Below are 72,089 nucleotides of genomic sequence, written 5' to 3'. Positions count from 1 at the left end.
GATGCATACAAACGTATTCTCAGCCTAGAGCATTTCTAAAAAACCTCACCCAATGAACGAGAGAGAGCCCAGAGACCAGAGGAGTCAGAGCTCTGTAATTCAACTCACGCAACATGCAAATTTCCCCTTTCCTCACATTAAATGTGCTTTGAACCTACAAGTCTAGACTCCCCTCTTTATTGGGTTAGTCTGCACCGTGGCAAAATGCTTTCATTTTCTGTGATCGTTTCATATTTTAGTGACGCTTTGCTTTGTGATATCGCTGACAAATTGGCCTTTATTCAGAGGTAATATGCAACGGAAAGGACGGGCTGTCAAGAGTCCGGATCCCTCTGAGCTGAGCGACTGTTCCGCTGTAGGTTGAGAGCGCCAGTAAGAGGACTTGACCCCACAGAGGACCTGCAGAGAGAAGAATGGCTTAAGAGTGGTGAACACTGATTGGCTCCTCAGAGATGCATCATCTTGGCCAATGTTTCTGTGGATTACAACTGCTGATCAAAATGCAAAAACAATAGCCAGACCATTCAATGTGATTCTTTGCAGTATTCACAGCAACAGTGTGTCCACGACTGCAGGGTGGACTCAGAGGACATAACTCACAACCAGGGGCGGCTTGTCCATAAGGGCGATTGGGGCGACGCACTGCCTACGGGAAAAGGGAATAAAAAAATAAATAAATAAATAATCCTGATGTATAAATGCAATTTCCTTGTAAGTCGCTTTGGATAAAAGCGTCTGCTAAATGACTACATGTAAATGTAAATGTTATATATTTTTTCTGTCAGATTCTACCACTAGACCGTCTGATCTGCCTTTGAATGTCATTGTCCAATCCGATAACAGCCAGGCAGTCAAGGCAAAAGTCGAGCTTCAAATGGCCCCGCCCCTTCTGGGCGATTTGGGGCAAAATGAAAATCGCCCCAGACCTCTCCCATTGACTCCCATGTTAAATCTATTTTTTTAACAAAACAGGGCTCTCAATGGCTTCCGGGAGGGCTCGCCCCTCCATGTGGTGTCATAGGTAATGGACGTAAAAGCCTATACGAACATCATACAGCTTCGACAGAGGCATATTCTGTCAAGGTGGCTCCTGTTCAGTGCAACAACTCATTCGCTCTTTCACAGAAACTCCTTTTTAGTTGGCGTACTAATGAAGATAAATTGACAACAAAACAACTAGGACTTCCTAGACCAAATGTATCCATTCAACAGGTTTCTACAAAGGGAGGGCCTTGATCGCGTTTCTCTGTTCCTCTTTCAAAATGAATGCACTGTCAATGTCTAAATGGACTCGAATCTATACATTTCAGCTCTCCAGCGGCAGCCATGTTTGTTGAAAACAAATTCAACCCGTGTGTTGGTGACGTGGTTGATTACGTTACGGTTGATCATCTGTCCATCATCGTATAAAGCCCGCCCTAGCAATTTGATTGGTAAAACCAGCTTCAGGTCGGGCATAATTTCTCCCCATGCCAGACCGAACTTCCCGACTTCAAATGTTGTGGCTAAGTTCGGTCTGGTATCCAGGCTAGGAAATCCTACATCCAAGAATTGGAACGAAAGAAAATCGCGATCGTGAAGTGGCTAACACGGTCTGTATTTCTATATACCACTGTCACTTTTCATAGGTTTCACAGTGTGTTTCACAGTGAATTATTGAATTATTTTTATGTGATGACTTATTTTGCTTTTGTAAGCCAATACTTTCAAGATCAGTAAATAAATATTGTTGTTTTTGACTTATATGTTACCCCTTCTTTATGTTGTTACTAGACATATCATGTGTCCTGTTAAGCTATGTTACATTATACAACATTTGAGACACGTGGATAATGAAAAAGTGGGATAATTTAATGTGGAGCCACATCATGTTTGCTTATGAAGGCTCCTGGATGCAACTTTATTCCATGGCTTTCCACCTGTAACTTGCTACTCTAGCTATGTAGCAAGAGGGGACATATTACTGTTGTGTTCTGCCAATAGTGGACAAAAAGGTATTGCTGTATGAGTTAGCTAACTTAATGTACCTACTGAATGGATCGCCTTAATCATTATCAAAAAAATTGCCTTCACTGAGAATTTTTTCAGGAGCCGCCACTGCTCACAACACAGCTGGTGTGAGAACGGGGCCTTTCCATTTCACCCAGCATGTCCAGTTCCAGTACTGAATAATTTGTGGATGCATTAAGATCTGTAAATGTGAACGCTGAGTGGGCTGTGGTGCCTCATTTTGTGGGAAAAGTCCAAGTCAGGAGCAGAAATGCTTTTCTCCCTCTTTAAGAAATGCGGCTAACTACTAATGTAGGCCTGATGGTAGGGATTCTTGTCCTGTCACCTTGGTGCTCGTGTGCATACTGATACAAGCTATTCTTGGCCCAGGGAACATAACTGTGCTCTGAGCAGTTATGTATGAATGTGTGAGGGCCACTGAGATCCAAAGGATGTATCTGCCGAGTACAATTTCCTGTGCTGAATTATAGAGGGGAGACATTAAAATATAATATGTGCATTTGTCGTTGGCTCTGCCAGGCTCCAGAGAATTATTCTCACTGGTGAGAGGCTGAGGGATTCTGTGCTGTGTGCTGAGGGTTTGTGCTGAGCCCTTCACAATCCACAAGGACACAAACAGAAATTATGTCATGACGGCTGATTTGTGAGTGCAATTGCGAGGCCGAGGAAGTTATGGATGGCGTCTGTGCAAAACTGGCGAGGACGGCCAGTCATTGCGCGGCCCTAAACAAATGCTGGCTGATGCCTTTTCGTCTATCTCCGTCAGACTGCCGAGAGGGCAGGTTCACCTACGGCATTTTTCATATTTCTCTGACAGGTTTATTCTGCCAAAACAGCAATGCTTCTTTTGGAACGCCAAAGCTAACAATATTCTGACTTTATGTCTTTAGAGGTTAGATAAGAGCAGACAATGGAATGTGTTTGCCTCATGTGTGGAAATATACTGTTATTTATTTTCCCCCTGTCCTTTCAGAAACACCATAGTTAATCTACCCAATTTCACATTTCTACATTTAGATATGTGTATTTTCAGTTTATCAAGGAACTTTATGGAACTATAAACAGTTGCTTTACTGGAAATGCATTCTATTAACAATCTTGAAACTCCCAATAACATTTATACCTGCTATAAACATCAAACAAAGTCCTAACCACAGTAGCACTTGTAACATTTACTCGAACACAGCTATTTGTATCAAGGACATCTGTTCTTTCACTGTCAACATAGTGTCAACAGGCAATTCAAATAAAGTGGGACCAAATTAAATACATTATTATTCAAATGAATGAGCAATTACAAACCCGCAACAAGAGTGACAGATATACCCAAGTTCTCTCTGGGCATTCCCACCATAGAAATGAGAACCAGAAAAGCTTGAATTTGGTCTATGCATCACGAGAGATGTTCATATTCTCAGAGGGGAAAAAGGAGCAATCTATTACAATTGACTCAACTCGAAGGCTGCGATTTTCTACAGTACATAATTGTAAAAGTAAAATAGTGTATATCCCCGAGCTCAGGTTGAATGATTACTATTGACTGTGACTTTGGGCTAAAAATGTAATTTTCTGTTTGGTGATGCACAAAGCTCTTAATCTTGCATTGGTGTCACGACTAAGCAACAGTGGATTACTTTTCTTCTTTGGGTTGTTTTCACTGTTTATCCCTTTGTTACTTTGTGCCTTGATGAAGTCCATTTGTTCCACGGACAGATAGATGAGACAAATAATGAACATCAAAGGAGTTTGTGTCTGCGTTCAATATCAGAAACAGATAGGAGAACAGGCAAAGTTATTTCAGCTTTTCAAAATCCACTAATGGGCAGAATTGTGACAAATGACGTATGGACCAAGCCTATGGAAAAGCACCAGTCCTAAAAAGAAGCCTTACATCCCAATCAAATTCAGCGGCATGCAAACACCAACCATTTCATAACACGAATAATGAACGAACATTATGCCGTCCGTAATGCACTCGATTTGTCTTTTTGAGTGTCGCTAATGGAACGAAACCCGCCACGTGAACTCAACAAAGAACTTGAGTTGCTTCAGCGGCCCTCCCATTAAAAATTGAAATACAATCACAGATGCGATCTAACCGAGATCCTATGGTAGACTCAATGGTGCTGAAACAACAGCCAATGCAATTTAATATCAATCAATCAAGAAGCCGCTGCTCGCTAGGTTAAGCTGTGGAGGGAAGAGTTGGACTAGAAGAGAAGGAGGGTGATGGAGAGGGGAGGAGATGGGGGGGGGGGAGAGAGAGAGAGGGGAGAAAGAGAGAGAGTGAGTGAATGAGAGTGGGTGAGAAACACTTGTAGTCTGAGACAGATAAACACAAGCTGGAGGTCTGTGTAGAATTAGGGCTCACCAACTATGACTCATCAATCCTCGTTTCAAAAGTCTGGCACATATTAATCACATTATGGCGTGCCTAATGGTGTAGAAAAACACCAAAAACTAAAGCAAAAGTGACCCTCCCAGAACCACTAATGGAATTAACGGTCTGTGTGGTTGTCTCCTGCACATGTTGACAGCTCTCCACCTTAGCCCTGTTTCTATTAGCTAGGGAAAACAGTTGGGGGGGCTTGGGATGGGGGTGGGGGGGTCACAGAAAGAGGGCAGGGGGGTCGCAGGGCGGCCCGTCCGTCTGTGCATATCCCTAGAGCAGAGCTGCAGCGCTCACCTCTGCACCGTCAGCTAAATGAAATCGATGAATCATTGCTTACGGTCCCCAGTGTTTCACCAACACACAGCTCAGCACAACACAGACACTAATGCTGTGAATTGCCAGCAAGTGAGAGGTGGGGAGAGAGGTAGAGGCACGAAAAGAGAAAGAGAGCGAGAGAATGGGGTGAGTGAAAGAGTGAGAGAGCAAAATTGTTCTGCCTCTTTCAGTGGCATGGCCATGTTTCCTATATCCAACCATCGTAAAACAGGATTTATGTGATTTAATTAAGCATTTGTTGAATTAGCTTTATTTATGGCTGCGGAGGGCCGAGCTTTGCAAAACGGTCGGACGGAGTTGTTCAGGGCCCTATAATTTTCCTCTGACGCTCTCATTGTTCCCAAGACACCAGAACACAAGCCCTTTTTGTGTCTACATGCCATGGATGGTTGGCCATTGCATCTTGATTTGAAAGCCATCGCTTTGCCTTGGATTTAAGTCATTCTAAAGATCCGGTAATTGAAAAAATGGCTTCCGAAATATCCGACACTGGCGTGTCAAGTCAGGACAAGATGAGGCGAGACAAAATTGCGCTTGCATGCGGGACTGGAGCTCAATCTCAACTACAAAATAGAAACCCTCTGAAGCGTTCAGTCAGGCTGAGCCAAACGTGTCAAAAGGCTGATTCGAGGGCGCATGAGAGGTATTCTGCCGCCGCCTGTGTGCATGCTGACTTTTCCGCAATTAAGGCAAGACAAAGTCAGACGAAGAGGTGCACTCCTGTTGTTCCCATTATCCCGAGTTCCTGTTTCCGATCTCACGCAGAGGCAAAAAAACCAGACTTCAGAGTACAACAGACCTCTGAAACTTTCGTTTCGTGAAAAAACAAAAACATCGCTATTGTGTTATGAAGGACACCAGCTAAACAGCACGGAGGCCGTTTCGCTTTGTTTTTCTCTTTTTTCACTCCTCTCATTTTTTTTGGTCAAGACACGGCACAGATGACTGCATCACAGTCAAAATAAGTCCAACAAATCGGCAACTTTAACCACAGTCTGTTGAGCTGTGCCGAGCGAGTAATGAGCAGAGCTCCTCTGTCACGGAGAGTTCCCAAACGAGTGGGCCGATTTCAGTGTTCACGCTCGTAGATTTGATTGTCCCTGGGGAAGCACAAGCTGTCTCTTATTCTCCCTTTGTGTGACTAATAACGACTGTCGGAGATTTACCTTCTTTTCCTGTTGTTTATTGTGGGCTGAAAAGCCCCTTTGCTGAGTGGCGGCAACGGCAGAACGTGCTGTGCTGGATTTCCTTCTTTGTGGCCAGGTCCATGGCGCCCCCTGTTGTTGAGTCTCATTTTTGCTGTAATGCCATTAAACAGGAGTGCAAACAGCTTTAACAGAAAGCTTTGGGATAGCAGTGGTCTTAAGTATTTATGGATGTACTGGTACTGGAAGTACATAATCGCTTTCCGTCTAGCTTATTTTATTTATATTTGTTGACAGAGGGCATTGTCAAACGCTTTATTTTCACTTTTCTGTTTTTGTGTGAGATAAATAGATTGGTAAATACAATTACTCCAATAAAACACGTACAACATGAAAAAAACACCAACCGACAAACCTTACCTTTAATAAATAGAATGTACTCAAGCCTCTCCCTTGTGCTTGTGGGGTAGGAAGGTTATTGTGTGAACATGATGGACAAGTGGTTTTCAAAGTGTGTGTAAGGGAGAGAGAGAGAGAGAGAGATTGACTACGTTCAGTGCTACGACATCATTGGGGTAGCACAGCTATGAATTGAAATTGAATTGAATTGAAAAGGGACAAAAGACAGCTTCTCATTGACAGGCTCTTCTCTCTCCCCATCCTGCATGCCACATTACGCATTGTACAGAGTGAGGGTTTGTCTGCTGGCTGTGCCTGACGGCCACGTGATGTGTGCGGTCACAATGGCGGACGTGTCCCTCGTCAGCGTGGCCATTGTCATCACGGCTCGCGGCAGCGAACAACTGTGCTCTGTCCCTTGGCACGAGAACTCCTGGCTGCGTCTGTGTGCTCAAGAAAAGAACAAACAGGTGGGACAGCAAATGGTGGAGAAATCCTGGCCTGGATGCTGAGACCAGACTCTCAAATGACTCAAAAGACTTCAGCTGTCTTGCCTTTATACAGCAGTGTTTAAAATAGTGGCCAAAGTGAATCAGATCTGTCATTCTCTTAAGGGCTGCACTTGGACACTACTCGTACTTAGACACTGACAAATATAAAATAACACTTGCTGTCCCTGCAGTGGTCCCTGCAAGACTTTTAACAATAATAACGTTTGTAATATAAATATGGTTGAAGAGATAATTGTTTGGAATACTGAAGGCTGTTTTGTGCATTTCACAGTCTGACTGTATTAAAAGACCTAGAAATTACGATAGAAATCAACAGAAACCTGATAATTAGTGTGCATGTGCCCAGCACATTGAAATAAGGTTTTCAGAGAAGTTGATTGACTAGTAATTATTTAATGGAAATAATTATCTTAATAAAACAGATGATTCTGTTTGTTTAACATGTTGGGTTACATTCTGTTCACTGAATTATTTTAATTTAGCATTTATTCTGTATGAAGTCTGTACTGGTTATTTTGTTTATGGATATACAATGTGTAGGATTTAGTAACTCTTCTGAGCAAAACTGACGGAGCAAATCTTCATGTACATTTACCACTGATGCTCAGAGGAGGGCAGCACTTACACATTTTCATTTTCCAGACACCAAGCACCGATCTGTTCCGATTTTATCAAAAGACCCAGTAAACCATTGACACACACACAGGCACACACACACACACACACACACACACACACACACACACACACACACACACACACACACACACACACACACAGGCACACAGGCACACACACACACACACACAGGCACACACACACACACACGCACACATACACAAACACTAACACACACACACACACACACACACACACACACACAGGCACACACACACACACACACACACACACACACACACACACACAGGCACACACACACACACACGCACACATACACAAACACTAACACACACACACACACACACACACACACACAGGCACACACCCCCATAACAAACATTTTGTTTCGTGATTCACAATTTGTCCATGTCTTTACACAGATTCTGACCTTCTCAGAACATTACGTCTCACTACGTACATACCGCAACGCGTTTTCTTACCATTACCCACCGTTTTTTTTTATCATTTTCACATCAGCTTTCAGACAACTGTGAACTCCTGGGTTTTAAATCCCATCCAGCGGCTCTATTCATTAAGATTGTCTGAGATATGTCTGAGATTACATAGTAGTTTGGATACAAACAAGCTCTGGCATGTTGGAGAAGAAATATCTGTTTTGATCTGATTTCCCTACACCTAATTCTCCCCCCAGTCTCACAACTCCTCCTGTATGCACAACATATCGATAAGCCCCCCCCCCCATCACAGCTACACATAAAATCCAGCAATGGCATGAACTGGACGTATAAAACATCTTTTCTGTCTCTATAGACCCATAGTATGGAGTGATCACACCAGAGCTCACCAACAATTACCCCAACTGGCTTCTTGTTATTCAAGTCTCCTTAGCTTGTCCCTATGTATAACCAGCTAGTCTCTTGTCTGTTCTCCTCCCCCTACAGACAGTGTGTGTGTAGTGAGCACAGTGACACAAAAAGAGCTGTTGTTGCGTCATCTAGGTGGATGCTACACATCGGTAGTGCTGTGCTTAACTAAAATGGATATGAAGTATATGTACTTTGTGTATCTACAGAAACGTGTCTTTGTTGATTCAGTATGTGTCCGTGTGTGTGTGTGTGTCCATGTGTGTGTGTGCGTGTGTGTGTGTGTGTGTGTGTGTGTATGTGTGCATGTACTGTACTGTTTGCATGACTATGTATTCAATTATTTGCACATGGGCACTTACTGAAGATGGAAATGCAAAGAGAGAGAGTGAGAGAGAGAGAAACATAGAGAGCGTGAGAGAGAGACCTAAGTTGTTCATCATGTTCTTTTCGCTCACTGCATAGGATGGGTTTGCAAGTGCGGACACACAGCGCGCCCTGGGGCAGGGGGACTGAATGTAGGCCTGTTTTAAGGTCATCATGCGTTTCATAAAGGAGCTGTTGGATTCTGCTGGCCCTGGGACGTCCAGAGAGGAGGCCGATGAAAGATCGTCCCTGTGACGCAAAAGGACACTGATTCAAACCAGAGAGAGCAGATTACCGGCTCCAGACAGACAACAGGCCCAAGTCTGGGTTCCTGTGGCCTGCATGCACTTACATGTCTATAAATCCTGGTTGGACACTGACCACAAAGTACAATATTTCTGATTGGTTAAAGGGTTCGGCCATCAGTAGCTATAATATCCTCATTTGTTTTTTTGTAATTGCAGGATTGCAGGACTGTGTATTCATGATGCCTACCATTTTTATTTTTATTTTAACACAGTGCTAAGGAAAGTGATTAACCGTTTAGGTTCAACCAAGCCCATACGAATGTGCATGTTGAGGTCACTATCACACACGCTATTCTCCACTGAATAGTCTTTTCCATCTCCTTTGACTGTGCCATGCCCAGAGCTGCATGTGATCCCAGAGAGTAATCAGATATGGTAGCTTTGCTTCCCCTCCACTGAGGCGAGGCCTGTGTGTGTGTGTGTGTGTGTGTGTGTGTGTGTGTGTGTGTGTGTGTGTGTGGTTGTGTGTGTGAGAGAGAGAGTGTGTGTGTGTTTTTGTGGAGAGCATGTGCATGGAGCAGACGGTCAGGGCAGACTGGCCAGCAGTACTCTCAAGGCTCTCTCAGCAGGCCACAGTCACAGATGGGCAGCTGTCATCCACACTCATTCTCAATCACTTCATCAGTAACAAGCCCGACTTACACACACACAAACGCACACACACACACACACACACAAACGCACACACACACACGCACACGCACACGCACACGCACACGCACACGCACACACACACACACACACACACAAATGCACACACAAACGAGTGCACACATACATCACATAGGGCTGAAATTCTACAGCTAATATTTCAATCACTTCATCAGTAACAAGCCCGACTTACACACACACACACACACAAACGCACACACACACACACAAACGCACACACACACACACACAAACGCACACACACACACGCGCGCACACACACACAGACACACACACACGCACACGCACACACACAAATGCGCGCACACACACACATGCGCGCACACACACGTCAGCCGTATGGCTGCCTCCTTAAATTTACGAATGCCCAGGACACAGAAGTACCAACAGTATTTAATTATAAAAAATAGTTTTATTTGTATAAAAGGTTGAAGATATTTAAATCTTTAAAAGCAGTCTTTCAATAAGTTAAATGTCCACAAGGGAAACCCAGTAGCGAGCTGGCAGACAGCTGGGGTCCAATTGCAGTCAAATAAAGGTTGACATCTGTCCAGTGTGGATCGCTTGTTGTGCCGTCATGGGCGATGCCCCCCTCAAGACGATGGGCTTCTCCGGGGATTCCCAATGACGTCAGTCACGGCCTCTCGAAGCAAGCAGTCCATGCACCACAGTAAAATAAACAGTTAAAACTCAGCCAATGCAATAAACAGCGCAATGGGGTTTAGATGGAACAAATACTTCCCTTCACGCTGGGTATCGTGAGCGTTGGAATATTCGTCACGTTGGCTTCTCTTGGTTCCGACTTCGGTCATTGGAATCCTTTCGGTCCCAACCCGGAAATGGCCACCAGCAGACCTCGGATAGTCAGGCAAAGGATCAACGTACCGCAGGCCACGTACACAGTAATAATGACATATAAAAGTAGGGGGCAAAGCTTACGTTCCTTTGCTCAGGAATTGTGAGCCTTGCTTATTCCAATACAGCTCTCCGTGATGATAGCGTGTTCTGGGCTGCTTCCATCCGTTGCAGCCCAATTCCTTCCTTCCTTCCGTTCGTCCATCCGTCCGTTAGTTCGTTCGTTCGTTCGTTCGTTCGTTCGTTCGTTCGTCCGTTCGTTCGTTCGTCCGTCCGTTCGTTAGTCTCGGTTTCGCTGTCCCCGCCGGGCCTCCAGTAATCCAACAGCTCCCTGTTTATATACCCCACCTCCTTGCCCTCGCTCCCGTCGATAGGTAGGTTACTAATGGTCCAGGTATGTGTCCAGGTTCAAGCAATGAAGCAATCAGTGAGCCCCAAGGGGAAGTCTGTGTGGTGAACAGTGTTCTATGCAATTTCACACGGTGCACATTAATGTAAGATCACGCAGTACACACAGTGAATATAAAAGGGTGATACATTTCATAAGCACAGCACTCAAAAAGGCACAACACACAATAATCACAGCAAGCTAGATACACACTAAACCATTCACCTAGTCCCAATAGGCTGACACACACACACACACACACACACAAACGCACACACACACTCAAACACACACAAACAAGTGCACACATACATCACATAGGGCTGAAATTCTACAGCTAATAGTTCAGAAAAGGGACAAATCTGTCCTATTTTATCATTTTGACCTTTGGTTGTTGCATTGCTGTCATCCTCATTCTGCTTGCTGATAGTGAGTCACCACTGAGATTCGGGGTCAGTCGTGTTAGTCCCGGAGTTACACATTACCAAAACAGGAAGTCACCAGCGCACAGTCATGACCCACACACTGCCATGAGGTATTTCACCATGAATCACAGATGTGTTTTGATGTTTACAATTAAATGATTCAGCCTACGACACAGCTAAATGACATGGACCTTCAAAGAATGAGGAATGTATTTCTCTGTAAAATTATGTTATCAGCCGCTTTATGGGAGCTGCTTACTGGTACATGCACTGGTTGGCTGTAACTGCATAACAATAAAAAAAAACTGTTAACTGCCTTCCGGTGCAGAATTATTGCAATGTGGTTTTTCATTTATGAAATCTTATCAGGTTTTGAAATCATTTTACAGGACCTTTGGGTTCTGTACCTTTTTCAGCAACCCCAGGGCGAGTCTTTGTTTCTTATACACAGTTGATATAAATAGCCACGGTTCAAATGACATGCCCATTGATCTGAGCGCTGCCCTGTGTTTCACTGAGATATGAAAGACAAGACTGCCCACTGAAGATTTGAAGGTTGAGTCATTTCTGCCATGAATTAAGCCTCAGATTGTGTCTTAGTCCCCCCTAAACTTAGCATTTCAAACCCAATTTGCCACGACCGAAATCCCATACTGAAAGATCACAGGGGTATTAGAGCATAGCACACATTATCACTCATCTTTTTCTGCTCAATTTTACCTTTCTTCTGTGCCCTTGTTTCTACCCCTGTGTGTATACATGTGTGTGTGTGTGTGTCTGTGTGTGTGTAAAGGAGAGACAGAGAGAGAGAGAGATGGGGAGATAGCAAGCAAGAGTGTGTCCTAATTTATCCTAATGTAAATTCAACCTGGAGCAAGAGGAGAGACCCTCACTTGACTCCGGTTATGGCAAGCACTTGTGAGAGAGGGGGAGAGCCACTGGGGGGAATGATAGCATCTCGCTTTGCACACAAGTGCTTTTTCTGGCCTCTTCCACTTAAATTGGCATTTGTCCAAACACCATCATGTGGGGTCACTGTCATTACATTAAGTGCCAGGGAGATCAAAAGTTCAAATGGCTCGCTTGGACCCTAAGACTGAACCATGATAGATATTGTTTTAGTGAAAAGAGGACCTTCTCATCTCCATAAGTGTGAATACAGTGGTCATTTTTTTTATGAATAGAAATGTTAGAAGTCCATCCAATACAGTCTTTGTACAATGTTCATTTGGTGAGGTTATAAAATAGGTGGGATTTGTCTTACAGTATGAAGCTTTGATGCAAGTGTTTGCAACACAGGGTAAAACACACAATGCTATAAAAAATAGCACACAATAAATCATAACAAAACAAATCACACAATAGCTCATACGGGAAAAAACAAACCCACTTACTCGGTAAGACAACACTGTGGAGAGAGCTGATTTAAGCTTAGATTCATTTGCACAATGCACCACATTTGTCCTTTCCCCCACCCGCCTGCCCGTTCTTCATGCTTTGTCCTACATTTGCCACCTGCAGTTTGCCCGTTTTCCCACTGCTGTGTTAATTACATTACATCTATCCTGCCAATTTACAGCGAAAACCTCTTCTATGAGAGAGAGAAAAAAAGCGAGGGCCAGCTCTAGGGAGTAATAACGCTGTGAGGAATGACTTCACATGTCATTAAGGAAGCCTGAAGACAGGCCGGGCGTGTAACCTTGCACGGGACTGAAGCACAGGAAGGAATGCTTTGAAAATGCTTCACAGTAAAGCCCACAACCCCCCCCTCACACACGCACACCCACCCACATACACACACACAATCACACACACACACACACACACCTCCCCACTGTCCTGCGCATAGCCTTAGGGGATGCCGCAGGTGTGGCCCTCGCCTTTTGAAATCTACTCAGCATGCAGAAACATAATTTGGTCACTCCTGGTCCTCGTGACAGCTGTCAGTAGATACTGCCTGCTTCGGCTCTGTGTATGAGTTGGGATTATCTGTGTTGGACTGCTTTGATATGCTTTTGTTCATATGATTTGTTGGGTCATTGCTTTCTTCAAGATGTCAGCACGCACTGCGCACGTGACTCTAGCTACCAGAGAATGAGGCATACTGAATCACCCTGCGTACATGAGTATATATTTAGATGCGGACAAAAACATTGACTAATGCCTTAACGGAAATGACGCTCATCTGCACACATAAACTGCATCAAATAGTGCACTTTGCTCTTTTTTCCTTTTTCATATTCGCACACGCACTCTTGTTTTATGGAGCTAGCCTGTGTGACTTTTTTTTTTTAATGCCCCCACGCTGCAGAGCTGGCGTGGGGAGATATTTATTCACTGCCTCCTGACAAGTCGCAGAGAACAGAGCCGAGAAAAAAACAAATGAGTTCGCAATCTGGGCGTAAATCAAGGCAGAGGAGAAGGAGGAGGTGGCGGAGGAGGAGGAGGAGGAGAGTTTGAAGGAAGCACGGTGTCAAGGAGGAACGTAGGAGACTGCGTTCGGTGTGTGCCTCCCCCTCGGGGGTTGGGATCAAACATCGTATCTCAGGGCTGTCAGGCACTCTCCCACATCGTTGCCATTAGCGACGCCAGCCTGGGCCGGGTTTAATTGTCACCGGAATGGATGCATGGCAAACTGCATCAAACAAAGCAAAGCGCCCGAGCCTCATTAGGAATCAGCAGGGGCTTCAAATGGGTAATTGTTGTGATTGTAGTATAACAAAACGGCTCAGTGACAAAAGGCTGCAAATCGGTGGAGCCACAATGGAGTAGATAGAGAGTGTTAAATGATGTATTTAGCAAGTAGTTCATTGATACTGAAGTATACAGCAAAGACTTTTTATTTCCATTAGGTATACGTAGAGGTGGGAATTATAAGTATAAAAAAGTATAAGGCAAGAAAGAATCACCTATGAAATGCTCATCCAACACTTACTCACAACCACACACACACACACACACACACACACACACACGCACACACACGCACACAAACACCTTTCAAACACATACATCTAGGTTTAACAGCTGAATGGGAGCTGTTGGACAGATTAGCCCAGGATCTCCTACAGAGCAACATGGCTGCAGGAAATCCTCCTGATCCATCCATCCCTCCTTACCCATCACTGCTGACACAGTCATCAAACCACATGGTACAAGGACAGCCTCACAGTGTGGGGCCTGAATATCCTGAACATCCATCTGAGGATTAAATGACACAATGACACTAGGGGCCATAAGCATGTCCTCATTGGTCATGCCGAACAAGTGCATGTTTTAGTGCTTACATACTACCAGTTCTAGTTATGTTTCCGGAAAACTCTGATGGTCCTAGAGGTGCGCTCACACCCTCATATTCATACACACGCTCACACACACACAAACACGCACGCGCATACCACCTGAAACCTCAAACACTCTTACGTGCTGCATACGACCCTGGAGGGCGTTGGTTAAATCCACACCCTGACACTCTTTAACCCCCGTGACTCAACTGCGCCGTGTCACTCTCTCCCCGGTCGCTCAATGAGGTGACAGCCACGTCAGCCACAGAGACGCCTCACCTCAGAGGCCCGGCCGGTCCACCGCCCCCCCCCCCCCCCCCCTCTCTCGCTCCAGAGGGAATGTCACACTAGCTGCCCACTCAAGTCTCTGAGTAGTTCAGCCCAAGCCCATTGATCCATAAATCTCATTAGGGCTGCTTATTGAATGATGCAGGGACACGTTCAGATGGATGGCCTCCCCAGGTCACCACTGCCAATGACGGCTGGCCGTGAATACTAAAAGGTGTTTGTGTGTGTGTGTGTGTGTGTGTGTGTGTGTGTGTGTGTGTGTGTGTGTGTGTGTGTGTGTGTGTGTGTGTGTGTGTGTGTGTGTGTGTGTGGGTGGGTGGGTGGGTGTGTGTGTGTGATTATTATGCATTCAGGGTTGAGAAGCAGCGCTGTGATGCTAGTGTAAATATGTGCTTGTGTATGTTTACAACAGCAGGAGAGAGAGAAAGAGAGAGAGAGAGAGTGTCTGTGTGAGTGAGTGAGTGAGTGAGTGAGAGAGAGAGAGAGAGAGAGTGAGAGAGCACTCTGGGCCAGTGACGAGAGGGCGTGTTGGCTGAGTGATTCAGCAGATTCACCCTTCACTACGGATGCTTGGAAAAACAGCCCTTCGTTCGGCTCACTGTTTGTTTGAGACCCCAGTGTGATGCTGGGCGAAAAATAATTGAATGTTTGGTTTTGGAATACATTACTTTCTCAAAAGTGCTGCTTTGCTTGTTTGCTTTTGTGTGTGTGTGTGTGTGTGTGAGAGAGAGAGGCAAGAGAGAGAGAAAAAGAGAGAGAGAGTATATGTATGTGTGTGCGTGTGTGTGTGTGTGTGTGTGTTACAGCACTGACGGGTGCAGCGCTTCTCTCCACAGGAGAGATTAGTGCGAGGGGAGATCAGGCCAGCTCTGTACATGTCTCTGGGGATTTTTTATTATTTACACTCTGCCTTCCTGCGGACTCGATGTGAGCTGACAGGAACCATAGGAAGCTCATGAATAAAACAGTGGGTGCTTAAAAGCAGGGGGGAGTGACGCAGATTGCACTGCACATGTCACACTGGCCGGAGGGGATGGGGGGAGGGGGGGGGGGGGGTAGTGGGGCGCGGTAGTGCGAGTGAGGAAACAAGACAGAGGGATGAGGAAAAGAGAGACAGACAGACAGACTGACAGATAGACAGACAGGCAGGGGAAAGACAGAAGAGAGAGGAAAGACGAGATAAAGAGCAGGTGTGTGTGGGTGTGTGTGAGAGAGAGAGAGAGAAAGGGAGGGAAGTTCAGAGGCATTGCAAGTGTGTATGAAATGTGTGTGTTAGTGTGTGTGTGTGTGTGTGTTAGAGAGAGAGAGAGAGAGAGAAAGAATGATAGAGTGAATGTCTGTGTGACTTGTGCCTGTGTACACAAGGGCTCCTCGAGGACAAGAGAAAGAGAGAGAGAGAGAGAGAGGAGCGGATGAACTCAGCTAATATTTTTGGGCAGTGGGGTGACATCACCTCTTTGCTGAGACGGTGATGTCTCACTCCATGCATGCACACTGAGCTTGCTGTCCCTGATTGGTCGGGGGGGGCTCACTCCTGATAGTCAGCATGCCCATGATAACTGCAGTGAGCACCAACCAGGCTGAAGCATACGTCATGTGTTTCTGTGTGTGTGAGAGAGACAGAGAGAGAGAGAGTGAGAGAGGCATTCTGCCCTCACACGGCGTGTACAGAGACCCTGCAGCACCAAACATGTGTCTTAACAGGTGGCTGATATTAATGGCTGTTTTCGTCATCCATTTCGTTTTCTTGGGAGGCGTGCCCGCCCGAGTCTAGATCTTATCGAAAGCTTCGCGTGGGACACGAAAGCACACGCCTGGGGCGCTTAAAACCGAGTCACAACCTGAATGCCATGCTACTCCAGAGCTCACGTGCAACAAGTTCTTCCCCAGGACAAAATGGTGGTGGGCCAGCCCTGAGCATTTGGCTCAGTTAAAGGGCCTCATTTAGTACTTACGCACAGATTTGATCTTAGAGTGTTCGTGCGATCAAATCCACGTCTAAGTACAGCTTTATAAAAACCGTCTTAGACGTAGAAAAGGACATATATCTACGTCTGGTTCTAGTTCGCGTAAGTACATTTCCTTGTGGCAATACTGGAGTACTGCAGGAATTCGGAACTCTCCGATCATCATCATCATCGTCACCACCACCGTCACCATTAGGGCTAATGGTAAAAGGCCAAATGAATGTTTCAGAAATCAATAAAATTAATTAAACAATTTGAATGATTCATACATGAATGAAATTCACGTCTACCGTAATTTCCGGACTATTGAGCGCACCTGAATATAAGCCTCACCCACTGAATTTTCTAAAAATAATTATTTTTAACATAAATAAGCCGCACATGTCTATAAGCCGCAGGTGCCTACCGGTACATTGAAACAAATTAACTTTACACAGGCTAAAATGAAGATCAAAAGTAATACAATAGTGATGCATATTATTAGTTTTGCCAGTTACGATAAGTGCACTGTTGCTTTAAGAGAGCACGTTGCAAGAGTGCATCAAAAGCTAGAACGTTAGATTGAAGACAGCGAGATAGAAGAAAGACGCTAGTTTGAAACCAGTGAGCTAAAGAACTTGAAAAGACTGGATTTGTATTGTTGTAAACTTTTTTTTTTTTTCTAAAGTGTTTTGAGTTGTGTTCTGTCTACGCCGGTAGACTGTGGTTATTTTGACATTAGTTAAGTTATTGAGAGATACTGAGAAATCGCGTGGAGCTAAGCATCCATGCGGCTGCAACCATGCTAGCATCCTAGCTCCACAAAGCCACCGTAAAAACACAAAGACACCGTATACAGTCACAGGTATCATAATCCATAAATTAGCCGCGTCATTGTTTAAGCCGCGAGGTTCAAAGCGTGGGAAAAAAGTAGCGGCTTATAGTCCGGAAATTACGGTAATAGGTATTCATTTTAATTCCACACGTGTAAAACATTTCACTCAATTTATATCCTATAAAAAGCCTGATAGTGACTTAGTTTTCAGTAGGAGATATGGCTGCATTGGCATTGTTAGAGGATATTGCCAACCGCGCATTAAGGAGAGAAAGGGTTTTTCGTGATTGCGCAGGATGATGTATGGCTACAGAGACGCACCTGATGCAACCAGACCATACCCGTTCAGGTTCAGGTTTTGTCTGTTCTTCGGTTCCTGGCTACGGGAACGTTCCAACGAGAAATTGGAGACCAGTCGGGTATATCCCAGTCATCTTTAAGCAGAATTTTGCCTGATGTTCGTCGCGGTATTATCCCTCTATGTCCGAAATGTTTTACATTTCCATACAGTGCCCAGGAAAAGCTAAATGTGACAGAGGATTTTCTGCGTAAAACAGGGTTCCCAATGGCTTCTCACCCCGATTGCGCACACTCAGACAGCCTAGGAAGCCCACTTCAATACAGCACATGCCCGTGCGCGGTCGGTAATGGAGCGCAGCATAGGCATGCTGAAGGGAAGGTGGCGATGTTTGGATGCATCGGGCGGGAGACTGCTATATGACCCCGAAAAGGTTTGCCAGATCATCCTAGCCTGTTGTGTGCTACACAACATCTGTCTAAGCCATGGCATAGAGCTAGGAGAAGACGAAATGCGCATGGACCAAGATGACCACCCTCCCATCCCAGCTGGGTGGAACACGCACATCACTGCGCTGAGAAGACGGGAGCTGATTCACCAACTATACCAACAGTATAAGAATAAATGAACACATGTTCACATTTTCTTCAGAATGTTTTATTTAGGCACGTTTGTTCAAAGAACCCTCAATAGCGGACAGAGTTCAGCAACAACCTCACTAACAGACTCATTCAAGTCCCTTTGTGAATGAGAAGAGGAAGCTGGTGATGGCCGACGAGGCCCCGATGCGGGTGCAGCAGGTGCTGCTGCTGCAGATGCGGCTTCTGGTGCTGTTCGTGCCGCAGGTGCGGCCGCTGGTGCTTCGGAGACGTGTCTTCTACCATGTCACATACTTTGCTTTTGCCATTACGCCACCAGACAGGTTTTCGAACAATGTTTTGGCCCGCATCTGCTCTTCCATCAGCAGAACGTCGATTTCAGCCTCACTATAATTCTTCTTTTTACATGTTTCTTTCTTGCTTGCCATTGTCACAGAGAGTTTGTGCATTGAGGATGCGCTCCGTTTGTGCATTGAGAATATGCTAATTCGATTAAGCAGGGGCGTTTTGAGGACGAAGATTCAGTTGCGCACAATTCCACGATCATTTGTGATTTATAAACGCAGGAATGGCGTACACGTGTTTTTTTGTGAATCACACTTACGATCATTTCAGAAAACGTCTGAGATCAAATGTAGGATGGTTTCTACGCAACATTTTATAAAAAGGCCCAAAGTCTGACAGAGGACTAGAGGACAAAAGCCTTCACGTGAACAGCACATTTCAGGCAGGCTGATATCGACATCTTTCAGCAGTAAACTGGGGGAGAAAATCTTTGCAGCGTCGACTCTGCTTATTGCCTTACAACCCCCCCCCCCACCTTTCCACCCCCCCCCCATCAGTCTCACCACAGCAGTCAGGAAGAGATGGTCCAGGGCCGAGATGGAGACGCCATTAAAATACAGCAGCAGGCTCTGTGCCATGAGATGCATTTTCACAAAGTGACAAAACTCTTGTTTATTTATTTATTTGTTGTTGTGTGTGCGTGTGTGTGTGTGTGTGTGTGTGTGTGTGTGTGTGTGTGTGTGTGTGTGTGTGTGTGTGTGTGTGTGTGTGTGTGTGTGTGTTTGCATTGTGAGTAGTAATATTGATCTCAAGTGAGAAATTAAATTAGAAAGCAACAAGATACAAATAGGACTTGGAGCACATCTTGCTTTTGAAGTCATTCTAAGTTGTTGGGATCTGTCCTGTTTTCTGAGAGCACGGGACCACCGGGAGCAAAAGATTGCATACAGAAATACAGAGAAAGAGAGAAAGAGACAGAGAGAGAGAGAGAGAAAGAGAAAAAGAGAGAGAGACAGAAATACAGAGACTGAGAGAAAGAGAGAGAGAGAGAGAGACAGACAGAAAGAGAGAGAAAGAGAGAGAGAGAGATGTGGGGATGAAATAGGATATGAGGAGTCTTGCTCCCCAAAACAGCAACGGATGCAATGAGTATCTAAACCCTTCAAAAGTGCTGTCACTCTCTGAGCATTATCCCTCCTCATTTAGACCCATTAGGCACGCTCACACATGTAATTTGGTGTGACAATGCTCTGTTCAGTGTAATGATTCTCATAACACCATGCAAATTAGCCAGCATGAGGCACACGAGGCTGCCACTCGCGATGAATTAGATTACCACACTTATCTCTTTTTTTTTCTCTTTCCTCCCGTTTGTTCCACTGTCTTCCTCTCACGCCCTCCCCCACACCTTTCAAAAGGATTCAAGTGGTCTAATTGCTCATGTGACACTAAAACGTGGCGTTGGAAAATTGCTTTGAGAGCAGAAATGGCACATGCGCCATGAGTGTCCCGAGTGCAGCAAACACTGTTTTGTTTTTGGTGCTTCCCTGTGTGCCTGTAATGCGTAAAATGTCGCAAGATGCTCTGTTCTGACATGGGCTGATGTCCAATGGAGGAATTCTGTATTCAGATTCACCAGTGATTACGGTGTTTGGCGATGACTCAGGTACCTTTCTCCGGTGACTTAATGCAAGGGCCCTCAGAGTGGTTTGGTGCTGGTGTTGTAAAAATGAAACATAAGCATCCCTCTGTTACTGAACTGGCCAGTGACATGGCCACTGTTGCCCATAGTGACATAGCAACAAAGCCTTATGTTGCGTTCCTCCATCCACTTCCTCCATCTCCCCAAGTTTCACACACACACACACACACACACACACACACACACACACACACACACACACACACACACACACACACACACACACACACACACACACACCATGGAATGGGTGATACAGGGATGTGACCTCTACATCAGTGTCACACCCACGCATGAGTGGATTTGGCATAAATTCAATTACTCATTTTATTCTTCTCTTTGAATTTTGTTATTTTTGTGGAAATTAGGCGCTCAGAGCAGAACATCCAGTGCTCTATGAAGTCATGTCTGTTTCTAGCCCTTTTCAAACTATTGCAATGCTTGCGTAACAAAGAGGAAATGAGGAAGTGTTATATCATAAAATGCAGAGAGCCTTGATAATCCACTTAATGACTAACGAGTGATATGGTAGTTGTTGACAGGATTTAGTCCCATTTAGCTGAATTGATTTTATGATGGATTTTCATGCATGGACCTGCTTAACACCCAGAGGATGTAGCTTGGGGGGGGGGGGGGGCACCTATTCCGTGCCAACAGTAGCATGGGCATGGCTGGCATTGTGTCCCTTTGACAGTGTCCCATAATGTCCGCTTCAAGCTGTTTCTGTATCTTAGACGAACATAGAGAAATAGCTGTTCTGTCTCAAAGAAATTTCATCTTGCTCACTTTGTTGCTTCTCTTGTTTCTTCAACACCCACACACACATCTCTAAATGCACAGTGGAGAAAAAATTCATTCATCACAGTTTTTTTTCTTCTTTTTTTGCCTGTAGGACTCGTTTAAACTTTCATGGCTTCCCTTCATTTTAAAATCCTTAAAATGTACACACTGCATCCATTTTTAAGTAGCGTGCAGCCGCTAGACAAGGCGATTATTTTAGGTTCCCAAAGGGACAGCAATTCTGAAGTAGAAGAAACAAAAAATGTTTCCCCTTCCTCTCAAAAATATGCTCGGCCCTCACCCTCAGCCTCATGTATCGCTCATACCCGAGTGGTATTAAAGTTTCATACTAATGCAGGGTACTATTCATTGATGAGGGCATTAGAAATCATCTGGGGATTCACTGGATGGCTTAGGAAGGGGGGGAAGGTCCAGTGACTCGCCTTTATTAAGACAATGTATGGTTCAGAGCTTCAAATAACACCCACTCCAATGGCCTCGTATGACTCCCACACACACGCTTCAGAGGGGGAGGTCTATTCCCCACATCCTTCAACACGATTACTCTTGACATATGTAGGCTGCCGGAGACAACTGCAATATACAAGTAAGCTGTTGCATTTACGATGAGGGATATGGATGATGTGTGCACCCCCTTGGTTATGCTTTCATCCGCACAATAATCTGCCTCAGATATTTAAGTTATTTCTTTAATCAATAGCGCTGGGTTTTCAGTTATGGTAGTTTGAGCAAGGCTTCATGAGCTGCATACAGAAAACAACACAGCTGAGAGAAGATCTGATCTCTGTCTTTCCCAAAATCAACAGTATGTAATGCTCTAATACTGTGTGCCAGTCAGCCACAACTATGCTGTTACCTTCCATTACCCTGCCTCTCTGTCCTTCTTCCTTCTACTTATCCTCCACTTCTATCTCTCTGGCCCTCCCTTCCTGTCATGTTCCCCCTTTACACTTCTAACTTCAAGTACACCTCTATATCCCAGGGCAGGTATGGATGGCGGCACGATCAGGTGCTGAGGAAACTGGCAGAGGTAGTGGAGAGGAAAAGGCAAGAGGCAAGCGCTGGGAGGCAGCCGGGGAGCCAGCAGAGGACCCATTTCCTTAGGGAAGGGGAAAAGGGGGACACTGTCAGAAGGAGACCAGCATCCACCCTTTTGTTGCCAGGAGTGGAATGGAGAATGGAGGTGGACTTGGGCAGGCAGCTCCACTTCCCAGGGGAGATCTGCAGCACCACACTGAGGCCAGATGTGGTGCTGTGGGCCAGGACGGAGAGATCTGCGCTGCTTGTGGAGCTGACGGTGCCATGGGAGGAGGGGATGGAGGGAGCCCACGAAAGGAAGAGGGCAAAGTACTCTGACCTGGTTGCGGAGTGCAGGGAGAGCGGTTGGAGTACACGACTCTTTCCAGTGGAGGTTGGCACGAGGGGGTTTGTGGGAAGCTCAATGACTCGCCTACTTAAAGAGCTAGGGCTGAGGGGCAAGGAGCTACACAAAGCCACCAGAGAGCTGTCTGAGGAAGCAGAGAAGGCAAGTTTTTGGCTTTGGTTAAGGAGGCGGGACAAGGCATGGGGAGCGAGCAACTCCTGAGAAAGGCTAGCTGTGGGGGGTGACTGGGAGACGTCCCTGTTCACTGCCCCGCCACCAGGAGATGTTCCGGGATAAGGGGCGAAACATCTGTGAAAGGTGGTCCCCGGCTGACGACCCCGCAGCTAGCCCAAAGGGCACCGGTGGAGGTGCGGCAGGCCTAGAGCCTAGCAGGTTTTACCACCTACCTGTTCACACTAATATACACCAAGTACACCTCAAGTACGAGTTATGCCACATGCATCTTAGATGCCACTACGGTTGTGGGGCGTGTTGGGAGTGGACAGAAGGGGGAGTACAGGGGCCTGGTGGAGGACTTTGTGACATGGTGCAGGTCGAACCACCTTGCAGCTGAACACCTCCAAGACCGAAGAGATGGTGGTGGACGTCTGGGCCCAAGCCCCATGTGCAACTGGTCTCCATTAAGGGGGTCAATGTGAAGGTGGTTATTGAACTCCTCCGAGCAATGGCGAGGTGAAATTGACTATTGGGCATGATGCTGCCTCTCCATCGCTACCCATGCTAACCATATATATAGTATATGTCCAATTTGTATTTCATGTTATTTACAGTAATATGTATTCTTGTACTGTTAATCACCTTACATTTGCACTACCTCCATTGGCACATACTCTATCATTGTGACAGCTCTCTGTAGTGGTTTTGGTGGCTGGACTTTCACAATCTATTTATCTATCTATCTGCCCCTTTCATCTATACCTCCAATTCTTTTTTTCTTTCTCCATCCATTGAGGAGACAAAAAGATAAGGCACTGTGCTCCTCGCAGGTGTCCATCCTCTTCCACTCACCTCACCTTCCAGGGAGGACTGTCTCTGGGCCATGGATCCTCATCCCACAGCCATGAGCTCATTGGTGGAGAAGGCCAACGCAGGCTGAGGGACAAAAGACTGTCTCGCTCGCCCACCAATCATCCTTGTAGAACGTGCAGACTTCCCGCTGCCGGCCCAAGTCATCATCCCAGAGAAATGGGACCGGGGCGTACACTGTCTAAGATAACAAAGAGCTCTGCGACTGTGTAAAGACATCCACTTTTGCGAGTGCTGCTCTTTTTATTCATAATTTATTCATCTTCTTACCAGTCTCGTTAGCTCTGGCTCCAGCTCCGGCTCTGTTCATTTCGGCTTAACCTTAATTATCTGTTTAAATAAAAGATTTGACGAAGATTTCCTGAGGGTGATGTAAGCTTTTAGTATTCATTTGCACTCTGTCTCCATTCCACAGACGCAGGCGGGAATGCACCAAACACTCTGCACCAGCCAGGCTCTCTGGAGGACCGAAGGGAAGAGAAGTGTGATGATCCAGTCCATAGTGTTTCTATTGCTTTGCCCCCCCTGCAGCCCCAGATCTTGTCATGAGGTTCATTTGATGCAGTTTCTAGGGGGTAGCAGTTTCTTTGAAATAGCAGGAGTTAAGAGAAATGGATAGATAGATAGATAGATAGATAGATAGATAGATAGATAGATAGATAGATAGACAGACAGACAGACAGACCAACAGACAGAGACATAGAGAGCAGGGGGGGGGGCAGCAGAGGACTGAGAGACTGCCAGTGGGAGTGGTATATATCTGTGTGAGTGTGTGTTGTGTGTGTGTGTGTGTGTGTGTGTGTGTGTGTGTGTGTGTGTGTGTGTGTGTGTGTGTGTGTGTGTGTGTGCGCGAGCAGGGGCTCACAGAGGAGACACAGATAGAGGGTGACAGCAGATGTCACACCACACTCGCTCAGCTGGGCTCCGAGACACTCTCGGCCGAAGCCATGAGAGGCGAGGCTCCAAAAGAGCAAGCTGCAAACACCTACTGCTGTCAGGGAGAAAGTGGTGGGAGATCTCTACCTCTAACCCCACTCTGCAGAGAGAGCGAGAGAGAGAGAGAGAGAGAGAGAGAGAGAGAGGAAGAAAGTGGTTGGGGAAATGGAGATAGAATGGGGAGGGGGACTGAGACAAAGTGAAAAAGAGTAGAGGGAAAGAGAGCAAAAAAGAGGAGAGAGAGAGAGAGAGGCTGTGAGGCAAGTGAGCGAGGCAGACATGAAACAGAAGAAGAGATGAGATGTGTCAAGGAAGAGGAAAAGAGATGAAGTGATGCACAGACATGCTTGGAGGTGTCAATGTGTGTGTGTGTGTGTGTGTGTGTGTGTGTGTGTGTGTGTGTCAGTACCACTGGAGAAGTAAGAAGAGAGGAGGTGAACCAGCTAGCACAACCTCCCCAAAGGCATAAGAGAAGTGAAGAGGATTATGGGAAGTGACTGACCACCTGCTTGCAGGGAGACAGGCACATAAGAAGCCAACTCGGAGGGAGGGACAAGGTCCTGCCTTGTCTGCCCTATACCTGTTCACGCTACTGTCAGGTCTCGTTAGACCATTGGTTTCATCCATTTTAACTTCACTGTCCACATAGACCCTTCCTGGCCACTTGTGACAGTTGGTGCCTCTAAAGGTGTTTCATGAGGGAATTATAATCTTGGGGGGTTTACATGTCATCAGATTTTAGAATGAGATGTATCCACTTGCAATGCAGTCAGTTGCTTTTTGTAAATATAGACTGCTCAAGGCCATAGCCTCCAAATCCAATTTCCCTGAGATGCACTCAACTAAATCCACAATAAGCATGAAAACCAGAACAGGGAACAGAGCTGGCAATAAAAAGATGTCTTTCTGACTTACTCTGTACATCTGGGATAATGTTCCTTGTTTTCATGGCTGGACTGCAGGCGTGCTTGATTAGTCATATCGGTCATCATCATCCCCTCCTCTGGGTAAAGGGCAAGTCATACAACAGACACCAATAAAAGCCTGGTGCCAGTGAATAGTATAAGGAAATGACACTCTTTATAATACAATAATGCCCAGGACACATAAAACTCAAATCAGTCTGACCGAACACCTGACTCAAACACTAATAGGACATGCATGTGTTTGTCAGAGCATATTGTGTTTAATTACTTTTAATATTAAATACAATGATATGTGTGACATTTCCAACATTACAAATAAGTGAATGTGTATCTCACTCATTATATGTATATTCATTCAGATGTAATGATGCAAAACATTATTTTATTTTGAGTTTATTCTGTTTTTATTTTATTGCAGGACAGAAATAACTGGAATATCAACTGGAATCCATTCATTTTATTCAGAGGTCCAGCTAGCTATAAATTGTGGGAAATAGAGCCACACTCTCTGATGGTTTGGTGCATTCTCATGAAATAGACCTGACGCTGACACAGCAGTCCAGCCATATAGACTAAACAACACGCTCAGCAGGACCACTCCCTCACCTCACGTGTGTGTAAAGACCACCCTTCACATTATTTGCAGCACACCGTAAAGCCATTACGAGCGCCTAGAGACAATTGTATTGTTATGGCGCTATATAAATAAAATTGAATTTAATTGAATTGAATTACGTTTTTAATTCAGTTATTTACGTCAGGAATCACAGATCTCAGCTACGTGAGGAATAATCCACTGAATTTGACTAAAAGTGTATTGCATTAGAATCGCGGACTGCGCCTTTAATTAAATCTGAGATAGGAAACTTGTTGTACGTAGACCACAGATTCTGTAGTCTTGCAATCTTGAAGATTTCTTATTTGTGTTTTACATCAATACATTAAGTTAACTGCTATGAGAGCAATTATGTATATGTGTAGGCAACATTACGCAATTCATCACGATCCTTTGAGATGGCTAGTTTATGAAAATGTAATAAAGCCATTACGTGCTGGACTGCACCTGTAACAGCAATTTGCTTATACGCGTTATACACTTAAGACACTGGTGAAATGTTTACATTGTGTTATACGTCGATTTCCATTCCAGTGAAAGTGAAATAAAAACATCATCATAATTGTGGGCAAATCTTTGATGTTGACACCTTGCAGTGCATGTTTCTTGACACAAAACAGCTGGTTGCCTATAACGATAAAATAATGCTGTGAGCATAACCTCATCTAACCTATCTAGGCTTATTTGAGAAACGGCTCTAAGCTCCAGGGCATTGTGAGGTTTGAAGAGGTGACACTTATGAATGACTGTCATTCCATACATTCGTGGCATATAACGTTAAATGACATACCCAAAGTGACAGATGCTCGTATTTGTTGTTTATCATACTTCCTATCCTATCTGGTCATCACAATGTTCAAAACCCTGTTTGTCGCTGACCGTCGATAGCTGATATCATGGATCGATATAATGGATCTTGGGGCTGCTCTGCGCTCGCTTGGCTATGTCTGAAAGGAGTGGGACTGGTAGATCAGCGCTAGTAATGTAGCACCAGTCCCGTAATCTCGATAGAAAAGATTTTTCTACGACAGTAAAGAAACAGTGTAGCATTCTCTCCCTGTCGGCATCAATGATCAGAACTGAATTGGATACTTCTGTGCAACAGTGGAGCGTTTCGAATTACAGCAGGAGGCTTTTCTGGAACTCAACTGGTAACAAAATAACAGCCACAAAAAGACTGGGGCATATACACTCACTCAATACAATAAAACCTCACACTCCCGACAAGTGGACTGCTGTGAGAACTGGTAGGACGAGGGACTGGGAAAGTGAAACGTTATTTTACTTTTTGTCGTTCGTTTCAACCGAGCATTTTCGATATCTCGTTTTCTTTTCGTTTCCTTCTGAAACTTAAAACTCAGAAAACAATGAACACTTAACTCCTCAAGTGTCTCGTCAGCTAGCCTGGCTAGCTTTTTCCAGGAGTGTGTGCTGCTAACTTAGCTTAGCAGGCTACGTTAGCTAGGCAGCTAGCTAAACGTGTTGTTTTCCAAGAAAGTTTCTGGCGCTGTTTCCCTGACCCGAAAACAGACAGAACGCCGATCGGACCAGAGGGGAAGGGCAGGCCCCCTTCTTGGCGTTTCCCTCTTTGCCAATTTTTCCAAATATGATGGCTGCAGAGATGAGTGGAGAGGAGACTGGGTCGGTATCATCGGGGACAGGGGTTACAGACAGCGGAGGCCCTGAGACGACCCAGTTTCCGTTCTATCCTAAACAGACCCGAGTGCGGGTTGGTGATTTGTGCCAGGGACCAACTCAAAGCCCTCGCCACCCTTCCAGTCTCTCCCCTGAAAGCCCTCCGGACATGATTTACCCGACCGCTGCAGGTATAACTGGATCGGCATTGTCCATTGGAGGGAGTGACGGCGGTGTCGGACACGCTTATGTTCATGGATCAAGCTCAGGGACTGGTGGCAGCGTGTGCTACTCCCCTTCCTCTGAAGGACCCGATAGCCGGATGTCACCTACTTCAGCAGGTGTGGACGGACCCACAGCCTTCCCTCCATTACCCCCGCCACCACCACCCCCTCCTGCCTACGGGGCATTCGGGAGTGTGGACGAGGGTGACTTGCAGGATGGTCCTGAGTATGAGGAAGAGGAGGTTGTTTTCCCTCTGTCTGCACCACCCACGAACCAGTAAGCATACCTTTATCCTCCCACTCTACGCTTTTCAGAAACTACTAAAAGTAGTTCATCATAGAAATAGTTCATCATTAATTCATCATTCCTATAAACCATTTATCCAGCTTTCTCCCTTAACCCGTGTCCTGAAGTTTCCAAAGACACAGCACAGCAGCAGTAACTTGTTGACTGCAACTGATTCCCCAAATAACAAAATGAACACTGTGAGACTGTTCCCTGGAAAGGGCCCGGTTGCACAGCCACAATCTCATACCATGATTTGCGAAGCTATCTTATATCTCATAGGTTTATGTTTTGAGTGCCATGCGTAATTTGCATCTAGTTTTATTATCAGTGTAGGTTAATTGCTTCACAATTGTGTGGTCTGTTTTAATTCTTTTGTGTGGCTTTTGTGGTCGATTGCCTCACAAATTCAAAGGACTTGTTTTATTTGACGTGTGAAACTTGCTTAAGCATCGCTCCTGGCTATAGGACACAAACATTGCTTCATACAGTGATTCATCCTTTGTTCTTGTTCGTTATTTATGAATGGACAATGGTGCTTTGAACAAGCTCGACTTCAATTTTTTTTACAGTATCTGCAATATTATATATTTTTTTGTGTGCACTTGCTTGGTACCAGAGGCATTTTTGAGAAATGGGTCTGTAAGACGAGGCACTGGACACTGTCCAAGCTGGCCGTGGCACATGTCCAAGGCGGCCTGCCACGGATAATCACAAAATGGCCCAGCGCAGAGATGCATCACAGCTTAAGTGTCATTTATTATGAGGACACTAGTTTTTCTCACATACAGTGTTACCTTAAAGGGGCAATGAACAACCTAGGTGGAAATTGTGTATGCATGGGTGTGGGGAGGTATGCAAAGCAGACATTTTGGCTGTTTAATGCAAGAGCGGCATAATAGCAGGTTTCATTTGATGTTGGGAGATTGGTCTAATGAATCATAAAAGTGCTTTCCGAGTCATTCGTTTTCGTTGGCAGTGAATGCTGTGTTCAGTTCAGTTTGTGTGAAATATCAGGTCGGTCATGTTCACTGCATTGTCTTGCAAATGCTTCAGAGACAGGAAGGCATGATAGTCTTGTATGTCATTCAGGTTTAGTGGTTAGCCAGCAAGAAACTGCTATGTTTTGATTTCACTGAAAGAATAGATGAGGGATCCAGTAAAGAATGTAAGGAAATATTGATACACTTGAGTATCACTGTTTTTTTATTAATAGTAAAATACTAAGGCTCGTGGCAAACAGTAGTTCATTTTGTGAACTATGAGAGAGTGTTGTAGAGAGTGATCTGTCTTCAGCCATTTGAGTTCTTCCACTCCAATGTAACAACATAACACCATTATGCATATGGTGGTGTGTTCTACTACTATGACCATCACAATATATGAAACCGTAACCTCGGTGTCATGACTCGTATCGCCAGATTCTTGCCAATACACAGTCCTAGATCTGGCACCAGTGTCCATAATATCTGAACCCTGTTTCAGCAAACAGATCCTCTTACATGTCACCCAGCACGTAGGTGTTTGTGAAGTATTTGTGAATGAGATATTTTGTTACCAAGTTTAGTTTTTGTCCTCGTAGCGTGAGATGTTAGGCATTTTGCACCCACCGCAAAAGGGAGAATGAGGTCACGGCGTGCAGCTGTGCAGGTGAGCGCACTCCCAGCATGGCAGCACAGCGCAGCCCGGGCATTTCGCACGAGTGGGCGGTGGAACACTAGTTTCTCACAGCAGCCCGAGCTTCCTCTTTGGGTATTTGCGGCAAGGCCTTTAAAAACGCTGGCGGGCTGTGTGGGCTGAGAGAGAGAGAGAGAGAGAGACCGAGACAGAGACAGAGACCGAGACCGAGACAGAGACAGAGTGAGAGAAAGAGAAGCAAAAAAAAAAGCCAAAGTGAGAGAAAAGCGAGCGACAGAGATGAGCTTGCGCCTTCTGAAGCAGGGACATCTCTCTATAGGACGTCTGATGATCAAATATTGCGATGATTATCAAGTTCCCATTGTAGACAGTGACAGTCTAACTGTTCCTGGACCAGCTGAATTGAAGGCGAAGTGAGCTTGAGGTAAACCGCAGCATGCGCCGTTATTAATGCGGTTCGATTCTCTCTGATAACTCAGCAGGCTATACTGTAAGCGATCTGGAGATCTGATGAGCTCTGACTGACCCTGTCTCCTGTGTGGCATAATCCAGCCAGACCCGGCCTTCTGCACTCTCCCGCCCACTAAAGTGTGTGTGTGTGATTGTGTGTGTGTGTGTGTGTGTGGAAGCAACGGACCACTGACCCAGTTTAGGCAATGATCTCTGCTCTTGCCTCGTGCCAGTTGATGCACTGTGACTGACGTGGCCATGGAGAGGGCCAAGCCAGGACAGGAGAGGAGAGTGTCTTGGTAAGCAGCAGCAGCAGCAGCAGCAGCAGGAGCAGAAGCCGCCCCGGAAATGATCCTTAATCTCATCGATGAACTAAAACAATCAGGCCTCTCAGCACACACCATTGGCTCCAGCATAGTAAGCACTAGGGAACTGATACAAACCAGGAGACTTTATTTATTTATTTATTTATTTATTTATTTATTTATTTATTTATTCATGGGAGGAACTATGGCACTTGATTGATTGGTCGGCCAGAAGAGCTGCCGTCTAACAGCACGGTAAGAGGCTGCTGTTGTTGATGTGAAAAGGATTTGGGTGGCTGTGGGGGGGGGAAATAAAACAAACAGATCACCCAAGAGGCATAAGGGAGGCTCAAGTGCTGTGCAGCTGTTGAGGGGGCGACCCACTCCAAGGCAGCGTGTTTCCGAATACCTCTGCAAGGCGGTTAGGTTCTGCCTCCTGTGTACAAAGGAGACATTGTAGTCCCTCTGTGTTGTCACAGACCTCACCGCTACCCACCCACGTACCCACATCCCTGAACTGATATGGAGTCGCAATAAAGGTCAGTCTAGCATAGTTTGTTGTTGAGACTTTAAAATGAAAGTGACTGACATAGTAAGTAAGGTGTACTACTACCAGTAGGCCTAAGTGGAGTGTCCTTTTTGTCCCCCATTGCATCTGAGGGGCACGGACCAAGCTTGTATGACCTGGTCTTGCAGCCATTTTATAGCCTGGTGTGTTTTAATTAGCCGGACTCCAGTGGCTCCCTGGTGGATTGGAAGCCCAGGAAAAGCGTAGGATCATTGGTTTATATGGCCAGCCCCCGGCGCCGGAGGCTCTGGCATTCATCACACAGCAGCGTGGTGTTGTCACCGTCTCCCCACCTAGCTGAGCGGAGTGGCCAAAAATAACCGAGTTATCTCAGAGAAATTTGGCGTGACCCGCTCCTGAACGCGTTAAGGGCTCAGCTGCCTGAACCATGCTGAGAGAAAGAGCGTCCAGCGGAAGGACGAGCGGCACGCTGCTGAATCGGGGACGTGGAAGGCGGTAGGGAGTAGGGATGGGCATTCGATTAAATTGTCTTAATCGATCGTCGGGAGAATTAACGATCGATTTTCGATTAATCATTAATATTTTTATATTAAAATTCACTATTTATAGGCTATATTAAAATGCAGTGAAAATAGAAAAAAAACACAGCGTGTTTCCTCATTGAGATCTTTATTACAAGATGAACAACTCTTGTGGCAGTTAAACTTACAAGATGGACAACTCTTGTGGCAGTTAAACGGGATCCGTTCAATGGTTACACTTGAAAATAAGCGCTGCTGTACTCTTAAGCAGCGGAGCCGACAGCTAGAAGCCGGTGCTCATAAACACAACTTTTTTTTTTCTCTCTAACTAATTAATCTCACATTTTGAAATTCATTCATCTAGATTCATCGTGATTAAAAGTTTGTTTTCTTCTCAAGACTAAATCTTATAAATTAACGAGTAATCACTTCAGACAGCGTGTATTTTAGACACTGTTGTTCAATTGTATTTTTTTCGTGCTCTCTCGCCGTCATACAAGGAATATATGCGAGACACAATGGTGCCCCTCGACGGTAAATCGTAAGAATTGTCCCCTGAAGCAATTCGAATCACCTCAGTCAGCCCACCGTCTTCAACTATGTTGATGGGCCGACAGTCACCGGCAACCTAAACTGCTACAGCGTTGGTAACCTTTTCACGGACTGGTCTAGTTAATTTCCTAGAGAAGTCGTGGAGTGTGGGTTGGCGACCATCTAACCTGGGACTGCTTTCTGTCGGGTGCTTTGCATTAAGGTGATAACTTAAAGATGAGCTGCTTCTGTAATAGCTACATTCAGCTTGACAAATGCTACATACAACTTTAGTTTTGTCGATTGTTCTGTCATTTTGCCTCTTAAACAGAAACTTTCCGCCCAACAATCCCTCAGCTCTCTCTATCTTCAACTACCGTCTCGGTCTCTTCTATCTAACTGACTTGCAGACACGCGGCAGTTTCGTGCCTTGGGTCAACGCGCACCGGAAGTAAACAAAGTTGCGTTAACTGCGTTCAAATATTTTATTGCATTAATCTCGGCCACAATAATCTCATAGAATAACGTGTTAACTTTGACAGCCCTAAAATACATAAATTACACGCACACTACGCAACAGAACATGCATTAGTTTTAATCGATGAAAAAATAATTTCATCGAGGAAATTCTTTATGATCAATTAATCGATCGTCGATTAATTATGCCCATCTCTAGTAGGGAGACATTGGCAGGTCTGGACGGGTTCACTGTCGAGAAACAAGCTGGGCACCTCAGAGAGAGAGAGAGGTGGAGAGACAGCCTGGATCATTCCATCCTCTGTGACGAGGAGGGAGGGCAAACAGTGGTGGTGGGATGAATATTTTAGAGGTATACCCCCCCGCCCCCACCACACACACACACACACCTGCCCTCGGAGAGTTATCTCCCCCCATCTCTCTTTCACACACACACACACATACACGTGCCCAGAATGCCTTCAGGCCAAAAACAGATAATAGCATAAAAAAGTGTATTGCTTAGTATTATTTATTCATTTTTCAAATTTTCCACACAGCATTAAGAGGATGGGGAGTCAGAGATCCCTCGGGAGAATAGAAGGAATACAAAGTGTGACACAAGGGAAGAATGTTGCATTTGAAGATTAGTGGCACTGCAATATGCACTTCCCCGATAAGCTGTTCGTCATGAAGCCCCAGTTGTCCTGAAATATGAACTGAGGAGCCATTTTGGCTTTGTTGTCCTGTTTTTAATGCAGTGCCTTCTGTCGAGTAGCTTTGAGCTCAATCCCACAGGTATTAGTTGTCATCTTGAAATGCATACTTATTGCATATTTATGGACATTTGGGCTGTGTGTGTGTGTGTGTGTGTGTGTGTGTGTGTGTGTGTGTGTGGGGGGGGATACAGTATCTATAGCTTTTCCTTTCCTTATGAAGCTTTGTCCTTTTCAGTGACGTATTGCCCCTCTGAAATTCAACGAATCTAATAGCGATGCAGTAATGGAATGTTGTTTAGTACTCTCTGTCTCTCAGCCTGGGACATCAAAGCCAGATGTTACTCTTGAACAGGAAATCCCTTCTTGCTAATATACCTGAAGCTGCAGCATGACACTGGGTTGTAGCACTGAGGCGCTGGCCACATACCTTGCAATGAGAAGAGAAAAACTAAGAGTAAGAGTAGGTGTGTTCTAGGTGTTTTAGGTGTGTTCTAGGCCTTGCGATGACCCTCCAGCGTTCATCTTGCTCTTTCTGACCTCACAGGATCCTCATACGATGCACTCCAACCTGTTGTGCATTACAGACATTCAAGCTAAAAGTGGATATTGCATCGGGACTGGGTTTAAAGACTAAAAAGCTCGAGGGTAATCGTCCATTACGAAATTGCAGCTCAGTTTGACTGACTCTGATCCATGACGAAAAACCATTTTGCAGGTTGTGCGTTGGATTTTCTTCTGTGAGCGAAGGCAGTGGAAGTGAGCAAGAACCAGTCGGCTTCACTTCCATCAGCTGTATTGCAGAGCTCCCAGTGAATAACTGCATGTGTGTACAGCTGTCTGACACAAAGACTAAACGGACTGTCTACTCTACTGACTGCTGAATCATAGTCTCGCCCATGAGCCATGTACCTGTTGTTCTGTCTTCCCGAACAAAGAGATACAAATCTCTTCTTGTATTGCTTTCAGCAAAAGTTGCTCTGCAAGATGAATACTGTTTCGAAGCATGAGACGGTCTGGCAGTGATTTATTTTTTTATTTTTTTTTATTTTGTCTGTATTGGGTTAAATGATTAAATTGGGTGTCAGTTGATCTTGGCCAGCCATGTCCTGTTGCTCCATCGAGGATCTCCTCTCCAGCTTGACTTCCAGAGAGGGATCGCTGGCTCAGTGGCTCACTTCATCTGGTAAGCGAGGCGTAACGAGTAGGGGCGAAAATAATCGGTGAGTCAGCAACTGAGCAAAAACGTTGTTTCTGTTCTGACCCTCCTGTGGAGAATACTCACAATGGAGACGGGCGACGCTGTCATCCCCTTGCTTTTAGCCTCAGGAGCTCCTGATGCATCCCCGCCACACACACACACACACACACACACACACACACACGGGCCCAGGACGTGAGGATGGATGGATGGTCACTTCCATCTGCACCTCACACCCCAACCCCTCCTCGCTTCTCTCGCTCGCACTATTACGGTCACTCTCGGTCACGCCAGCAGGAGCGAGCACATGTGTGAAGAAAAACAAAGCTGTTACACAGCTGCCACCCATCCACCTCCTTCCCCCTGTTGATTTTCCAGCATGGAAACTTTTGAGGGCGGGGGGCTTTTGGAGAAAGTGCGTTTGTGTGAGAGGGGGAATTGGTTAGTGGCGGTGGTTGAAGATACCCTTGTCGTTAGTGAATACCATTTGCATAAGGCAGGGCTGCTAAGTGACCCGCAGAGGAGTCGAAATGAGGAGCCGTGGCTAATGTTTATCGTGCCCCGAGAGGAGCAAGGTGCCGTGTGAGAACGGGGGCGAGCTGAGAAAACGAACCCCCATGCTAGTTCAGGGCAGTGTAAGCCACAGGTGTGTGTGTGTGCGCGTGTGCGTGTGCGTGTGCGTGTGCGTGTGCGCGTGCGCGTGCGCGCTTGATGGTCCAAAAAAAGGAAAGAAACTGGCTCACTTTCATCACCTGTGTCGTGATCTCAACCCTCCTAATCTCTCATTTCCTCCTGGATTCTATGTCCAGCTATCCCATGATTCCCCTGCACCCACGCTGCCCTTGGTGTCCTCACATGCGCAGCTTCATTGGAGCGATGGCTTTCTCAGAAGTAGGATTCCAGGAAAAACAGATTTAAAAAACAGCCACTGATTTCTCCTAAGAGACCTAGAGAGAGAAAGAGTGATAGAGGGAGAAGGGGGAGAGAGGAGAAAAACGAGCAGCAGATCATCCCGTCGTGTATCTTTTTCTTTTCCTTCCCCCTGTGACTGTCACTGTGGAATGACACGGATGCATTATTGATCCCCGTGTTTTTTGTGCACGCGTGCACGCGTGGACTTTCCCCTCCCTTCCTCCAAGTTAGCACTTAAACAACCTCCAAGTTCCGCTCATCCTCGCCCATCCCTTCATATTCCTTCCCATCCCCTTCTCTCCTTCTCTCATCCTTTCATCCAGTCCCACAGTCTCCCACGCCCCAGGACTCCTCCCTCTCTACCCCCTCCCCATTGGAGGAGGTGTGTGTTTATGAGTGTGTGAGTCAGTGTGTGTGTGAGTCAGTGTGTGTGTGTGGGGTAGGGGCTTCTGCTCAGTGACCTGGGAGCGTGTAGCGGTGGCAGCAGCAGCAGTTGCCGGGGCGAAGGCACAGTGAGGGGCAGAGGAGCGCCAGGGGCAGGAGTATGGGACAGAGTGTGTGGCAGGAGCGGAAGCAGTTCCCCCCCTGGTTACTCCGTCATGCCCGGGCATCTCGGCCGGCACAGACATCCGCGGAGCAGCAGCAGCTTCAGCATCAGCAGCAGCAGAGACCGTAGCCAGAGCCCAGCGCAGTGAGCCCCGCGGAGGAGTGAGGGGAAAAGGAAGAGAGGGAGCGATGCAGCAGAGGGCCAACGCAGCGTAAGTGGGACACCTCGGGCGTTCCGGGCATCCAGCCGTACGCCCACTACTACCGTCTCTGGCTGCTGGAGTGTCCCCCCCCCCCAAGTTCATTTTATTTATGTGTGTTTGTGTGTTTGCTTTAACTTTTGCCTTGTACGTGGTCGAGCGTTTGGGTAAGTCTGACTTCCTGACAGGCACACTCCTAAATGATTTGCGGGGATCTCTTGCTTGTTTGAAGCTGGTTGAAGTGCTCTTTCCTCTGTGTCAGAGTCGGCCAAGAGGCACCTTCTGCTCTCAAGACATTGCAAGCATTTTTTCTGGCTGAATCATGGCCATGTTTCTTTGCGTTTTTTTCTCATGCTGATCATCTGGTTGGCATTTCTGCACAAGAATGGCAGGCTCTGATTCCATCGCACTGTTGTGTAAAATTGTTGTGTCTGTCTCACAACCAGCTGGGACCGCTTGGCCGCCTGCTCCAGTGGCTCTGTGTCAGTCCTCTGGCGCTCCGTGTCTCCATGTCTTCCTGTCCCTTCCTCCCCTCCACTTCTCTCCTGAACTCTCACCTTCTCTTCTTCCGTGCTTTTTCTCCTTTCATCCTCACCTGTTCATTCCTCTCCTTTTCTCTGTCATCCACTCCATATTTTTCTTCTCCCATCCTGTGTTGTTCTTCTTCCATCCTTATTTTCGCCCCGTCTCTCTTCTCCTCCCCTTCTCTCTTTCTCTCTCTATCTCTCCCTCTCTCTCCTCCCGTCCCGTTGTGCTGTCCCTGTCTCCTGACAGCTGGCCGCCTGCTTCAGTGGCTCCGTGTCATTACAGGCTGATGCTGATGCGCCCTGATGGCTCGTCTCTTGAGCTGGACCCCCTTTTTTTTTTCATCCAGTTTCACTTGTTTTTAAAGCAGACAGAAGCCATCAGGGAGGAGAGAGAGAGAGAACGATGAGAAGGAGGGAGAGAGGGGGGGCGGAAGTTGAAGTGGGCGAAAGGAGAATCGGAGAGTGATGGCAGAAGGGAAGAGCGGAAAAGAGGGATAACATCACACACACACACACACACACACACACACACACACACACACACACACACACAACTCAATCAACCCTGGACATGCCCTGACCTGCCCTGGCTTCCACAGAGACGTAACCCTGTAAATCGAGAGCTGGAGTAGGAGCTCTCTCACACACACACATTCTTTCTTGTTCACCCTCTCTCTCCACTGTTTCATTCATTCTCTCGGGGTCAGATTATCACCCTCTTCCTGACACTTATGTCTACTCAGTCCTCATTCTATAATCCTCTCTCTCTCTCTCTCTCTCTGTGTCGCCTCTAAGAGCTCCTTTTCTGATCTTTGCAGTCGTCCTTTGCTTTCCACACTTCTCTTTGCTTATCCTTTTACTGCAAGGTGTTTCGCTGAGGGAATGTCCCCATAAGCCATTTCCTATTTTGGTGAATAATTCAGTGGGCTGTGCTCTTCCTCTAAAGGTGCTGTTTGGGGGTTAAAAATAAGCAGCGTTGTGTTGGCATCGTACCACTCTGTCACTAGTTAGGGGGGCAGTAATCGCCAGAGCTACCCCTCCATGACGGCCGTTGATGCACCGGGTCCCTAGTACGCTGGGCGGTGCAGAAATGCACGTCGGGCTTGTTTCATAGCAAATGCCGGTGGACCAGAAAGCACCCTCTCCCGTCCCACAAGCAGTCTTATTTTAGGAAGAGCGGAACGTGATGGAAGCGTAAAGGGGAAAGAAAGTGAATGGAGTGGTCAGCAGTGCTAATGGTGTGGTATTTTCAGAGATGAATAGAAAGGAAGAAAGGCATTGTCTTTGCCATGGAGGAGTGTGTGGCGTACAACCCTTTGGTGTTGGGATTTGTTCGGCAGTCTCCTGTGACATCACAGATACCCGTGCCATGCTGCCTGACGCGGTGTTTGGTTGAGTGTGTGTCATCGTGGGTGTGTCATGTGATGACATGACATCCGTTGGCCCAGATGTATAAAACATGGAATTAATGCCCCTGCTGAGTGTGCGCACACACACACACACACACACACACACACACACACACACACACACACACACACACACTCACTCTCTCTCTCTCTCTCTCTCTCTCTCTCTCTCTCTCTCTCTCTCTCTCTCTCTCTCTCTCTCTCTCTCTCTCTCTCTCTCTCTCTCTCTCTCTCTCTCTCTCAACGCACCGCGTTGGTTGGACTGGAAACGAAAGCCCACTTGTTTCCTTTCACACTTCAACCCCCCCCCCCCACCACCACCACCACCACCCATTCGTTCTATTATGTCTTCTACATCCGTCTGTCCCTTTCAGAAGGGGTGCTTGCAGTTTTGCAGCTTCTGTGTCATTTCCCATGTGGCTTAGACAACTATTTGTGAAAGTAGAAAGTGAGTCATGTGACCTGAGAAGTTGGTGGAGGTGCTTGCCTGCTTTGTGTGGAGGAAGGTGTGCGTCTGGCGTGTGTGCGTGAGGAGGGTGGTGCGTGAGTGTGTGCGTGAGCGTGTGAATTGGTTAGCTCTTGATTCATGAAAATGTTTCACGCAGAAGCTACACCACCGTAGTCGTCCCAGCTCCCACAACCTGGTGTAACTAACTTTGCCTTCCTCCACATTAAGCGACTTGAAGTTCCCCGAAGCAGCTGGAAGCCCAGCGAGAGTGCACATTATTTCACTCTCTTTTTCTTGTGGGTTGCAGGAATTGCAGGTAGACTTGCACATTTCCACATTAGTTGTCGCTTTGGAGTAGACTTGCACAGATGGACTAACTGTGCGCAGAGTACGTGCAGTAAGCGAAAAAATACACACACACACACTTCTTATTTTTAGAATATCCAGAGCCCCAAAACATCTGGGGGTTTATTTCAATTTAGACACTGAAGTGGAAGACTCAGCATGGGCCCTGCTTAGAGGGTTGCCATGCTTTTTGTTCTACGCTGCAGATAGCCTCAGGGTTTCATAGCAGGAGAGGAGGGGATGGGGGAGAGAGAAAGTGGGAGGGAGAGGAGAAGAGGAGACGACGTCACTGCTCTGGCTCATGCTCTGACATGACCAGCGCATTCCTCAGGCTGGTAAAAGCAGCTCGGAGCCAAGCCAAGCCAAGCCAAGCCCATCACCTGCTCCTGCTCCTGCTGCTGCTACCGCTGAAACATCATATACACCACGTCAGCCTGTAACCCTCTAGAGATATACACACACATACACACACATGTGCACGCACATACACACACACACACACACACACACACACACACACACAGAAAGTTGTGTATAAACACAGATATACACACAGAAACAAATAAACAAAACAAATAAAACGCACACACACACACACATAACTGGACCCACACAAATGGTCTAAGTGGCATGCATGCATACACATTAGCTTGTGCAGGGGAGACTGATAAACAGTTCAAGTCAAAGTTTCTGAGAGAGAGAGGGAGGGATTGAAAGAGACATTGCCACTGAGAACAACAGGCTTTGGAGTTAGCCATTCTTCTGGGAAGATTCTTCCGAGACCTTGTGAAGGGGAGCTTGATTCATGTAATCTGTTTCCACTGCCATAAGGCCATGAGTGGCCCAGCATCAGCAGAGCAGATTTAGTGCTGGTTCCATGGGACAGGAGAAGCAGAAAAGCCAGAAAACACACACACACACACACACACACACACACACACACACACACACACACACACACACACACACACACACACACACACAGACACCACCCACTCATCACCCTCCTCTGCTGTGCTCTAAAAGATAATGCATTTTACGTCTCTGAGACACATGCACACGCACACACACACACTCTCAGAGCACACACTCACACACACATAGAGCACATGCATCTCGTCCTTGCCCTGTGCCGCCAAGCCATCTGCATACGCGCCTAGCTAGCACACGTCTGCTCGCCGACAGCCCAGAATAATTCACACCTCACAGTAGATTTCCTTCCCCTCCACAGCGCTGGCTCACACACACACACGCACACACACACTAACATACACACCACCCACTCACCACCCTCCTCACACACACACACACACACACACACACACACACACACAGAGCTTATTTACACGTCAGTCAGTAAGGCATACAGCGCCATACAGCTGATCTGGAGCACTGCAGCCTGGTACGGAGGCCGGGGAGCAGAGGATAAGGGTTTTATGCTGGGCTGGCCTTTCTGCCCGATGTTCGTCCTTCTCAGCACTCACACACACAGCTATACAGCATCACACACACACACACACTAGGGGTGGGTGGTATTTTGGTTTTTATAGTTGCCTGCGGTATTACATCACGCCACACCATGAATTTTGCAATACCAGGATATTTTTAAAAAGCGTTTAATAAAGCATATACATTTCGGCTGTCGGAGATTTCCACATCAGTTACCAGTAGTTAGCTTAAATCTCTTGCCTACAATTACTAAATGAGGTTTGCCATTGTAAGCTATGGAAAGATCAACAACATGCCTAGCAAACACCGGTAGATGACACATCCCTACATAGTAGCCTATACGTTTCAAATGTCAACAGGCTGGTGTTCCTGGCGAAGTTTGAGGCTTATGGCAATTGTGATCACTTAATTCGCGTTTTAGTTTTTTATTTCAGTCGTACAGAGTAAATAGTTCTCATACCTTAATCTTTCTTGATCTTCTTACTCTTTGAAATGTTTCTCTTTTTTTTTTTTTAAATACTCTGGAAATGCATTATTTTGATGCTGACTGGAGAGATGACAGAGTGTTAAGTATGAACTCAAGATGAGAAATGGCATGATATTATACCGTTACCATCCTAACAGCATTTTTTTGTCCTATTTTAATTACTTCACTTGACAGGAAGTGTCAATGTCGTTATCAGTGCATCATGCTGTGTCGTGTGTGTGTGTGTGTGTGTGTGTGTGTGTGTGTGTGAGAGAGTGAGAGAGTGAGAGAGTGAGTGAGAGATGGAGAGTCAGCAGGGATGCAGGCAGACTGTGTTGCTTTAGGCTATCTGCTTTGTGTCTGCCGCCATGCTTGTCTGATGCAGCCTCACTGCCAGAGCAGCTGTCTCTGTATCTCTCTATCAGACATGCGCACACACACACACACACCTGCTGCCACGCTTGTCTGATGCAGCCTCCCTGCCAGAGCAGCAATCTTCATATCTCACACCTCTGCTTCAGATCCATTCGACACACACACACCAGGGTGTCCACTAGGATTTTTTCTTGTCGGACCCAGTGTCCGGAAAGAATTTGTTTCACCAGACAAATTCCAAATTACCGGTGCATGTTTCAATACCACGTTACAAATGGCAATCTAACAATCTAAAGTAGCCTATATAATGTAGGGCCTTCACCTGTTTCATGTTTTCATGGTGGTTATGCAATATGACCACTTCGATGGTAACAAGGCTTCAATGAGAAATTAATAAAACGTTCTACTAAAATCTGAATAATCTGTTTTAATTCAAGCATATAGTTTAAACTTCCTTTCAAAATTCAGAATATTTTCAATTACAGTGATCAAAATTTTGTCAAGTTTTGAACTGCAAGGTTTTGAACTGTCTTTGTCTGCTAAATTGGCTGTAGTAGGCCTACCTGGTTTTGCTGTTGGTGAACACTGTTGGTTGCTGACTGAGGTTATTCACAAATTTTGGAAGAAGTAGTCATTGAAAGCATTTTGTATGCACAGTTTGGTTCACATTGTCTACTGATGTGGTGAATGTGTTAAGTGTTTGGTTAACTCTGCACTGACACACGTGTCATATTAATTGTAAAAAAAAAAACTGAAACTGAAGTAGCAAAATCGCATGGAGATGCAACAATGTTTAGCATTGCAAAAACAGATACCGCCATTTGAATCAAGATACTGATTCCTACTTGTCAAAAAACAACATGTTCAACACGAACATGGACTCCCAACATGTGTGTGCTGTTCAACACAAACATGGACTCCCAACAGCCCCAATTCTATATGGATTAAGTAATATCTTCAGTTAGTCTATGCACCGTAACCACCTGGCTTAACATACAACAGGTATGTTAGCCTGACAGATAGCAGCTAATGTTGGCTTTTTAGGCTGTTACAGACATGTATAGCCTTAGCTGTCTGCTAACTTAGCTGTTAGCCAGGCTAATATTACATACCTGTCATTATTGATGTGACAGAAAGTGTGTTGTGTGTTTCAGACAGTCTTTTTTTGCTAGGGAAGGTTCCTGACTGAGTGAAATGACCCTGAGGTATCTTAAGTGGCAGCCATGATGAGAGCTGGTTGAATTCTCTGAATGCTTAGGAAAGGTGCTTCAATGCTTCCTTAAGCATAGGGTTCTAGGGATGGGCATAATTAATCGACGATCGATTAATTGATCATTAAGAATTTCCTCGATGAAATTATTTTTTCATCGATTAAAACTAATGCATGTTCTGTTGCGTAGTGTGCGTGTAATTTATGTATTTTAGGGCTGTCAAAGTTAACGCGTTATTCTATGAGATTATTGTGGCGGAGATTAATGCAATCAAATATTTGAACGCAGTTAACGCAACTTTGTTTACTTCCGGTGCGCGTTGACCCGTGGCACGAAACCGCCCCTTGTCTGCAGTCAGTTAGATAGAAGAGACCGAGACGGTAGTTGAAGATGGAGAGAGCTGAGGGATTGTTGGGCGGAAAGTTTCTGTTTAAGAGGCAAAATGACAGAACAATCGACAAAACTAAAGTTGTATGTAGCATTTGTCAAGCTGAATGTAGCTATCACAGAAGCAGCTCGTGTTTAAGTTATCACCTTAATGCAAAGCACCCGACAGAAAGCAGTCCCAGGTTAGATGGTCGCCAACCCACACTCCACGACTTCTCTAGGAAATTAACTAGACCAGTCCGTGAAAAGGTTACCAACGCTGTAGCAGTTTAGGTTGCGGGTGACTGTCGGCCCATCAACATAGTTGAAGACGGTGGGCTGACTGAGGTGATTCGAATTGCTTCAGGGGACAATTCTTACGATTTACCGTCGAGGGGCACCATTGTGTCTCGCATACATTCCTTGGCTGATGGCGAGAGAGCACGAACAAAATACAATTAAACAACAGTGTCTAAAATAATGAATGAAGTGATTACTCGTTAATTTATAAGATTTAGTCTTTAGAAGAAAACAAACTTTTAATCACGATGAATCTAGATGAATGAATTTCAAAATGTGAGATTAATTAGTTAGAGAAAAAAAAAACGAAGGTCAGTTGTGTTTATGAGCACCGGCTTCTAGCTGTCGGCTCCGCTGCTTACAGCAGCGCATATTTTCAAGTGTAACCATTGAACGGATCCCGTTTAACTGCCACAAGAGTTGTCCATCTTGTAAGTTTAACTGCCACAAGAGTTGTTCATCTTGTAATAAATATCTCAATGAGGAAACACGCTGTGTTTTTTCTATTTTCACTGCATTTTAATATAGCCTATAAATAGTGAATTTTAATATAAAAATATGAATGATTAATCGAAAATCGATCGTTAATTCTCCCGACGATCGATTAAGACAATTTAATCGAATGCCCATCCCTATAGGGTACACTGGACCATCTCTTACGAAAGAAAAGGAAATGGTACTGGCCCACAAGTCCTTGCAGCAGCAACAACAACAACCGATCAACGTGACCCGCCATTACATAATTAGTAGCCTAGTATAAGTGCCGTCGGATCCTGTTAACAAGGCGGTTGTCTTTTCCTAAGTCCTTATGAATTATATTTCACATCTTTCCTTGACCTCATGATGTTTTCCATCGAGGTCAAGGAAAGGACGGTAGGACAGACTATCTGACTATTTTCTTAAAACGTGTGTTATGAAGATGTGAGCCAGGACCTACACCCTCTAGACCATCGCACAGCAGATCGTAGACTTAATTGGTTAAACATCCTGTCACTGTTAGCGAACCCCTCAATATTTCTTCGGAGGTAGTGTGTACAGGTAATGAACTGTTTTGATTGGCTATAGCTCAGCCTCTGAGAAGAAGCGCAGTCGCGAGAGGGCCCATTTCCAGAAAAAACTCAAATAAACACTGCCCCTCTGGCATTTTGTTGTAACCTGCACTCTCTCCTGTTATCACTTTCTCTTTCTCTCACTGTCTCGCTCCTCTCGGTCACTCTTTCATAATCTGTGACCATCCCTCTCTTTCCTTCTTAGTTTCTTCCTATCTTTTTCTCTCGTCTCTTTCTCTTCCTCATCCCCTCCGTGCTCTTCTTTCTCTTCTCATTCTCTCTTGTCCCTCGTCACTGTGTGTCAAACATATAGGAATCACTTCTGTCCTCCCAGTCAGCCCCTTCTCCAGTGCTGAGGTCACCACCCGGCAACCGCCCAGCCCACCCCGCCAGCCCTCATCTCGGCTCATCAGTCTTCTTTCTCTCTCTCTCTCTCTCTCTATTTGTCTCTTTCTCGCAATCCCACATGTTCCTGCTCTCTGTCTGTTTTCCTCTCTCCTCCTTCATTCTCTCTTTTTCTATCTTTCTCTTTCATGCTGTTTCCTCTCCCCCTCTCTCCCTCTCTCGAACTAACAAGTGCTGTAGAGACTCCACTCCCCTTAAGCCAGACGGGAGCCCTGTTTTAAAGCTGGCAATGAAAAAAATTGCTTCCACAGCATCCCATTAATCTTACTAGAGCATTTTTTCTTCATCCCACTTTTTCTTTTATGCCTTTTATACCCCCCCCCCCTTTCTTTCTCTCTCTTTCTCTTTGTACGAGTAAGGTGCTAAATCTGGAGTGTGTGTTAATTTCTCACGCCCTCTTTCTTTCTCCTTTCTTTTCTCTCTCTCTCTGGCTCCCTCCCTCTCTTCTTCCATGGCTCTGCAGGGAGTGTAATTTGCTGACATTTTCAGCAGTGTTGTTAGAAGAGGCTGCTGTTTAATTTAGAGAGCGGCAAGATTTTAATGGCCCAGACCGCTGTGTTAAAAGCTCTTTCGCCTTCACAGCTGCTCCTTGCCCTGATTTCTGTCTCCCTCTCTCTCTCTCTCTCCCCTTCTCCCTCTCCCTCTCTCTGTCCTTCTCCCTCTCTCTCGCTTCGTCTCTCACTTGTGGTGGCAGTCGGAGTGGTAATTCTTCCTTCTTCTGGCGAGTTTGGGTTAAAGTCTTCATGAAAAATACATTTCCTTCAGGATCTATAAAATGTCTGTTTGTCTGACTTACTGACTGATCTTAGACGATCCCGGTTTTCTTTTCCAAATGAAGCATGAGGTCTTCACACGACCTTGACCTTGATTCTGACTAGTCTGCTGCTCTGTCCATGCTGAGTGGTAAACCCCAAAGTGTGTGTGTACTGGCATAAGGCCAGCTCAGTCTCCTACAGATCGTGTCTCGTTCTTCTTCTTCTTCTCATGGTCTTTGTTGTGGTCGTGTGTGTGTTGTGGTGCAGGTGGTACCATGGCAAGCTGGACCGGACGATTGCAGAGGAGCGTCTGCGCCAGGCCCGCACGCCAGGCAGCTACCTCATCAGGGAGAGCGACCGGCGGCCCGGCTCCTTCGTGCTGTCCTTCCTCAGCGTGACCAACGTAGTCAACCACTTCAGGTGAGGCGCAGCACACAAACACATACGCACACGCACGCTAACACACACACACACACGCACGCACGCACGCACGCACGCACGCACGCACACACACGCGTGCTAATACACACGCGTGCTAACACACGCACGCACACACGCTAACACACACAACACACATTCCATTTTAGGTGAAGCCCAACCTCCATGCATGCATGCACACACACACACACTACTGTTGATGAGACACAACTCCCCACCACACACACATGACTGCCAGGAGACCCTCAAACAACCCCTGGCACACTGATGCATTACACACCATTGTTTTCCAAAACATGCCAGTGTTCTTGGATTTACACCAACACACTACAGCTCCACATTACCTGCCACACTTTTACAACACACACACACACCACTGTTGCGGTTCTCAAACTGTTCTAAACTATTCTACGATGCATGTTCCTGTTGTACAAAGTACGCTCCTGTTCTCCAAAAACACATTGTTATTCTATCAAACCACTGTTTTGCGGCATATGGCAGTGTAGCACCAAACATGGCTCTGTTCCGCAGCACCACATGCTACCGTTTTACAGTGTAAGCTGCTATTTCTTCAGACACACTACTGTGTGTTTACATGAGCAGAGCCCTAGATAACCAGAGAAATGAAATGGAGCTTACAATAGGAATATGTGTCTATCTTGTAGTACACGGAGGTCACTTCAGTTGCCAGTTTTGCTGGGCGTTGTTGGCGGTGTTTTATTGTGACACAGTGCTTCTGGCGTGGTTGTGCGCTCGCAGCCGGGACCAACTTCACTGCCACACTCATGATTTAAGAGACGGTCGGAGAGAACTCGAGTGGCTTTAGCAAAACAAACACTTTGGCAAAGAGACCGCAACGCTACGCGGCGCGACATAAAACCTTAAACACAGATGACAGTTGTAAATAGAGATGTTGGGCTAACAGCTTCAGGATTTATTCATTCAGAGAGTGATTCTCTCTCTCTTTCTCTTTCTCTCTCTCTCTTGCTCTCTCTCTCTCGCTCCCCCTGTCTCTATGAGACTCACGTATTTGTTTCAAGACGGGGACGAGACAGAGGCAGTAAGAGAGACAGGCCTGTAGCAAATGTGTGAAGTGGGTAGAGAGCTAGTTGCCTTTGGTCGCAATGAGAGCGAGGCCACTTCCGACGCCTCCGCTCGTTTGAAACGACTGAAACCAACCCACTGTGAATCTCTTGACTTCACTGTCCATTCTCTCCTCACCAACCAAAAAAAAAACCACCAGCAGCAAACTAGCGTGTAGCTCCGAGCACAACAGCCCATGTGCATAACTCACCTCAGTGAAGCTTCTCTTCCTGTTTAGTCCAGCTATTTGACCCTCCTTATGTATCTTTACTCAGTGGCCACTGATAATGAAGAATGTTTATGCGTTTATTTGAAAAGGGACAGTGTACATTGATAAACATTTCCCAAGAAAAATGTAAATGCACCGGAATTAGCTAGGTTAGCTATTTTTTCATCCGTTGTCCCTTGGCAGGGCATGACAGAGAGATACGGAAATAAAAGAAAGAAATAATAATACAAAATTATATAATTATGTTATAATGGAAGTATAGATGTTGGTGTCAGTCAGTACTTTTTGCGCTATTTATGATAGAGCATGCTCATGTTGATGAGAACAAGAACTAAATGACTTCATGTGTGTAGATCCTCAAGTGTGTGTGTGTGTGTGTGTTGCATTGTAGGATTATTGCGATGTGTGGCGACTATTACATCGGCGGACGGCGATTCTCATCCCTCTCAGACCTTATCGGCTACTACAGTTATGTGTCCTGCCTACTGAAAGGGGAAAAGCTGCTGTCACCGGTGGCCCCTCCAGAGGTAAGAGCTCCCATGGTGGCCCTGTGAAAAGCCCTCACTGTAGCTCTCTCACTCACACTCTCTCTCTCTCTCTCTCTCTCTCTCTCTCTCTCTCTCTCTCTCTCTCTCTCTCTCTCTCTCTCTCTCTCTCACTCTATCTCTCTCTTTTTCTCTCACTCTCTCTCCAGATTCTTCACTCTAGTCTTCATCGCAGACACACATCTCTAACGGCCTCTTCTGCAGAATTTCTCACACTCAGTTCTCTCTCTCTCTCTCTCTCTCCTTCTGTCTTCCTTTTTTTACACTCATTCTTTCATTTTCACTTCATGTGGCAGACATCACACATCTCATGGCTCATCACTTGCCAGAGGAAAATGAGACTCTCAACCTGTGAAGGACATCCCAGTGTGTTTCCCCATCCTGTGTGAAACTGTCCACTTGTCTGTGTGCATTCTGTGACACTTCTATTGCATGTCTCGAACAAAATGACTGCAACTGGAGCTGACAAAATGACAAGCACTTGGACATGGTTGGGATGCCACTGCTTGCACCACAACTCCCCCATCATTCCATTTTGAATTAGTGTGTGTGTGTGTGTGTGTGTGTGTGTGTGTGTGTGTGTGTGTGTGTGTGTGTGTGTGTGTGTGTGTGTGTGTGTGTGTGTGTGTGTGTGTGTGTGTGTGTGTGTGTGTGTGTGTGTGTGTGTGTGTGTGTGTGTGTTTTTTTTTGCAGCCCGTGGAAGACAGGAAGAGAGTGAGGGCCATCCTCCCGTACACCAAAGTGCCAGACACCGATGAGATCAGGTACTGTCCTGACAAAATGTGTCATGTTCACCCACCCCTCCAATGCCCACCTGTCTGGATCATCTAAACCTGTAGAATCAAGCCCGATTCTCACCTCGGCTGATCAGATGCTCTCTACTTCTTTTCATTTACTCTCTCCTAAGCTCAGGCTCCAAACTATTTCAGCTGTGAGTTTCAGTCAGAGGCCAGTCACAATGTGACATTCTTTTTTTCTTTGTTTATTTTTTTTTCTTTTGTTTTGTTATTGTTACCATTTCAATTTTGCATGAAACAAGGAGTCTTTCAGGCTTGTGTGTGTGTGTGTGTGTGTGTAAGTGGGCCTGTGCTTGTGCGTCAGAGCCACGGCTTTGACGAGGTTACCCTCTCGTTCCCAAATACTTCCCGACCCATCCAGCGGGGTAATGTCAGCCTGCGTTCGCTCTGATTACGGGGTTGGCGTCTGCCAAACCCCCAGAGCAAGGAGGGGAAACGGCAACCTCTCCTATCTCTGCCTCAGTGGTACCAATCTGGTCACACTGTGATCCGTTACCTCAGTTCGCTGCCCAGTTCAGTCCTCTTCTGTTTTTTGTGTTGAGGTGTGTGCTGTTAAATAGGCTTTAATAGGGAGGTCTGTTACTTAAAGAACATGCCTTGTTTTTTTATCATGTTCAGTCTTGGGGTGAAAGCAGCCACTGGCATTTGTTATTCATCAGAACATAAAATAAATAAATAAAAAAGCCTAAAAAATTTTTTTGCCATCACTACTCAGCAAGCATATGTCTGACTAGAACACATGATATTTGACTCACTAGCGACCCCTACAGGCAAGATTTTGATATTGCTGGATAAGACATCAGAGGATGTAACATTATCCTCTCAAACTCTTTATTCAGATACATTTTAATAGTATGACCTTTGTCCCGTTTATCTCTCCTTTTTAAGTTATGAAAGCGTTGAAAGACACTGATGTACTGTTGTGTCCCTGTAGTTTCCTGAAGGGAGACATGTTTATTGTTCACAATGAACTGGACGATGGCTGGATGTGGGTGACCAATGTGCGCACTGAGGAGCAGGGTCTGATTGTGGACGACCTGGTCGAGGAGGTGGTGAGTACACACACACACACACAGACACACACACACAAAGATTCACATCTGAAGTTCTCTGAACACAGTTTCATGATCTTGTTGTTTTTCCCTACTTTAGGGACGAGAAGAGGACCCTCATGAGGGGAAAATGTGAGTGGATTAATTCATATTGTTGCTGGTAAACAGACTTAAGGGGGCACTCTGTTTTCATGGTGGCTGTAAATGACAGACTTTGTTCAGCTTAATGTTTGTTTTATTTATTTATTGTTTTTATTTCAGCAGCTTGACTGTAAACAAGAGGGAAGTAGCTAAATAAGTAGAAAGGAAAGTTCAGTTGCTTGATTGACTGTGTACAGTGCAATCACAGGAGCGCCATAGCGGTGTTCCTCTTGTTATACTGCGAGCTATCATCCACAGTCAGCCTCTTTTAGCCGATTTTTGTTTGTTTGTTTGTTTTTTAGCTATAGCTGTAGTGAGTTTGACTGAAGTTCAGCAAACTAAAGGAGGACAAAACAGACATGCAAGAAATGGTTGTGCATGCAAGAGTTCTGCAGTCTGATTGACCTTTATTAGCTGACTTAACATTGATTTGGCAGTAATGTTTTCCCCCTCAGTGGCTTGTGCATCTTGAGAACTGGACGTGTGTGTGTGCGTGTGTGTGTGTGTGTGTGTGTGGTTTCGTGTGTGCATGCATATCTGTGTGTGTGCGTGTGCAGATGCATCAGATCAGAGTGCCAGCGGCTGTAGTCTTGGTGGAGGGGGCAGAGGGCCGCGGGTGCTGAGCAGCCAGCGCTGACTCACCCTCTGCCCTCATCCTGCCCGACAACGGCAACCCTCTCCTCTCCACTCCGCTCCACTCCACTCACGCTAACCATACCCCTGTTTTCTCCTCTGCTCTCCCCCTTCTGTGTTCCATTCACCTCTGCTGCAGCTGGTATCATGGGAAGATCAGCAAACAAGAGGCCTACAACCTGCTGATGACAGGTACCTAGGCGGACGCACTTCTCATGATTACTTACAGGAGATGGACAGGAATTGAATAACACAATCTGATGCTTTTTCAAACAAAAAGACAAATGTGTACCTAAACCAACCTATGTATCATTTAAACCAATGGATTTAGCATTATGTGAATTGTTCTGTTCAAATTGGCATTCGAACAAAATGTCAAATGAAGATTAATTGTCTCTCTTCTCTGTGTTTTCTCTTTCTCTCTCTCTCTCTCTCTCTCTCTCTCTCTCTCTCTCTCTCTCTCTCAGTGGGGCAAGTGAGCAGTTTCCTGGTCAGGCCGTCGGATAACACCCCGGGGGACTACTCCCTCTTCTTTCGCACCGGTGAAAACATCCAACGGTTCAAGATCAGCCCCACTCCCAACAACCAGTACATGATGGGAGGAAGGTACTACAACAGGTATGTCATCTTCAGAGAACAAGAAGTGAGGTTATGTAAAGTGAAACTGTATTAATTACCTGACACAGGTGACTATCCTGGCTGCTCTAACATGAATGCATGTCTGGTTGTTATACCACCGGTGGAAGGAGAGCGACACAGAGCTGACAGAATGGACTACTGTTCCCGTGAATGCTTCGGCAATACATTGTATCACTTGATATGCCATAAAGCATTTTAATTAGAATTTGGTAGAACACACACACACACACACACACACACACACACACACACACATCCACACACACATCATGGAAAGTTCTGGTGAGCTACTGAGAAAATGCCCTCTTAGGACACCACTCGCCCTCTGACCTCCTGACCCTCATCCATATGCACCGTTCCCTCAAGGCACGGGTTTGAACATTAAACCTGGAGGAAAACATTTGGCCCGCTGTCCGTTCCCAAACACACGCCACAGGATAGCTAGGACGCTGCCTTTTTTTTACAGTTTAACCCGCTGGTGTGCCAGATTTGTAAACCGGCATGGAAATGTGGGACCCTCTCTTGTTTTGTTGTTGTTTAATCTTCCGAGCAACCTCACCACACTTGTTTTAGGGCCATACTGTGGAAGTGGTTTAAGACTGCCGACGGCGCTTCACTGTGACCTGGGCTTTTGTCGAGCAGGGTTATTAATGAGACTGTAGGGCACACTAGGGACCGTCTCAGGAATACAGGCCCCAGCCAGCATTAGGGGTTCTAATGGCTTCTCCCTTAATGCTTCTCTTGGCAGCATGGCTGATATCATGGAGCACTATAAGAAGGAGCAGATCGTGGAGGGCTACATCCTGAGAGATCCTGTGTCCGTGCAGGTGGGTGGATATTATGGGATGCAGGACGGTTTGCTTTCTAGTCATGTCTTTTTGTTTTTCTTCCAGTGCCTGTCTCCAATCACTAACTTTGCTGTTTCTTCTGTGTGTGTGTGTGTGTGTGTCTGTGCGCACGTGTGTGTGTGTGTGTTTTGCCTTGTTATCCACCATGGCACCGCCCTTCCTCAGAATCAAGAACAAGTCCTCTCTGACCTGGTGGACGGCAGGGAGATCTATAACACTATCCGACGGAAAACGAAAGATGCCTTCTACAAAAACATTGTAAAGAAAGGATACCTCCTGTTCAACAAAGGTACTGTGTGCTTCCCTTAGCCGTTTCCTCACTGGCAAGCACATCGGAGCCACTTAGGGACAACACATTCATTCGTCATGGCAACAATCTTACAATCTTGTAGCAAACCCTACCAAAAAAGATTTCTGACGAAAGCTGCCAGCGTCCAACCAGAGGCATGTTTTAGGCTAGAACTGCTCTCGGGGGTTGCACTTCATGCCTACAGACATGGCCCTAAAAGGCTTGTTGGAGTATGAGGCCTCAGATTTGTATTCTCCCCACTCTCTGCTCCACTGTGTGTCTGTGTGTGTGTCTGTGTGTGTGTCTGTGTGTGTGTGTGTGTGTGTGTGTGTGTGTGTGTGTGTGTGTGTGTGTGTGTGTGTGTGTGTGTGTGTGTCCCATAAGCGATAATGAAAGCGGGCTCCCACCTCGTTTGTAGAGGATAGAGGCCTTATGCTAATATTCCTCACAGAAATCCTCCACGTCTTTACTGCTCTCTTTGATCATCTCGTCTGACTCAGCCAGCAGGGTTCAAAGAAGCTTCAAGAGAGAGGAAGCTCACACTCACCGTCTGAGCCACACACACACACACACACACACACACACACACACGTGTATATATACACAGATACATGCACCCACAAACACAAACTCACACACATACATATATACATATATACCAACACACACATGCTCTCACGGGCACACACACACACACACACACACACACACGCACGAAGTCCACAAACAAAGTGGACTTTTTAATGCCCTCCACTCTCTAAGCACTTTATTTAATGGGTGAGCCCTGTGGCGGCCCACTACCCACTACAAATGCAGACGCTCATATTGATGCAGATGAGGTTCTGCTTGGCCTCCGCCCAGAGCCGTCTACCTCGTGCCCCTCTCCATTTGGTATTCACGGGCATTCACCAACATAGTTCCCTCTGTTGCATTTCTTAAATGAGATCAAGCATAGAGTTCAAAACCCACTTGCCATTCATTATTTGTGCGGAACCCTGATCTGTCCTCTCCCCTCTCTCTCTCTCTCTCTCTCTCTCTCTCTTTCTCTCGCTCTCTCTCTATCTCTCCCTCCCTCTCTCAGGTAAAGGCAAGCGCTGGAAGAACCTTTACTTCATCCTGGAGGGGAACGACGCCCAGCTCATCTACTTTGAGAGCGAGAAGCGCGCCACCAAGCCCAAGGGGCTGATCGACCTGAGCGTGTGCTCTGTCTACGGCGTCCACGACAGTCTGTTTGGCAGGTGAGATCCATCACCTCTGGATCACAACTGCAGTCGTCCCCATTAGGTTACATTACATTACATTGCTTTACATTTCAGAGATAATCTGTTCATTGTGTGCCACTGAACACATTGAAACTTTAACATATTCCTAAATTTGACCTAAGGCAACAACTCTTAGTAAATGTAAAGACATGGTGAAAGCAACCAGAAGCCTGTGCTGAGAGGTATTATTAATCTCCTCTTCTGGGTGTCTTAACCACCGTTCATCAGTTTGCGCCAGTGAGAAAGAGGGAGAGACGGGGCCTGAATTAGGTTCTGACTGGGCTGTATTTGGTTCTGACTGGGCTGTATTTGGTTCTGACTGGGCTGTATTTGGTTCTGACTGGGCTGTATTAGGTTCTGACTGGGCTGTATTTGGTTCTGACTGGGCTGTATTTGGTACTGACTGGGCTGTATTTGGTTCTGACTGGGCTGTATTAGGTTCTGACTGGGCTGTATTAGGTTCTGACTGGGCTGTATTTGTATTGCATGGTCTGCTGGTTCTGGTAGTGGGACTCCAACAGAACTAAGAGAGAGACCAAGTCCCTTGTCCAGAGGCACTCGAAAAAGCTATAAAAAGGGCTCGGTCAAAAAGAAAAAACTCTGCTTAGAGAACACTCTCCATATAACTCTGGAAGCTTCTTTGTCTTTTCTATTGTTTATGTCGGTAGGCCTAAGACGGGCCGAGGCACTGGTCTGAGTGGGCTGGCTCTCTGGCCACTGTCCCTAGCACTGGGTCTGGGACAGTTAGTGTGCCTGTTGCTTGTGTTAGGCAGCCATGTGCAGCCACTCTCCCATCATCTGATGCATTTACAGTCTTTTTTTTTCTCTCCCTCCTGCAGGCCAAACTGTTTCCAGATTGTGGTTCAGCACTTTAGTGAGGAGCAGTACATATTCTATTTCGCAGGAGACACTCCAGAACAGGCACAGGTCTGTCCTCTTCTCACCCACGTCTGTCTGGCTGTGTTTCTGTCTGTGTTTGTCTGTGTTTGTGTATGTTTTGGATGTTTATGTCTCTATAGTGTGTGTGTGTGTGCGTGTGTGTGTGCGCGCGCACGGGTGCATCTTATCTGTCTGTGCTGTGGCTTAACCTCCTAATGGACTTTTCCCTATCAGGACTGGATGAAATGCTTACAGACGTTCTGCAGTAACCTTAGGAAACCTACACAGGCCACAACTAACAAGAGACTTCGCCAGGTACGGCACAGCACCTCTTGTGGGGTTACACTGTTAACTCTCTCTCTCTCTCTCTTTCTTTCTTTCTTTCTTTCTTTCTTTCTCTCTTTCTTTCTCTCTTTCTCACACACACACACACACACACACACACACACACACACACACACACACACACACACACACACACACACACACAGTCACACCCACTAATTCTTCGCTGCTCCTCTCCTCCCTTAGGTCAGCAGCTTAGTGTTGAATGTGGAAGAGGCCCACAAACTCCCCATCAAACACTTCACCAACCCCTACTGCAACATCTACTTGAACAGCGTCCAGGTGGCCAAGACCCACCCCCGAGAGGGCCAGAACCCCGTCTTCACCGAGGAGTTCATCTTCGAGTGAGTCCACCACAGAACGGAGTTTAGCCTTCTCCAGTTTTGCTTGTTTGTTTTCAGACAACTTTTAGTGTATAACGTGATATAATAATTGCTGGTAAATATATGACTTATTTTTTTCCCCAGTGATCTGTCAAGTGAAATCAACAGGTTTGAGATCAGCCTGAGCAACAAAACCAAGAAAAGCAAGGAGAGTGATATCTGTGAGTGAATCTGTGTTTTCAAATAGTCTCATTTCTGCATTACTTCAAAGAGCTGTGTTTTTGTCTGGGCTGAGCATATTAAACGCTTGCTCTCAGTTTTGTTTTGTACAACATCGCCCTCTGGTGTTCACAGCACACTCCGGATGAAAAGTCAACTTGGGTGTCAATTGTGTGTTTGCATTTCTGTATCAACATGTATGGTTTAGTTTCTTATTGTTTTTTATGTATATGTGGGTGTACCATATACATATGCTTGTTCATATTTGTATCTATATATATATATATATGTGTGTGTGTGTGTGTGTGTGTGTGTGTGTGTGTGTGTGTTTATATGGATGGATATGTACGTTTGTACATAACATGGACATATATGTTTGATCTTGTGTATGTGTGTGTGTGTACGGAAATGTGTGTGTGCTCCATATACGTATGTTTGTTCATGCGTGTGTGCGCCCGTCTGTGTTCCTCAGTGTTCATGCGGTGTCAGCTGAACCGGCTGAACCGGGGGCAGATGATAGATGAGTGGTTCCCGCTGAGCTCCCACATCCCGCTGAAGGGCATCGAGCCAGGCTCGCTCCGCGTGCGCGCCCGATACGCCATGGAGAAGATCATGCCCGAGGAGGAGTACAGCGAGTTCAAAGAGGTACCCCCTCAGCAGGCCGCGTCCGACTCCATCACACCGGACAACCCCCCCCCCCCCTCCCCCCCGCATCCTCGTCACGGATGAAAGGAAGCACGTTAGATGATGTTTAGCTAAGAATTTTGACCCTGTGCTTAAGTTAGTTAAGCTGTTCATTCAGGAGGTGTATCGAAAGGATCGCAGCAAGAGTTGCTTGCTTTCTTAGCCAGAGTTGATGGCCACATTGATTTCCATTCAAGTCTGTCAGGTCTCATTGCTGTAAAGTCATAGCTTGGGGTCTATGGATTACAGGAGGTCCTTACCTCTTATATGAGCGTAATTGAGTGGAGAGGAGTAGAGTGTATGGTCCAACAGAGTGGAGCTACAGAGAGGCTAAACTGGATTCAGGTCTTGGAAACCACTAAACTTAGTGAATGTTTCAGTCTCTGAGACAGATAGATAGTGTTGATAATTCAGGCAGTCACACATTCACACAGTGGCTTATTCAGTTTGCCCACAGTCCCCTGTCTCACTCTGTTTCACGTGTCCCCTTGTCCCTGCAGCTCATCCTGCAGAAGGACTTCCACGTGATCTACGCGCTGGCCCACGTCTGTGGCCAGGACCGCACCCAGCTGGCCAGCATCCTGCTGCGCATCTTCAGACACGAGCAGGCCGAGGCGCCCCTGCTCCGGGTCCTCAACGACCGGGAGATCAGCATGGAAGGTAATCAGGACCATTCCGTTACGCACGCACACAGCACACAAACACACAGCACACACACACACACACACACACACACACACACACACACACACACACACACACACACACACACACACACACACACACACACACACACACACTCGCAGACACACACACACTCTCGCAGACACACGCACACACAAACCCCTATCTCTCTCTCACATACACACCATCGTCAACACCGCAGCTGTTTGTCCACAGATGAGTATGTAAGGGCCGGCAGATTGTGTGATTTCCCCTGGGCTGCTCGTTGTGCCTCCCCCTAACAAGCCACTTCAGCCAACGAGCTGCAGTTTATAACGGCCATACGTGCGCTCCGTCTGGGCCCGCTAAACCAGTCCAGTTACATCGAGCGCACACTCTCGCTCTCGCTCTCTTGTTCACACTCTCTCTTTGTCTTTCTCTACCTCTCTCTTTCGTTTTCTCTCTCTCTCTCTCACACTCTCACACTCACACACACACACACACACACACACCTACACCTTCTTGTTCTCTCTCTCTCTCTCTCTCTCTCTCTCTCTCTTGGAGAGGCTGTGGCCAGACGACAATGGCGGGCTCGCACTACCCGTGGCCATATGGTGGCCAATCCATCACTCTGTTCAGTGCCCTATAATGTCAGCTAATGTGATCATTTGTACTCTCCCCAAGACCTCATTTCGCACTTTGGTAAATGAGCCGTCATTTTCACATACAAAGTAGGGCTTTTGGAAACGCATCAAGAGCGCATAGAGATGAAGGCTCACTGTGACGACAGTTAAGACATTAGACCTGTGGAATGAATGCATGTTCTGTCTGTTGCTATGTCTCAAAGTTCACACAATGACCGAACGTTTATATTTGTTCCAGTGTCATTATGTCTGCGTGCTCTTTTTTTTTGTTTAGATGCCATGACGATCTGAGTTCGGATGGCATAACCTGATGGTTTTTGTGAATGCTGGTTTTTGCATATTTAGCCATCATTCGCATATTTAGCCTTGTACTCGTGCGTGTGTGCGTGTGTGTGTGTGTGTGTGTGTGTGCGTGTGTGCGCTGTTAAGTGTGTTTTGCCCTGATGGTGACCTAACGCCACCGTGTTTCTTTTCCCCCCAGACGAGGCCACCACTCTGTTCCGCGCCACGACCCTGGCCAGCACACTCATGGAGCAGTACATGAAGGCCACGGCCACGCCCTTCGTGCACCACGCCCTCAAAGACACCATCCTCAGGATCATGGAGAGCAAGCAGTCCTGTGAGGTGAGGCTTTGCTCACCATGGCAACCGGCATTCCCTTCGTCTCTCTAGTCAACATATGGTTTCCTGTCTCTTAAGTCAATACACACGTTAGGCAAACTTGTCTGTGCATATTGTCTTATTACATATTTTGTTCAGTGATGTTTTATGTTAGCATTGCACACTAATATACAGTGGGGAAAATAAGTATTTGACCCCCTGCCGATTTCGCAAGTTTGGCCACTTGCAAAGAAATGTGTGATCTATAATTGTAATGGTAGGTGTATTTTAACAGTGAGAAATAGAATATCAACAAACAAATCCAGAAAACTGCATTTTATAACATTTATGACTTTATTTGTATTTGATGCAGAAAATAAGTATTTGAACCCCGAAGCAAACAGCAAGAATTCTGGCTCCCAATGACCAGTTATGTGCCCAAGAAGCACACAGATTAGTCCTCATTAGACCAAAGAGTTAACCAAGGACGTCAGAGATAAGATTGTAGACCTGCACAAGGCTGGAATGGGTTACAACACCATTGTTAAGCAGCTTGGTGAGAAGCAGACAACTATTGGTGCAATTATTCGTAAATGGAAGCAACACCAAACAACTGTCAATCGCTCTAGGTCTGGGGCTCCATGCAAGATATCCCCTCGTGCGGTATCGGTGATCATCCGAAAGGTGCAGAATAACCCCAGAACTACACAGGGGGAGCTTGTGAATGATCTCAAGGCAGCTGGGACCACAGTCACCAAGAAAACCATTGGCAACACACTACGCCGCAATGGTTTGAAGTACTGCAGCACTCGCAAGGTCCCCCTGCTCAAGTAAGCACATGTACAGGGCCGTCTGAAGTTTGCCAATGAACACTTGAATGATTCTAAGGAGGATTGGGAGACTGGATGTGGTCAGATGAGACCAAAATCAAGCTCTTTGGCATCAACTCGACTTGCCGCGTTTGGAGGGGGAAGAATGCTGAATATGACCCCAAGAACACCATCCCCACCGTCAAGCATGGAGGTGGAAACATTATGCTTTGGGGCTGTTTCTCTGCCAAGGGTACAGGACGACTCCACTGCATCGAGGGGACTATGGATGGGGCCATGTAACGTGGAATATTGGGCTTGAACCTCATTCCCTCATTCCCTCCCATTGAAAACGCAACCTTAAGGATTTGGAGAGGATCTGCAAAGAGGAGTGGACCAAAATCCCTCCTGAGATGTGTGTAAACCTTGTGACCAACTACAAGAAAAGTCAGACATCTGTGCTTGCCAACAAGGGTTATTCCACCAAGTACTAAGTCATGTTTTGCTAGGGGTTCAAATACTTATTTTCTGCATCAAATGCAAATTAAGTCATAAATGTTATAAAATGCATTTTTCTGGATTTTTTTGTTGATATTCTGTTTCTCACTGTTAAAATACACCTACTATTACAATTATAGATCACACATTTCTTTGCAAGTGGCCAAACTTGCGAAATTGGCAGGGGTTCAAATACTTATTTTCCCTACTGTACATTTGTAATTTGTTACATTCACTCGTTTCTTCTGTAATTTGTCATGAAATAACATTAACATACATTTATTGTCTCATACATATGCCCTCACTTAAATCAAGTAAAATAAACAATAGTGTTTTTGCTGTGCTTTGCATGAAGTCCTGTCTTAACTGTACATAACTGTCCATTACCCCATTGCTGCAGCTGAACCCCTCCAAGCTGGAGAAGAACGAGGACGTGAGCCCCAACTTAGCTCACCTCCTCAACATCCTGTCCGAGCTGGTGGAGAAGATCTTCATGGCCGCTGAGATCTTGCCACCGTAAGGATGAGCGCACTTCGCATTCTCTGCTCACCTCAGCACACACACACACACACACACACACACACACACACACACACACACCGCAGAAGGAGTGGGCAGTGGGCAGTGGTCTGTGTGCCTAAGTGGGATGCCTGTAGTTCCCTCAGCAGATGTGTGGTTAGTCAGTGGGGAGGCTCTGGGGATGCCAAAGGTGGAACTAGAGTTGGCATGTTCTCTCGATCGCTATGGGTGGCCCCTACCTTGCCCCCAGTTAGCTTCATCAAAAAGCACCTCCTTGCCACAAATTGGACTTACTTATTTACATGTACAGAATTGGAAAGCCTCAACTGTGTTAACTTAACTTAACTGTGTTAACTTAACTGTGTTAAAAGTGTGTTATCTGGATGGTATATGTACCTATCTGTGTTATACTGTGGTTTATAAGGGAAATGAAAGAAGAGCTAATGTTTACACACTTCCTCCCATACCCCCCCCCCCCCCCCCCCCCCCATAACACAGCACGCTGAGATATATCTACGGCTGCTTGCAGAAGTCTGTGCAGCAGAAGTGGCCAACAAACACCACCATGAGGACCAGAGTTGTCAGGTAATGAACCACAATAACCTCATATTTTTTTTCAGAAGCTAATACAAGCTATTCACCGAGACTTAAGAGTTTATACAGAGAACATTTGTGGTATGAACGAGTAGGTACAAATGTAATCTTTTCTCTCTTGCAGTGGCTTTGTGTTCTTAAGACTCATCTGTCCTGCCATTCTTAAACCCAGAATGTTCAACATTATCGCTGGTGAGTTCAACTCCTGACTCTAAAAATTATTTACCTGTGACCTGGTATCCACTGACATTTCCACATTCTACCAAAAATGTAAGAGCGTAGCTGATTGACAGGAAAACACTAGGGGAACATCCCAGCAAGGTCATAGAATAGAGCACCACTTTGTAAGTAATTTGTTAGTAATTTGTAAGTAAGTCATTTTAATGCAAGTAAATAATCACTTGCCAATCACAGAATGAGTATACAAGGTGCTGTCCCTCTATATTTCACATTGGTGCGTGTGTGTGTGTTTATATGAGATTGTGTGAGATTTCTGTTTTCTTCTCCATGTAGATCCTCCCTCCTCCACAGCCGGCAGGACGCTCACGCTGGTTGCCAAGTCTGTCCAAAATCTTGCCAACCTGGTGGAGTTTGGCGCCAAGGTACAATCCCTCAGGCATTTCAGTTCGAGAGTTAGGAGAGGCCTAGGCAGCATTTTTGTAGTATAATGAGCCTGAGTACCTCATGCATCAACATCAAAGTGAACGGTCAGACATGTCTCCAAAGGGGCTGCAATGGCAGGTTGGTTATTGAGAGGACTGTGTTTGTCTGTCTCCAGGAGCCATATATGGAGGGAGTGAATCCGTTTATCAAGAACAACAAACATCGGATGATCATGTTCCTGGATGAGCTGGGTGTATGTCAGACCTCCTTTTCTCCAATCCATCACACCCGCATCAGATCTCGTTACTAGTTCCTGCTCAAGGAGCAAAAATCAACCCCTGAGAAATACCTATATGTTAAAACAGTGTGTGTGTGTGTTTTCGCTCTCCAGAATGTCCCAGACCTCCCTGATGTCACTGAGCACTTTAGGACAGACCTGTCCCGTAACCTGGCTGCCCTGCACGAGATCTGCGTCGCTCATTCAGATGAGCTCCGCACCCGGAGCAATGAGCGAGGAGCCTCGCAGGTGTGTGTGTGTGTAGTGTGTAGTACTGCAGACCAAATCAAACTTTTGTGAACCGTGTACTCTTTTACACCGTCTCTATCCCTACCTCTAGGAAGTCAGTCTGAAATGTGGTTTACATAAGCAATGCAAGCACATTGAGGGCAGCAACTGTATTGTAAAGCTGACCGATTGCGTTTTGTTTTTCAACCCTGAATGGGTGTTTGTTTCTTTCTGTCTCTTGCAGCACGTGCTTAAGAAGCTGCTCGCCATCACTGAGCTCCTTCAGCAAAAGCAGGCCCAGTATGCCATGACAAACAGCAACAGGTAGTCCCCTTTCCTTCTCTCTGTGTATGGAAAAGCAAACAGGACCCAGCACGTTCCACCCTCATCTTTATGGCAACCACCACCACCCATCACCTCATCACCCCCACCCTCCTGCCTCATCATTGTCTCCATGACAACTATGCAACTTCCACCACCAGTGACAAAGCCAAGACTTCCTGACTCCTGTTATGACTGTGACACTTCATATCAACCATTTCACACACAGGAGGTTTTTTTTGTTAGTTTGTTTGTTTGCCGTCTTCCGTTCCATGACTTTGAATGCACATGTTTGACCAAGTGAGTTTGAGGTGATGTGAAATGAACAGTAAAAAAAAAAAAAGCTTCATGAACCTTCCAAAAAACAAAACGAAAGGAAAGGTTCCTCCAATGCCTGGTTGCCAAAGCCTCCCCAGCAATCTCTCTGTCTGCTTTAAATGAGTAGTCACGTGACCTGAAAGCTGCCACTGACCTCCTCGCCCCCCCCCCCTCCCTCCACATTAACTGGATTGTGTGTGATTGATCTGTAAAGGGTTTTTTATACATTTAAGACTGACATATATGCAAATATGCTGACTTGCTTCCCCCCCCCCCCCCCTCCATCTCTATGGTTCAGTCTCAATTGTATTGTAGATTGGACTTCTTATTTTGTTGGCAGAAAGTATGGGTATTTTATATCAGGACAATACATTCTCTTGCTGGAATCATGAGTATATAAATTGAAAACAAAAAGCTGCAATTTTTTTTTTTTGTCTGTACATTGTTTCACATATCTGTAAGGAGCTGTGCCTTCCCTGAGGGTACTCATAGAAAAAAGAAAAGCATGATCTTGGGAAGAGCTCATGGAAGTCTGTTATGTTTACAAGAGCTGATTTGCAAGTAGTACAGACTGTATCAAGGATGCATGCACTTATTAAATCTTTTTTATAAATTAATGTACAGTCTCTTGTTATTGAGTCAGGCACATCTCTTCAGTCTCTCGGTCTACGTTGAATGCCCTTGTGTAACTTTATAATAAAATGTTTACCGATTCTCGTAAGTGTTACAAGCCAATTCCATGTCTGTGTACAGGCAGTGTCCATTACATGGGGAGAACACAAGAAAAACAACTTGCGTTTTTGACATCTGTTTTCAGATATGACTAGTTCATATTATTCAAATTTCTGTACCTCAACGTATCCATTTTGATTTGATTTTGATCTTTGATTTGATCAACAGTCACTCAAGTAACAATCCAAATTATTGTAACAAAAAATATTTATTACTTGGTAAGAAATAAAAAAAGTCTACAAGACTCATGACAAAGCATTCACAGGTAAGCAGATTTGCAAATAATTGCTCTGCTCTGGAAGAAACTGTCCAACAATGTCTTCAGCAGCAGAGCCAACATGGCCGCTGCGGTGGTGCCTTGTGGCCTTCACAGGGAATCCAGGTCCTCATCAGTCCAGACCTCCTGCAAAACACCCTCATTAGAACACATGGAACAACCCACAGAAGAATGCATGAGTTAAAAGGGGGAAAAAGAAGTAGAGCTGGTATTCACATACTTCTTCGGTGAGAAGTGGCTTTTTGGCGACCTCGTGTTCTTCTTCGTATCCTCGTTTTCTTTTCCTGTGAGGACAGGATTAGAACACCATAAGGACCTCCGTTTTCCACACAAAATGTATCTGGCTGTGCTAAGAGGGCACTGAGACCACCTCTTTTCATAAGATCATCTTCATGTCCATCTCATCATCCTCATTCAGCTACATGTTATTATATTTTACATTATATTTCAATGTCACCTAGTAGTTGTAAGTGCACATGCATCCCACAGACCGTTTCATCACTTTGCATGTCAACAATGTCTTTGCAGATACAGACTGAAGTTATAGTAATGTACTGTTTAATGCTTTAAATCTTGCATGAAACAGTCTGTCAGACTGGCATATTACAGAAGAATTCCTGGAAAAAAGTCGCACAAAAGAAAAGAAAAAAAGGGGGCCCTTTGTTTCTTGCAGAAAAGAATTAGCAAAAAGAGGAGGAAAAGCTCACAAGTCCAAACTTGAAGGCAATTTAAACGACCTTAATTCACATATCTGGCATAGAGGATGAAAGATGCGTTTCATTGTCAAAGCTGTCAGTTTCATAAAAGCCTCGACTGAGCAATACCGTTCTTTTATCTTTAGTGCCAAAAAAATTACTGAATTAAGGATTGCCTTATTCCCTTTCTTTTTTGTTTTTAAGTGTGTGTTTCTCCGCCATCATTTTTTAACAAAACATAGGTAACTCTTCCTCAACTTGGAGACATACACACACAACATTAACACAGGTAATCTGGTGAGGAATTTCTGGACCTTGCTACGTCTGGAGCCAATCTTCATAATGTGCTGTCTAACATGTTTCTATGGCCTCACACGCTTTGTCTTACAGAAACGAATGTACCATACTGACTACCATCCAGGTTATGTGACGTGGATATCAACGAGAAAACAAGATCAACAAGTCAAGCAACCAATCAGAGATGGGAGAGAGAGAGAAAAAAAAAAAGAAAGAACAAATCAACAAGGCTGGAGCTGAAATGTTTACCAGTGACCTCATACATACCAAAACAGCTCCAAATATAACCTTTTACCCATCCTAACTTATTTGGATTATATTGTATGCTTCTCATTCTGTTGTTAGTCTGCTTGTAATGACCTCGAAAAGCGGTGTGATTACCCTATTTGGACCTAAAGTCTGGACCTAAAGAGTTGTGCATCCTAAAAAAAAGCAGCTTAAAAATCAAAGTGCTTGGCACCTCTCCCCTCTAGATGCTTTTACTTCAACCACAAAGGACGTCTCCGTCAGACTTTCTCTTTGTGAAAATGGGTCTCATGCAGGTCAACTGTAGCAAATACGGATTGCGGAGAACTGCGGGGATCCGTCACACCTCACGGACAACCTTCCCTAGTCGACAGTGACCCGAGGCAAGGTCGTAATGAACACGCCCATCAGGGAAACGACACACAGCACCTCTCCTGAATACAAGCCTTAACAAAAGTCTTTACCTAGATACAACCAACCACGACACCGGATCACCTCGCCCTCTCCTGGACTGGGGGATCGAGAATGGGACGCTGCCCCAGAACCGACTGTACACTTCCGAGCTGCTTTGCTTAGCCTAATAGTTAATCGTAAGCACCTGAGCTTGTATCCTTTGGGGGGGGGGGGGGGGGGGATTTGTGTTTGATAGATGAAAATATTTGTATGGGGACTCAACTTTGGACGATAGACAAAGTGTTTTTAGCCCTTTGTGCTCCGTGCATGTGTTTACATTTGATACAACTCTTATGCTGTATATGCTATTCTGAGAGAACCAAGGATCTGGAAGTTACAGCAGTTCTATGGTGAGCTTCTAGGTTCATGGTGGTTAGCTTTTTTCCAACAGTTTACACAGATCCCTCTCTTGGTTGTAATTGTTCAAGTGTTCTTCGCTATAAAGCTGATAGCCAGAGGGGCTCTTTAAACAAACCTTTGTTGGTTTCTTGGTAGAACATTTAGGCTAAACATACGTTCTACAGAGACAAAGAGCCCTCTTCTAAGAGTGTAGCCTCGGCAGGATGTTGTAGCTCGAATTTTCACCTGTTTTTGCACCCTTTCAACGGACACTGTTCCAAGAATATATCGACCTAAACTGTCATACATCCACTGACTGCAAACGCTGCATTACATCGTTCACCCAACAGATTTGTCCGTATGCAAACGGTTTTCCAAAGTATTTCAAGGTGTTAGTACTTGATCTGTCATCTGAAGTGCATTGCTGTTGTCACAAACCCAAGAAACCTCAGCATCCTTCACCACTGTATGCAAGTAAAGACAGATCCCAACAGTGAATCCGTGCCCTGGGTCGAAAGTCCCAACACAGACTGATGCTGTACTGATAATGTCTCCTTGTTATATCAGAGAGCTGATGTGTTTTTTTTTTATTTTTCTATTTGATTAATATAGCCACTTTTTGCATCTTAGATACGTGTTTGGGGTGAAAAACTGACCGACCAGGCTGAATAAAACTGTTAGTACTTCTTCATGGCTCTGAATTCAGTCTTTCTGAAAGCCTATCGTTTTTTTTGCATCAACCCAAACTGAGCTGGTCAAGTATTTATTTCAGGACTGCAACACGTGGTAAATAAACGTAATTTATTTCATGCTAAAACACGATGACAGATGAGATGTTAACACTAGGTCTGGGGTTTGCTTTTTAGGCTCGCTCAGTCGATTAAATTAAATGAGCAATTTGAATACGTACAATTGAAAGTCAAAGGACATTATCTATTCAACAAGAATAGATAACATCCAAACCTACTCACCATACTGTAGGTTACAATACCAACTTAGCAACAGGATTGCGCTTCAAAACTAATATAATTTCATGCAATCCAAACTGTCCAACTGGCTTGCTTACCAATAGTACACCAGAAAAGAAACTTACATTTAGCCGGTTTTGATCAATATCACAGAAAAAAAAGTAACCCTGGCAACCATGAATAGCTTACAGTGTGTATTGAAAGAAAAACATTTGAGAATTAATTTTTTGGAACGTGCACCGACCACAGAAATGCATGGTATATTTTATTTGCTAGCATAGGTCACTTTGAAGCCATATATCTTGCATAAGAAATGACATAGGCTTACCCCATCTTTACTCAGTATACAACTAATCAAAATTATTTTCAAAGCAATGGCACTATGAGATTAGTTTAATCCTTGGCTATAAATCAGATTTGGCAACATCAGCAAAACATTGCTTGGGCGAACATAACTAAGTGAAATACTTCTGTTTGATATATTTGCTAGCATTTACTATCAGTCATATCAGACAAATCCAGAGGCCTGCCTTGTAGAAATAGAACCATTTGATCACCATGATGTTTCTGCCATCCAAAATGAGATTTCCTATACATTTACATTACTGATGACGCGGTGAAGGCTTAGGAGGGCGGGGCTCAGGCTGAAGCTTCACAGAGAACTGAAAGAGATTGGACACAATTTGTTTTCTACACTACTCTATGTTTCCAGTCTGTTTAATCAGAGTAAGAAGCAGTCAGATTTAATCGGTCAGGACTTTCCCAAAACGTTCACCTGAATTTATTGAAATTCATGACTTTTCCAGGCCTAGATAATGGGATTTAAAAAATTCCATGACTTCCAGAATGTCCAGGGAACCCTGACTATGCACAACATTGCTACTCTAAGGACAGTGTCACTAGGATACCACAGGTAGGTATCCCATGTAGTGTTAGTCAATGTACTTACAGGTTTGAGGAGGAGAACTCTGCATAGACCCTTTCCAGCTTTTGTTTGCACATGACAACCTCTTCTGGTTTCGGTAGCTCATATTTCTTAGTGAGGTGTTTCATTCCTACATGAAATTCAACAATGGTATTATAAGGCTTCGAAATGTAACGCCTGACAGATCGCTTTGAGTACCCCCTAACTTAACTGCTCTCAGCTTAGCTAGCTCTGATACAGCCTTCCAAAGGGTTTACTTCTATTTAGTCACCTAAGCACCCCATGAGAGATACATTAATCTCCCGGAGCTCTTTGGTCAGGGTAAGAGTAACAGTTTTTCTCCTCTCTGTGTCAATAATTGTTTAATTAAAAGAACCCAGAGGAAGGTACAACTTGCTGATTATGCATTGGAGGATACCCATAGAGCATCAGTAAATTACTACTAATTTGCAGTATCTTGTATTAGTACTACTAATTACAATTGCAGTACGAGTATACCCAAGTATTTGGTGGAGTGATTGGAAGAACTTACTCCTCATGGTGTCCATCAGTTTTGACATAGTCTCTTTATCATCTTTAAGTCCCATGCATTCTGTCAAGTAGCTGGAAAAAACATAAAAGGTTTGCTGTAATACTTTTTACAAATGTTACTGAAATGTGATCAGAGATGAATAAATAAATAAGTAGATAGATAGTTTGATTGATTGAATAATAGATAGAGAGCACACTCTAGTACTCTGTGGCTAGAGTCCACATAGTGACACAATGCATCTTGGATGTTGTGACGATCAAAGGGGCTGTATGAGGTACACCTATTTTCCCCAAGGTATTAGCCATGGTGTCCTTTGCTGAGCACGCATATCCCATCCCCAATGTAACAGCTTTTAGCCCATGAAAGATTATGACACAGTGGAAGTAGGCATCACCCCCCAGCACCCACCTCTCCATGCTGAGCCCAGCCCGAGAGGCACTGTTTAACACAGCGGTCAGGGCTATCTGAGAAGGCGAAGCTAGGAGCCCCACATCAGTCACGGTAGCCCGGTTCAGGAAGTCATCAGCAGTCTTCCTCAGCACCTCGGGGTTCTCCAGCATTGGGTACCTAGTCTGGGTGGACACACAGAAGCCACTCGCTGACCGAAAGCTGGACCAATTGCAAAAGGATCCGTTTTTTTTAAAAACATGCATCATCTCTAGACCCACCCTGAACATGGGTGCACTGGAGTCTCACCTTCAGGTCGATGAGCAAGCCCTCCATAGGTCGGTAAGGGGTATGAATGACCAGATGGAAGTTGAGCTGTTGGATGAGGAGAAGCTCATACTCCAAGATCTGCTCCAGAACCTTCTCTTGCCCAGCTGGTGTCTCCTGAAGGTTGCCAACAAACTGCGTGCTGGACACATTGAACTCATCCACCTTGCAGGAAAGGTATGAACATGTCAACCTGTCGAAGCAGAATGATAAGTGTCCATGTGGCATGACGACACATGAACAGAGCAAAATTAATCACAAAGGAATATAGAGCACTTAGTAATTGTCTGCAGTGTGTCTTCACAATAACTGTCCCAAATGTCTGCGGAATTTCATTACTCTCAAGCAATTGAGGAACGTACATTATTATCCTAGGGTGATGCTCCATCAGGGAATTGTTCAGGTAAAACCTCCGAAAATACATGACGGCTGTGCCCTTAGAGACAGAGACAAAGTGCAGTGATGAAGTTGTTGGAAATTATTAGGTATTTGGGTATTTTATTGAAAGGTATCCCCCCCCCCCCTTCTAACAGCTTTGTTGTGGGTTATTTACCACGACGGATTTTGGCATTGTTGGTTTGAAGATCGAACAGAAGTCAATCAGCCTCTTCTCATAGTGTCTGAAGATCACCATTTCCTCGTGGGGGTCAAGAAATAAAGAATCGCTGACTGGCTGCAGAGGGTGAGACAAAACATAAGCCAGTTTACATATGAAGCACTAAACAGCATAAGCAAAGATTTCGTTTAAATCTGAGTCAATAGCTTTCATCGTACCTTTCCACTAGCCATTATCTTTGAGCGAAACTTCTGATTAGCTTCATATCTTTGTTTCTCCAGCGCAGCCTCACCGTCGAATTGCCAAAACTTTTTCTGAGAACTGTTGTGGAACATGATTGGAAGACTGCCGAGAAAAAAAAGGCTGAAATTATTATTGAATTCAACGCCTACACAGCAGTATGCTTGCTGTATAGTAAGTATTAAATCCACACGGACATACCTGTAAATGTTACGCAATGTGAATTACAACTCATTCGTACTCAGGTTTTTTCTGATTAACGTTATCAAATCAAGTTATAGATTTGAAAGACTGCAAACATAAATTATTTGACTCTTGCACTGCACATGTGCACGTGATTCGCAAAATGTATCGGTACTAGCAGTCGCTTGAAATGTGGTAATATTAAAGATAACAAGCTAGTGTTAAACTTGACGTTAGCATTGCAGCAACTATATTGACGTTATCATTGCAGCAAGGCTACACCAGTTAACCTTAACTTAAGTAAAGAGAGTATTTCACTTACCACGAGATTTGTTACTGCACTGGCAGAAAACAATGGTAGTTTTCTATGCGATATAAAAGATGGGAGGTTTTTAAATCGTGTGCCTTCTCAGAAAGGGCTCATTTGGAAGTTAACGTCGCAATCTTGCACTAGTAAATTAGACAACGCTAGGTATCTTTAACGATGACAAGCTAGCATTGTATCTAGCTTAGCTAAATGTCTTGTTATGACACGTTCGCATGGTGGTGGTTAGTTTACAATTTCCTATTTCAATTCAGGAGTCTTGGGGGCGTTAGTTACAATATATCACGCTGATAAGACGAAACAATGGCCCAGGTACTTTCAAAGAAATAATAAACTAAGCTACTAAGTATGATACCGGGTACTTCTCATCCGCTTGAAGCTGCGTGCATGTAACGAGAATTTGGATTGGTTAGGCAATTTCACATAACGGAAGCCATCTTGTCGTGAAATTAAAAGTCCTGTTCCCCTCCATCATAGAGTAGCCTACTGGAAAAACTGAGTGGTCTGTCTGTAAAACAATATTTGAAAGAAAGACAAAAAGGATAGATTAATTTATTAGAATGATGGTCTGTAATCATAACTAGTGTATCGATACAGCTAAACCGATGATTTAATTTAAATGGCAAAGTTTTAGATAAATGAGACTGTTAATAACGATATTTGCCTATTCAATTTAATTAATAATTTGACATATTTTTCTAGCACAACTTTAATTTTGACAGTGGTTGTCTTCAGATTTCCGCTACAGATTATCATTTATTTTTGCTGACTTCTCTGAAATTTGTCAATACAAAAAGTAATTGTTGACTCCTAGTGGTGGGGTGTAAATGTTTTTGCCGACTTTTCGCCACCTACTGCTGTGGAGAATCTCATCCACTGGGTGACGTCCTTTATCTGTCAGTAGCACATTGCAAGGTGTCAAAATTCAACCCTTTTTGTCAGGTTAAAAAAGTAATGTCTTTTTCTTTTTTCCAATTATGCTCTACGCTTTATGTTGATCGCTAAATTCGCCATACATAGGTTAGGTTACCTAGGGTGTTGGTTTGTTTCTTGTTCATACACATATATGTTATACATGTACCTATAGCCAACATACATACATAAGCTACATACATACATACATAGCCTACATACATACATACATACATACATACATACATACATACATACATACATACATACATACATACATTGATAAATAACATCCAAGAATATGCAGTTGCATTGTTTCAGGCATGACAGTTTTTCCTTTTTTCCCCTTTTTTGTTGTCCAATTTAAAGGAGCCTTTGATGCAAAGGCTATATGCTCTGGCAGTCTAGCTTTGAGCATTCAACTTAGCATTATAGAGGCATTACACAGACACATTAAGTGTGTGTGGTCAGGTATGCTCATGATCATTTTGCAAATATTAATAATTTAAGCAATGTGACCAGAATAAATAAATCGTCACCTTTTTATTTGCTTTAAACCCCACTCCCCACAACCCCATATTTCTAGGGCGTGTCTTTTCAAAAAAGATGAACCTTACATCAATAATGATATACCTAGGGAGGTACTTATAGCACTTCACACAGTTGATATGGCTGATATTGAAATATAATCATTAATTATTATCACTGAAACATTTTGACAGAAAGGTCTCTGGCACCTGATTGAAACAACCATTCCTTTAAACATGGTGTAAAGATTCCATCACGATTTTCTTCCAAAAAGGAATGCATTCATGGGCCACTGGGACTGCAGGGTAATAGTATCAGACAGACACAGTCATTTGGCAAAATACAAATATGTGTCTTCCCCGTTATCGAATGCTTGCAGCTGTGGTGATAGCTGACTAGGTGTTCTGAGGGTTGGCCACCACTAGGGACATTGGATGCTGTAAGTGCCTCTGATCTTCATTTTGCATCTCTCCTGTATTGTTGGCTGAGAGACATTGTTTCATGTGCCTTTCTCTATCATTATACCCATTAGGGTCTGCCTCGCCATGTTTTGTTATATATTTTGTAAATCTAACAACTTTAATATTTGTGCCTACTTACTGATATCTATCTGTCTGTCTGTCTGTCTGTGTGTCTGTCTATCTGTCTGTCGGTCTATCTATCTATCTATCTATCTATCTATCTATCTATCTATCTATCTGACTGTCTGTCTGTCGGTCTGTCGGTCTATCTATCTATCTATCTGTCTGTCTGTCTGTCTGTCTGTCTGTCTGGCGGTCTATCTACAGTATATATCTGTCTGGCCGTTTTTTTTATATATTATTCATTTTTCTATACACAATACTGAGCTTTTAGAATCATGTCTACAACCAGCACAACACTGTGTTGTATAAGTGATATTTTTGCACATTATAAGTGAAGAATGAACACCTTTATCATATAGGCTATTGGAATGATTTTTTGCCTATTACACATATATACACATGGCATTTTTGTATGTTAAAAAAGAGCTAAGAGCAATTTCATCCAATGTTGACTAACAGCAAGACAGAGGAATCAGCCACCCCCCTCTGTGTGCTTCTGTGTAACCTGATTTGCATAAACATGAGTAATTTATGAATAATAAATGCACTTGTATTCGGCATGATCCGTTAATTTGCATATCACCATGGCACTACAGTTATTTTTCCTGC

General features: G+C 45.1%; 2 protein-coding genes across 4 annotated transcripts; one reads left to right on the top strand and one right to left on the bottom strand.

Annotated features, from left to right (window-relative positions):
- The first annotated feature begins 27,160 nt into the window (after positions 1–27,160).
- Positions 27,161–64,124, top strand: rasa1a (RAS p21 protein activator (GTPase activating protein) 1a). Its single transcript, XM_012828687.3, has 26 exons — positions 27,161–28,375; positions 45,762–45,914; positions 47,636–47,771; positions 48,483–48,553; positions 49,521–49,638; positions 49,739–49,770; positions 50,552–50,604; positions 50,880–51,030; positions 51,800–51,878; positions 52,065–52,188; positions 53,270–53,426; positions 54,290–54,377; positions 54,564–54,644; positions 54,861–55,018; positions 55,142–55,218; positions 55,689–55,861; positions 56,401–56,560; positions 57,689–57,831; positions 59,515–59,630; positions 60,132–60,218; positions 60,352–60,419; positions 60,741–60,829; positions 61,006–61,083; positions 61,222–61,356; positions 61,580–61,659; positions 64,069–64,124. The coding sequence occupies exons 1-26, from the start codon at positions 27,846–27,848 to the stop codon at positions 64,106–64,108; spliced, it is 3,177 nt and encodes a 1,058-aa protein (XP_012684141.2). The 5' UTR covers positions 27,161–27,845; the 3' UTR covers positions 64,109–64,124.
- On the bottom strand, positions 62,896–69,855 carry ccnh (cyclin H). Of its 3 annotated transcripts, none has more exons than XM_012828530.3 (10): positions 69,454–69,855; positions 68,927–69,053; positions 68,706–68,825; positions 68,515–68,588; positions 68,135–68,345; positions 67,847–68,010; positions 67,439–67,509; positions 66,931–67,036; positions 63,204–63,267; positions 62,896–63,109 (listed from the first exon to the last, which is right to left on the bottom strand). In XM_012828530.3, exons 2-10 carry the CDS (start codon positions 69,041–69,043, stop codon positions 63,074–63,076), a joined length of 963 nt encoding a protein of 320 aa, XP_012683984.1. In that variant the 5' UTR covers positions 69,044–69,053; positions 69,454–69,855; the 3' UTR covers positions 62,896–63,073. The 3 variants fall into 3 exon arrangements, with proteins under 3 accessions (XP_012683984.1, XP_031426511.1, XP_031426512.1); XM_031570651.2 differs by lacking the exon at positions 69,454–69,855 and adding an exon at positions 69,150–69,368; XM_031570652.2 differs by lacking the exons at positions 62,896–63,109; positions 63,204–63,267 and adding an exon at positions 65,796–66,643.
- Positions 69,856–72,089: the final 2,234 nt, after the last annotated feature.

Source organism: Clupea harengus, chromosome 7 (assembly GCF_900700415.2).
Source record: "Clupea harengus chromosome 7, Ch_v2.0.2, whole genome shotgun sequence".
In the NCBI taxonomy this organism is placed as follows: domain Eukaryota; kingdom Metazoa; phylum Chordata; class Actinopteri; order Clupeiformes; family Clupeidae; genus Clupea; species Clupea harengus.
The sequence above is the reverse complement of the archived record's forward strand: the minus strand, read 5'-3'. Positions and strand labels throughout refer to the sequence as shown.

Bases quoted from the DNA above. Each gene is read 5' to 3' on its own strand.
- rasa1a (XM_012828687.3), top strand. From the start codon at position 27,846: ATGATGGCTGCAGAGATGAGTGGAGAGGAGACTGGGTCGGTATCATCG. The intron at 49,771-50,551 runs GTGAGTGGATTA...CCTCTGCTGCAG, and splicing joins GACCCTCATGAGGGGAAAAT to CTGGTATCATGGGAAGATCA. The intron at 59,631-60,131 runs GTAAGGATGAGC...CCCATAACACAG, and splicing joins GCCGCTGAGATCTTGCCACC to CACGCTGAGATATATCTACG.
- ccnh (XM_012828530.3), bottom strand. From the start codon at position 69,043: ATGTTCCACAACAGTTCTCAGAAAAAGTTTTGGCAATTCGACGGTGAG. The intron at 68,589-68,705 runs GTAAATAACCCA...TCTGTCTCTAAG, and splicing joins CAATGCCAAAATCCGTCGTG to GGCACAGCCGTCATGTATTT. The intron at 68,011-68,134 runs GTGAGACTCCAG...GTGTCCACCCAG, and splicing joins GCTTGCTCATCGACCTGAAG to ACTAGGTACCCAATGCTGGA.